Genomic DNA, 51,136 nt, shown 5'->3' with positions numbered 1-51,136 from the left:
GAAAAGGCAAGAGTAGGGTACCAATTTGTTTTTACAAAAAAATTTTTACCCAAACATAAATGACTATTTAATCTATCGTGGCTGCCAGTTTGATGTTCATTAGAGATCTACAGATGATTTAGGAACAGAGATGGCTTAGGGATTTAGGAGATGATTTGATCTAAACAGAAATGATTTAGAAATTTTGATTCCTTACATCAAAATTCATAAATCATTGCATCTAACTCTGCTTCATTACAACTTGTCGACAGTCAACCTTCGGGGAAATTTCTGTTTCAGCAAAAATTTTCATGTAAATTTCTGCAATCCTTTTTCTTATTTCTGAGTTCACACCTAAGTCTTGCTCGTGTTCTTCCAGTGTCTAAGAAAAATAAAAGTACTGTAATATCATCTGTGGTTAAGTTAGTCCTTTGCAATAAATTAGTTATTATATTACGTAATTAATCAACTACTGTTGATCGATGTTGTCAGAATCTACTGACATATGCAGGTTCTATTTATATAACTGATTTAAAAAAACAAGAAGAAAATCCATTTACCTGTTCTGATAAATTGTTGAATCTGACATGATGTTTCAGCTGGCAATCTTCTTTACAGAAAAACCACAATTGAATTTCTTGACATCACATTTTATTTACATAAAACATTCAAAAGGAAAAATTAATATTTATATACATTTTCTTGTACAGCCTCTCTTTTTCTCTTATGGCTGTACGAAACAATTTATCCGTCCATCACACGGATTCGAAAACCGAACTTTCTACTGTTTATAAAAAAAAAAAAAAAAAAAAAAAAACACAAGGTTTTAATTTCTCACAAATGAAACTCCTGGCTCCCTCTAGTGAGGAAAAGACACTTTAGATGAACATTTAACACCAGTGTTTGAAACTCAATAAGAATGTTTCAAATCAACTGAAAATGATTCATCATTCCAGTATTTGTAAGAAGTGCATTCACTTGTAAGATACTTTTATACTTAAAAATACTGTATGTGAGATACTTTCACACAGTTCCATTTTGGTATAAAAAATTAGCAGAGGTCATCAAATATGGTGTTATTTGCTCCATATATCTTGTACTGGGGGAAATGCTTATCAGCCGCTTTCGTTTCTGATGTAGCCTTATAGATGTTTTATCTATAATTATTTTCTCTCAGTATTAAATTGCTGTTTCGTCAGTGAAACAAAAGTAATGCTCCTGCAATGAATTTAAAATTTTGCATGAAATGTTTTAATTAAAATTTTTACAATTTTATTCTATTGTTTTGAGAAAACACAAAACAAAATGTTGAAAAATGAAAACGCAAATATTTGGATATTTTCAATTAATGGTTGAGCATTTATCCATTTTGTTGGTGCATTTTATTATATACGTTTCGCTAACAGAGTATGTTTATTTTTATTCCTAACTGTGAACTAATTAATTAATGTTATTTTTAAATTCAAACACGTAATACTGCTTTTTTATACATTAGATTTGAAGTATAACACTGATTCATGAAAATGAAAGATAAAATATTTTATGCCTCTAGAAATAAGATTTTAAGTAATCATTATTGAATTGACTAAGTAAAGAATTAATATTTTTAGTGAAGATTATTAAATTAAAATGTGATTAATCACCATATTTTTGTGTTATTTTACAATTATTTGAATTAATGCTAAAATTCAATAATTATTCTGATAATGAAATGAATATAAAAAAATCTGTGAAATAAGTTTCAATCCTGGGAAAGAAAATTAATGTAAACCAGTGTTCTCGAGTATAATACAGAAAATATTTAGTATTTTGATAGTAAATATTATTATAATGAATATAAAAGTATCAATAAGGTTAAAATTGAATAATTATTGTAAAACTGATTATGAGTAATGCAAGCAAAAAGCGAAAGTAATGCAGATAAATAATGCGAAATTATGGTAAATGAATGTTAAAATTTTTGATAATTTTATGTTAAGTGAAAAGTATATTGAGGAAGTACTAGTTCAGAAGTAGATGCCTATTATTAATTGTTCCTTTCGCTCTCCCTAAATAAGATAATGTTGAAGGCTGTCATTTCATGATAGAGTGTAAACTTTATATATATATATATATTATTATTGTATGTGTTTTTTATTATGGAATGTATTAGTGCAGTTCACAAGCGAACTTTGTAGAAGGAGCGGAGACCTCTACAAGTTATTGACATAGCATACCTTTGACACTAGTGCAAAAAAACACACTAGTTAGCTCAAATAGGTATACGCTGTTGAGAGAAATGTATGCTACTGCGGGGCATGCAGTTTGGTAAAATAAGGATTTCCATAGCAAAAAATAATAACAGTAAAACCATATTTCCTACAATATTACTATATTTAATATATAAAAATATAATTCATCAATCTCATAATTAGTGTCACAAATCTTTATGTGTATTACTGTTAATTAGAATAAGTAATGGGTATGTAAAATCTTTTATATATGACACTCCGCAAGAAAAAAAAATCCTTCCTTAAAGAAGTGTGGGCTCAAAACAGAAAGCTTTTTGGACTTAAATACTGAAACATTTAATAAGACTCTAAAACTGCATTTATTTTTAAAACATTTGATATTAAAAAAATATACCTTACAATTATTTAATTAATTATATTGGTCAAAATTTTATGATTTAAATTTCACTTCATTTGCTTCTACTTAACACTCTTCCCCTAAAGAGGCTTCTCTAACGTCAAGCCATTTTCTATTTGAATGAAAGATATGTAAGAAAGATAGAAGAATATGTAAATATATATTATAATTTAAATTAGCAACAGTATTTTAATACTTAATTTTAATTTGGATATTTTCTGTCTCTTACAAAAATAATAGTACCTTTTTCTTCACTGCGTCATTTCGAGCTTTAATCCATATCATATGAGTCTTATATAATGCTGGTCACATAAATGGAACTGAAACAGCCAATAATAATTTTACAGCATTGGTAAACGAAAATGACTAATTCTGAGTAAAGAATTCATACTGGACGCAAGACACTTCTTTCTGCACTTCGACCTAGATCGACAACTGCTTGCTGTTTCTCTTTTTACCATAGGGCTATATCCAAAATGTAAATGTTCTTGAAAAGGCACATTTGTGGCCGCAGGAGGTTTACCAGAATATAAATGACTATTAAATCTGCCTCGGATGCTTATTTGCCTTTCATTACGGATAAAACATCGACGACATGCAACATTTCATTATCTATGCAATTAAAATTTTCACATAATTACATTTAAGCTGTATATACATATAATTTTACGAATTTTGTTATATAAATAATTTTTGTGAAATTACTATATTTTTGTATAATGTAACATGAGAGCCTAAAGAGAAGAATACAGGAGCAAGTCTGGTTAACATTACGCAAACCGCTATCACTCAAAATTGGCGAGATATCGCCAAGATGGAGATGGTTTTGGCAACTAATTTTTTTCGCAAAAGTTGGCAAAAAATCGCCAAAAGTCGCCTAGCTAGGCGACTGGTTGGCGACATTTTTTCTGGTCCCTGTATAACTGTAAAAGTATTATAACTGAATAAATGCAATTGATTACTATATGCAAATAGAACGTCAACCGTATATGCCTTCCAGTAATTTTCAAAAATGGAATTTATTTGAGATTTTTTGCGGTAGGGTGAAAACAGTATAAGACCGCAGACAGCATCTGCTGTAAGTAGTTGTCAGTTCAGATTTGAATTCGGAGAATTGAGATATCTGCTAGTTTTGCTGTTTAGGTTCGCTTTTCATTGCATTGTGTTTAGCGTTTTTAGTAGCTCGAAATCGAATTACTGTTAGTACTCTATGATACGCTGAAGAGTTGTATGAGTATTTTTGTGGAAACCATGAAGTATGGTTAACTGTGAAGGATTGTGAAGTGTTCCTTTCGTTAAAATAAATTTTTCATGGTCTCATTAATTCTATTCTCACTTAATCTACTACTAAGCTGTACGCATGCAACAATTTTTTATGTTAGAAGTGAAAGTGAATGCCTGTTAGGAGCTACTAATGCAACTCGTGGCAGGTTTTGTTGCATTCATAGAAGTGCTGAAATGGGCCAAGAATCTGTTAAGGAAGAGATGGAAGCGGCTTAAGAAAGAGAAAGTGACCTTTAAATCAGTTCAAAAAAAGGTTGAAGCATGTCAGTTGAAAAAGAAAGAGAAATTACTTGCATAATAGAAAATAAATTCGAGGCTATATAAAAGACAGAATAGACACAAAGCTGGAGAAAGTGATCCTCAAGAAACATCAGGTACATCCTCAGCAATCATGAATAATATAAGAATTCGAACTTCAGTTATCTTTGTCAAATATTTTATAATAACTCGAAAACTCTATCTTAGGTATCAAAACACAGTTCTGAATAGAGTCAAGTGTCCGAGGTTTCACTGTATTTTAACTGAAATCTCCTTTGTATTTTAAAAGAAAGACTGAGATATTATTCTTTTCTTTTCTATATTTGGATTTTCAGGTGCATTTAAGGCAGTAAAATTTGTTATTTTCAATGTCTAAAATAAACACTCACAAATATTCCAAATAATAGAATTGGTTTAAAATTTATTTTAACTAAGAACATATTCTCTCAGAGAGGGAAAAAAATTCAGCTCTCTGTGATTATTGTAGCTAAGTGATTAGTTTACGATTTATGCGCAGTGAAAATTCACAAGAATATATGATCTCAAATTATTTTACATTTTATGGTAGCTTTGTTTTGCTTTTGAATTTTTACATTTTAATGTCAAGGTGTAGTTGTATAACAGGAAAACAATGTTACTTCTTCCTCATTTATATTTTTATTTTACACATACATTCCACGCATTAGCCTCATAAGCATTAACCTAACGTAATTTTTACAAAGAAAGGTAATATGAAGAAAGCTCTACTTTTCAAAGAAAAGTGTTGAATTGCATCTCTTTGGTTTTACTCTTTGCGATTAAAGTATGTACAAAGTTGAAAAATAAACTTTAAGAGGAAGTTTGAAGTTGGTTATTTAAAATCAAAGTAATAGCTTTGTTCCGAAATATGTATTTATGCCATCGTAACGCTATCCGAAGATAAAAGTCACAGATCTAAGTTGATTTGTGTACGCCATAATTTCAAGAAATTAAGATTTCTGTCTTATTCTTATTTTCATTTCCAAGCAAAAATAAATCAAAATAAACATCAAATTAAGAAAAAATCATAATAACAGAAAATTTAAAATGTAATTAAAATGAACTAAATAAGAAAGTAATTAATTAATTAATTAAGGATGTATGATCTCAGTAAAAAATAAAAGATAAGTGAACAGTTTACGATCTATATGTATTTGAAATCAACAAGAAGATCTGATCTTCATTGTACCTTTATTGATTACTTTATTTTTCATTTGTTTTAACAATTTTTGCGTTTTAATGTCAAGTTTAATTGTAGAACAGGAAAATAAATTTACTTCTTTACCTTCATTCATTTCTAATTCCAAACATTAGCCATAGTCTTACATTACTTTTACAAAGAAATGCAATGAAGAATGTTCTCCGTTCAAAGGAAAGTGTTAAATTATGTCTTTCTATTTTCCTTTTTGTTGTTAAAGTATATAACAGTGGAACAAAAAAAGGGGCAGTTGTGTATTTCCGATTCTACTGGGCTGATTGGCGAAATTTAACTTGCGTTTTTCATGTCTCGAAAGCGTGACTTAGGATATGAATTAGATTTATACATAGCAGTTTTTCTCACATAGATATTCTGTCACAAAATTGAACTTTTCTGAAATGACATAAAATTTTAGCTGCCCAATATTAATTCAAGCTGGTACATATTTATTAATATTTCTTTTTCATTAAACTTACTTGATTCCTTCTTTCGCATAATTCGCTAAATCAAGATTAAATCCAAATAAATTTCGGAGATATTTTTTCATTTATTTTTAAAATTTGTATTTTTAGTAATTTTTAACAAAATTTTCGAAAATATTTTTGAACAGTAACCTATAAAATTTTTACCATCACCTTAAAGTAACTGTATTTCTAGCCATATAGGCAAAAAATAGATTTTTTTATTCAACATTACCCAAGATTATATGTGAAGTTATATATTGGCATGTTTGTTATAAGCGATAATAACACCAAATGTAATGCTTTTTAAAAAAATTATTTGAAAGAATGAATTATTTTTTCCGCTGTGAAAGAAAAGAGAAAGGAAAATAGTCTACTATAAATTAAAAATTTCGCCAAGTGAATTATTCTTGGCACAAAGTGAAAAAATTGTGCCAAATATTTTTTTTTAATTTATGTGTATCTATTTATATGTCCAAATATTAAATTTTGGTATTCCTACCAAAATTTAATATTTGGGCATAGTTTTATTCATAGAATCGAAATATGGGAAAAACTCGATATGTCATTTCAGAAAAAAGAACCCATTTTTTGTCAAAATACCTATGTTAGAACAAATGTTATATATAAATCTAATATAGTTCTTAAGTCACGTGTTCGAGACATAAAGCTGAAAAATAAACCTTGGTACGAAAGACAAATTTGAAGTTGCCTATTTTCGAATCAAACTAATAGATTTGTTTCGAAATATATATTTATACAATCATGACATCTGTCCGGAGAACTTTAAAGCTCACAGACCTGTATTGATTTCATATGCATACATAAACGCATGTACAAATTATTAATTCTTATTCTTATTTCCAAGCAAACATCTTCATAGCTTTTCTCTTTAATTATGTGCGTAAGGAATTAAAATTCAGGTATGCATTTTATATTTTTAGCTGTAGTGGAACTCGAAGCTAATCAAACAGAGCTTGAAGTCTAAAGAGAGCAGAATATTCTCGAAGGCTTGATCTCGAGAATATAGAATTGCATGAGAATACTTAATCATCCATTTTACAATGTTACCTGAGCATAATGACAACACAGCTCGTTATTTATAATTAATTACAAGAAGAAACTATCATGCTACCACTAAGCATTAGCCTTTTGAGTAATCTATTAAGTAAAGCTTCTGATTATCGAAGGCTTCACAAACACCAGCATGTTCAGCTAGCTGAAACTCCCTTTCTTCAGTCTTTCAGAATTTGGTCGCTGTAGTACAAATATTGTTTTTGTATGACTTGCCTGACTTCTAATTTAGTCAAGAGCAACTACCATCTAACGAGGAAGAGAAAGGACTTCACTTGGTTTATTACGAAGAAAAGTACATTCCACTGCTCAAGGAACCATCCAAGTTCCAAAAGAGCGAATCCAAGGTTTATTGTTATACAGCTTGATGCTGTATAACAATATGTTGTCCAGGTTTACTTAAAATGAGAAGTTGGGATTGTCCAAAATGGCGAGATTTAGACATGGCTTAAGTCTATACCCGTGGATGACAGATAGTACTTCCGTTGCGTCTTCAGCGTCTGGGAAGAGCCTAAACTTGTTACGAATATTGAACCTGCTATTGAAATTATTGACCTTGTTTCAATAACAGGGCGTGTTATTAATCACATAGTGGCTTTAGATTTCTTTGAGTTCGGAAAATTTCAAGCGTATCTTCAAAATACGCAGTTTCTAAGTTAGCAGTTTATTTGTTTTATTCTGTGAGAAATGCATAAGCTACTTTGAGTAGGAAATATTAAGGAGCTACTGTCGTGAGTTCTATAACTATAACAGAAGTTCTGTAGTCCTGATGAGTCTAATTTATAAAGCTCTGCGCCTACAATAGTACTCAGGTGGTATTAGTGTATAACTATGTAATTATTTCATTGTTAAAACGAATATGCCTAAAACGTAACTCCCAATTATTCTGAATCCACTTTGGAGGCTAATCAATTCTCTGTAGAATTTCATATTTGGTTGATCACACCCGAACTAGTGACAATTCGTTACTTGTGGCTTTGACTTAAGTCAAGTCTTAAACGACTAGCCGCCTTAAGTCAAGTCTTATACGATTAGCCGCCCAGACGGTATAGTGGTTAGGGGAGCTTACTGAGATGCCGAAGGACCTGCGTTTGAGTCCCGGAGAGGGCATGCATGTTTGCAAATGTAGAGTGTCCTTGGGGCATGGGAGCACTCGAAATACATGGAGAGCCTAAAATCCTCTCGCGAGGTTGGTGGGGGCTCCTCCGACACGTCCTCCCAGGGTGTTCTCCATCAGATTTGGAGAGCAACTCAGCGAAGTCGTACAGTTAGCTGTACGCAGCTTAAGGCTCTAGCCAGCGACAGGCGCCATCTTACTCCTTACTCCTTGCCACGACGAATTTCGACGGCTTGTTCTGATGTTACTGTCAGACAAGTGAGGTAAGTCACAACAACGCAAGATATGATTAATCAATTTCAGACTTACAGCTCTATTTCTAATGAAACTACGTGCACGATGTCGTAGAAGCTTACTTTTGATGAAATGAATGCCAAAAAATACTTACTTTTAAAGATTTTATTTCACCCTACCTACTTGTATATTCTGTGCCCAAATACCTTCCGAACAGTACGTCCGTGTGTGTCTGTATGTCCAGTAGTACATAATATCCATAAATAACTACACTCAATAGAATTTTAAATCAATCTTTTGTGACATTAGCAGAAATTTTAGATTTAGTTCTTTAATGTTCTATCTAAATATAATGTCTGCTGCTATTATCAATGTTATGTATGTGGGAGTCATCAACGTCCAATGCTGAATTAGAATACCAGGATTATGACGTCGTCAGTATAGCATCACCCAGCGCAGTAAGAATCATCCCAGACAGCGCTGAGACTTGGTCGAGAGTGGAGGGCAGACGTGAGCAGACGGCTCACACGTCTTCAAGAGTTTATGAACTTAGATTGTGCTTTTGATGTTATACCTTTAGGTGTAAAAGTACTACATCATTATGTTAATCCTGCATACCGTTAACTTCATCTTTATTTACTTTTTCTTATTTACTTTTATTTCTTTCTATTAAATAAAGCATTTAAATATTACTTCGTGCTCTCATGCTGTGAATTAAGTAAAATTCTACAAAAAAATATGGCGACCAACCGTGCGGCCTCGAATTCCAAAATGTGCGAGTAGTAGAACTGTCCTTTGAACTACTGTATGAAAGTTATTCGATTTATTGGATTACTCGTATAAAGTGTGGATTACCCAATTGACGACGATCATCTGTCGGGTGAGAACAAAACTTTCTTTCCAATATGAAGTTAGTAGAAATTCCAGAATTGGAAGCAGCTTTAAAGAACAGTAAAAGTTCTGAAATCAAAAGTTTGCATAAGCTTATTTTTAATACTGATGGAGATCGAAATAACCGGGAAAGATTACGTGAATTTTCTGGCTTTATATTTAAATCAGATTCTGAAGAATTTAATAAGAAAATAGATGCAGTGCAGAATAGTTTTACTTTGAATGAGTTAATTAAAGTTTGCAATGTATTGTGCATAAATTCAGAAGGTTCAAAAACGGAAGTCGTAACCCGAATTGTCTCTTTCCTATGTGATTTATCTGTATTATTTGAAAATATCTTGCATGAAGAAATTACTGATATTGAAGATAAAACTATTAATAAAATTTCTGAAGTAATGCTTGATGATAATCAAAGAGACAATCCTGGTTTTAACGAGTCTCAAGTAAATAACAGTATGCAGCTTCCAATTCAAGATCATTTTAAACCTCATCTTAGTTTTTCTGATATTGAAAGTATTGTTAATCCTTTTTCTGGTAATGCATATGAAAATGTTGATAAATGGATTGATGAATTTGAAGATGTTATAAATTTTTTGAAATTAAGTGATTTGCATAAATTAGTTTTTGCTAAAAGATCATTAAAAGGTAAAGCGAAACTATTTATTCAGAGTGAACCAAAAGTTAATGACTGGTGTAAGTTAAAAAAGCTTTTGAAATCTGAATATGGTAAAGCTTTTAATTCTGCTGAGTTGCATGAAATGTTATGTAAACGTAAATTAATGCCTAATGAATCTTTAGATGAGTATTTTTTGAAAATGAAAGAAATGTGTTCGCGAGGTAACATTGAAGATGCTTCATTAATTAAATATGTTATTGATGGTATTCCCGATTCTGTAGTGAGGAAAACTATACTATATGGTTGCGAAACAATAGCTGAATTTAAACAAAGGCTTAAAATTTATGATAAAATGAGATCGGACAATGATAAGTTTAAAAATCCGAAACCGAAAGTAGACACTCAAGTTAAAGATAGAAGTAAGCTTTCGTCATTAAACCGAAATCAATCTAACGTTAATAAGGTCAAATTTTTTAATTGCCAGGAATTTGGGCATTATTCAAGGCATTGTGTAAACAAATCAAAGGGTGTAAAATGTATAAAATGTAAGAAGTTCGGGCATTATTCAACGAACTGTCCAGAGCAGACCCCCGAGAAACAAGCAGCTTTAATTCAACGAATTTGTGACAAGGATAGAATTATGAAGACTGTAGAAATAAATAATCATTTAGTTGATAGTCTAGTTGACACTGGTTCAGATGTAACGATATGCAGCGTAGAGTTACACAAGCAGATTGGTTCTCCTAATTTAAATTGTAGCGATATCATATTAAACGGAATTGAATCAAAGCAAACATACCCCATCGGCTTTTTCATTTCTAATATTTTAATTGATGGTTTTTTACTTCGTAGGAAAATTTATGTTGTTAAGTCATTATGTAATCAAATTGTATTAGGTTTGGATGTATTGAGTCAGTTTAACTTCTCTTTTACCGAGAATGGCCTTCAAATAATTTCTCATCGGAATAAAAGTAATGTAAACTTGATAACTGCTGAGTCATTTCGAAATTCTAACGTTCGTTGCGTTATGGGAAATTTGAATATTGCTGTCTCATTGAAGAATGTTTATGATCCTTCGCAATCGTCTGGCGTCTCTGTTAATGTAAACAAAAGTCCCGAAAGCGGAAGTGGATCGACGTTTAATTACCTTTCACATCTGGTGAATGCTATTTCTGTCAACGAGATTGATTTATCGCATATTTCGAATGCAGAACATAAAGAAAGACTGTGTAATTTAATTAATTCGTACCAGCCTCGGAAAAATAGACAATCTGACTTCAAGATGCAAATAAATTTATGCGATGATATTCCTGTCTGTCAAAATAGAAGATACATGTCTTTTGCGGAACAAAAATTTGTTGACGATCAAATTAAGGAATGGTTGAAAGAGGGCATAATAAAACCTAGCAATTCTAATTATTCGGCGCCTATTGTTTTGTGTAACAAGCGTAATAATTCGAAACGTTTATGTATAGATTATCGGAAATTAAATAAGAAGATTATTAAAGACAAATTTCCACTGCCTTTAATTTAGGAAGTACTAGATCGTCTAGAACAGTCAAAAGTCTTCACGACACTAGATTTGAAAAATGGCTTTTTCCATGTAGACATAGACGAAAATTGCACCAAATATACCGCATTTGTAACACATAATGGTATCTACGAATTTCTTAAAGCTCCTTTTGGTTTATGTATTAGTCCAAATGTTTTTCAAAGATATATTTATTCAGTATTTCGTGACTTGTTAAATGAAGGTGTACTAATTATTTATATGGATGATATAGTCATACCGGCTAATGATGAAGTTGAATGTTTAGACAAATTAGAAAGATTACTCAAAACTGCTTCGGAGTATGGGTTACAAATAAATTTCAAAAAGTGCTAATTCTTAAAACGTAAAATTGAATTTTTGGGACATATAATTGAAAACGGAACTATTCGACCATCGCCTTCCAAAACTGTTGCTATTCGAAACTTTCCACAACCGCGTAACTGTAAACAACTACAAAGCTTTTTAGGACTAACGGGATATTTTCGTAAATTCATTCCTCGGTATGCTAAAATAGCTAAACCTCTTAGTGACTTACTTAGAAAAGGTATTGGTTTTGAGTTCGATTCCGAACAACAGGAAGCTTTTTGCAGATTGAAAGAAATTCTCTCTCAAGCACCTGTTCTACACATATTTAGGCAAGGATATCCATTAGAACCCCATACTGATGCTAGTAGTCAAGGCTTTGGTGCGGTATTACTCCAATTGTCTGATGATGGTAATTATCACCCAATCCATTATATGAGTAAGAAGACTTCACCGCAGCAAGAGAAACTCTGTAGTTACGAATTAGAAGCCCTTACAGTAATAGAAGCTCTGAAGAAATTTCGAAACTATTTGTTAGGGACTAAATTCAAAATTGTAACTGATTGTAGTGCTTTTCAGAAAACTTTAGATAAAAATGATTTAACTCCTAAAATTGCAAGATGGGCAATGTTTATTGAAGAATTTGATTATAAAATTGTACATCGCTCAGGAAGCCAAATGAAACATGCTGATGCTTTAAGTAGAAATGCTTTAATGTTAACATCATACACATCCGATGTAACTGAGAAGATTCGGTTAGTACAACAACAGAATGAAGATGAGCATGTGAAACTGATCAAGAATTTAGTTGAGAAGGGAGAAGAAAATGGATTCTTCGTGAGAAATGATATTTTGTACAAATCTGAAAATGGTAAAGATCTTCTAGTAGTGCCAGAATCCCTACAGAATGAAATCATACAGAAGGTACATAAAAAAGGTCACTTTGCTGTAGATAAAACTGTGAATGCCGTAGAGCAAGAATTCTGTATTCCCAGACTGAAATGTAAAGTTGAAAAAGTAATTGCTAACTGTATAGAATGTATACTGTACAACAAGAAGCAAGGAAAAGCAGAAGGATTTCTTCATCCTGTACCAAAAGAAAACGTTCCTTTGAGTACGTATCATATCGACTTTATTGGACCTCTTCCATCAACGAACAAGAGATACCAACACATTCTAACTGTTGTCGACGCTTTTACGAAATTTACTTGGTTCTATCCAGTGAAATCACCAACTACGCAAGAAGTTATTTCAAAATTGAAGCAACAACAGACTGTATTTGGAAATCCAGCCAGAATCATTTCATATCGAGGTAGTGCCTTTACATCGAAAGAATTTTCAGCTTATTGTACTGAAGAAGGTATAAAACATGTCAAAATTACTACCGGTATTCCAATAGGTAACGGACAAATTGAGCGAATTCATAGAATTTTGATTCCTGTTTTGTCAAAATTATCACATGAAGATTCAACGAAATGGTTTAAGTATGTTTCAGATGTCCAGAGGATAATCAACAGTACAACTACGAGAAGTACAAAATATTCACCGTTTGAGCTTCTCATAGGCACGAAAATGAAGAACAAAGAAGATTTGAGAATTAGTGAGATATTGAATGAAGAATATCTAAAACAATTGATACAAGAACGTGATGAAATGAGAGAAGATGCTAAAAACAACATTTTGAAGATTCAAGAAGAGAATCGTTCAACAAGAAACGAATCGAATTCAACAAGAAACGTAAGAAACCGAAACTATACAAGATTGGCGACTTGGTAGCCATTCAAAGAACTCAATATGGGACTGGTTTGAAACTACGACCTAAATTTCATGGACCGTATAAAATCATAGCTGTAAGACCAAATGACAGATATGAAGTCGAGAAAGTAGGATGCCATGAAGTACCAAATTTGACATCTACTGCGGCTGACCATATGAAGCCATGGTCAAATTGATTTGATGTTTGTATCAGCTCAAAGCCTAAGGACCTGATACTCTTTTTTTTTCTTTTTCTTTTCTTTTTTTTTTTTTATTATCTTTGCAGGTACATGATAGTGATGTCCATTCAACAGACATCGAGGACGATGCCTCTTCAGGCTGGCCGAAGCTGTGGGAGTCATCAACGTCCAATGCTGAATTAGAATACCAGGATTATGACGTCATCAGTATAGCATCACCCAGCGCAGTAAGAATCATCCCAGACAGCGCTGAGACTTGGTCGAGAGTGGAGGGCAGACGTGAGCAGACGGCTCACACGTCTTCAAGAGTTTATGAACTTAGATTGTGCTTTTGATGTTATACCTTTAGGTGTAAAAGTACTACATCATTATGTTAATCCTGCATACCGTTAACTTCATCTTTATTTACTTTTTCTTATTTACTTTTATTTCTTTCTATTAAATAAAGCATTTAAATATTACTTCGTGCTCTCATGCTGTGAATTAAGTAAAATTCTACATGTATATTGTGACTGAAATAAAATCATAATTGATTATATGTATTTCTTAGTTTCTTAAAAGAAATAATAAATGCTAAATGTATCAGGCTTTAAATGATGCACGTAGTTTACACCAATCTAAATGTGTGGCAACTTTGTAACATCTATTAAAGTGTTGGTAACTCTGAAATTCAAATTGCATGATACGTAAAAAAATCCTTGATTTAACACCTATTTTCACAATTGTTATGTATTAATCGTTTAGTTTCAAGCTCAAGTTGTTTTGATTATTATTTCAGTTTTGATCTGTAATTGAAGTTCTAATTTTTTTTTGTTGTTGTTGTTTAAATTTGGTTGTAAGTTTAAATTGTAACTTTTGTAAACTTTTTAGGGTTTATATTTATTTTAACTAACATTTATTTTAAGTTTAAACTATCTTTCCTGTCAAGCCTTACTTTCCCCTAGAACTGCCAATGCCAGAGTATGTAAATTTTAGTAGAACGCGCAAGGATTCAAATTATCAGCGGAAGTATTCTGAGTTAAATAGAAAGGAAACGAGTTCGAGATGTGCTGTTCTTACTTCACGAGCGCGGAGGTAGTTAGCCAGAAATTGAAGAACCCCGCGTTTCGGCCTGTGTGCTTGCCTCGGAGAATTGTTAATCGTTCAACGTGATATTCAAAGTTTGCTGAATTAGAAGCGGTATTGTAAAACGCGGTGAGGTTAGTTACGTTTAGAGAGCCTCGTAGTTAGAGTCTTGTTATTATTTCTTTTCAGGTTCTTATTTTTATTTTACCGCCGGGTCGGCGTAGTTTGTGAGCGTCAAGAGTACGCAATTGTAATTTCTTAAGTTGAATAAAAAGGGTCTTAAACCCTTAGCAAGACTCTGTCTATTTTCCAGTTTCAACAGTCACCTCTTGGTTGCGTGCAGGTTGGAGGCGCGCAACTCTACAACTTTAAATTTTGGTTAGGTTGCTTTAAGCGTTTTCTTGAGTTGAAGTTGTTTAATTTTAATTTGAGTTTAGGGACTTAAGATTTTTGGTCTTTGTAACTTGTTGTTTTGACCCTTACGTTTGTTTAACTTTTAACTCTAATTGTTTTTAAAGCCTTGCTGTTGCACTTTTGGTATGTTAATTTTTTTTCTTTACCTTAAGTAATTTAATTTGTATCCCTCTTTTTTTTAAAGTTAAACGAATACATATTTTCTGACTGGCGGTAGGATACATTTTTTTTTGTATTTGTATTTCAATTTGGATAATATGTGTGTATACTTTAATTGTGGCTGAAGAAACAATTATTACAGTGTTGACATTTTTATTATGAATTATAATGTTGTGTAATTAGTAGTTTCATTTGTTAATTTCCCAGTCATTTTTGTATTAACTTGGTTCAGAGATTTTTCACCTCTTGCCCTCGGCTTGGATTTCTTTCTGGGAAACTCTTATCAGCGGTTTTACTGCACCCCAAAATTCCTTTTCCCAAGCGAAACAACACAGGTGAGGGGCGAAGTGCTGGATGGATATACCATATGATGTTTCACGAAAAGAGGACCCAGTTTTGCTGGACAAGCAAGCATGGAGATGTTCTACAGCATACTTATAGTGGGGGAAAATATTCGTTGAGTTAAAAGATCGGCATTATCGACTGGGACCCTCGAGCGAGGCTAGTTTCTTCCCCCCCCTTGTTTTTCGTCTGCAGATCTGGTGACACATTGGTGTGACCTTGGAAGTTAAATGATGGAATAGCGAGAAACGGCTCGTCTGGTAGTCGGGAAACCCCTTCCCGTGAAGATTCCTAGCGTTGGGTTGCTGTTTTGGCTTTGTTGGTTTGCTGATCAACATCTACACCAAGTTTTCAAAAAACGCGCCAGCTATTAAAGTGGCTGCTCAGTGTTTTCGGGAAGAGAGGAGGAATGGACTGACGTTGACACATTTTTTTCTGAGGCTTGACGCAGCTGCAGCGACAAGATGAGACCTTCTTCTATCTTCTGCCTGGCAGACCCCGAGAGTTTCGGGAAAAAATACATCATACTCCATATGCTAAGCTGAGAAGGGAAGATAAAGTGATCCCCTCAGAAATAGTCTATAGAGGATTAACCACATCGAACTTTCCTGACGGAATTGCTGTTTGAGCGGAAGATCGGAGCAAGACCTCGTCGTTGTTGTTATCATGGCTTGATTATTTTTGTTACGCTAACTTCTATCTTTTCCTTCCAACAGATATGCCAAAATGTCTGTAAAGATGCCTAAGTCCTACTACTTCTTAAGTCTCAAGATTTTTGTGTGATTTCCTTTATGAGGGCCCCACCAACCCTGTTTGTTTTTTAAAGGTATATTTATATTTTGTGTTCTTCAGCTATGCTCAATATCCAGGCACCACGCTCAATATCCAGCCTCCACGTAATAATTGTAACGTAAATAGTGAGTGTCATGACTCTCTTCAGAATTGTAACTTAATATTTTTCCACCAAAAATAAACGTTAGTTTGATTTTATTTATCCTGTTGTAATTATTGTATTTATTTCCTTACACTGGACCTTAGACATAGAATGGGTTTTGGTTTTTCACAACGCAAACTTCCTGAAATTTAGAATTGCTTACATATTTTGTTTTTATGTTACACTATGATAACTACTCTTATACAGTTTTGTGATTGATACAATATTGGTTGAAATGTTCTGTAATGTTACCTATACACCTACAGTCACCTACCTCATAATCTAGTATGAACTTTGAAATTAGTTATTTCACAGTAATGATGTTCAGTAGTAAATATTACGTATGAATTTTCTATTATGCAAATAATATTATAACACAATAAAAGACAGCAAACATCATGTGTATTCCTTTGATTGCATCTTTCTCTTATGCCATAGAAATAGTAAAAAAAAGAGTAAGATTTATCAAGATGCTGATAAAACACAATACAAATTTAGAATAACGCAATATTCCTCTACAATCCCAGACTATTATCTTGTTTTAAAAGCGAAGGGCATCGAACACTTTATCCGTTGAATATATACTCGCGTCTACAATTGTTTTAGAAACGCATTGCAAAATTTAAAAATTGTAATAGGTCGTATTATTTTCGAAATATTCCTTTGTGGGTTTCATTTCATTGTAATTACCGCACGAGAGAACGACTCAAATACCACATCACTAATTGGCAATGTCTTTAACATCTTCAGGAGAAGCGGGAATTGGTCTCAATCTTTGGAAAATTCAGATGTGAATTCAACCATAAAACCCGATGGTATGTTAACATCTACTAATACTTTTTACAGAAAAATATCTTAAAAAACTAACTTCTTTTTTCTTTATCATTTCTTGAAATTTAAGGATTGTCTAGTGGCAGCTTCTGAACTCAGGTTGTTCTACTCCAATTTTAAACACAGCTAACGATCTAATAGCATGAATGTTTTCATATTCTTCGTGTGTAACGAAAATATGAACCAGATTGCATTATAAAGTGATCTCTTCCCTCAGATGTATAACTTTAATTAACTTCGTGATAACCAAGTAAATTATTTCCAGATCTTGATATTTTGGAAACCTGAGAATTTAAACATTTATAGAATAAAATTCTTTATAAATTAGCAAAAATATCAGATTGTATTACTGCAGTGTATTTTATTACGACAAAATACAATATAGTAGTTATTTATAGTAAGTGTTTTATTCCATAGAAAACTTTGTAAGGCATATTTTAATTTTATAACAGTTATATAAATTGTTATATATATATATATATTATATATACAAAATAGAAAATGTAAGATTATCTAAAGCTAAATAAAATTAATTCCCAGCTAAAAAGGATTACCGCCGTATACTAGCAAGCACGTATTAAGTACGGCCGTAGAATAGCAACCTTTAACTAATAGCAACGCCGTGACCGAAAGGCAGAACACGCTCTCCTAATGAAGTAATAATATTCAGCTTAAATGCTTGTTTCTACCTTATTTGCATAAATCGTAAAACTCATCCTGGGACTGCAAAAGTGCAATTGAACGAGATAGGATAAAATGATTAGATAAGATAAGAAAGCCTGGACAGGAGATAAGCTAATGGCGCCATCTGTTGATGAAACCAGAACTAAAACATAATTTCTTTAGTTCTGGTTTCATCAACAGATGGCGCCACTAGCTTTTCTCCTATCCACGCTTTCTTACCTTATCTAATTATTTTATTCTATCTCGTTCATTTGCGCTTTTGCAGCTGAAGATGGTGGTTCGGTAAAACCATCGAAACTGGTCCTGTGAAAATTTTAAAACGCTGATTTTTGTTGTTTGACTTCTGAATTAATATTTGTTCGGCGTGTTATTGTGTTTTAATTAGTCATTTCATAGGTTATCTTTGATAAGACTGATGATGCAAGTAGACATCCAAATAATAAAAACTCAATACCTAAGAATAAAACAAAAGTAAAAAATAAACGCAAACTCACAATTTGACCAAACAGTCAAATATTTAAGTCAAAAATTGTTTTCCGTATGATTGTAGGAATTGTAATTAATATTAGGAAAGAGAAAGAAATTAACTAAATTTTTGTTAAATTCACGGGAAATGTACACACTTTCATATGGAAGAATTTATTATTTATTTACTTATTAGTGGTAACTACCATAGTTGTATTCGAAAATTTTCAGAATGAGCCAATCTCCAACAATCATTTTTGCTTATTTCTTTAGCTTTAACCACAATTTTGCCAATCTTGTATGCGCACCTTTTGTTTTCTTTTTAAGTTTTAAGTTTTTTCTGCACAAAAACCGTGATTTATTTTGCTTTAAAAATTTTTAAATATGATGTTGTTGCATTGACAAGAAATGAAAGAAATTTCGATAAAACTTCTGCAAGAATATAGTATTTTTCACACAAAATAGCATAAAGTAAAAAGATATGCTTTTTTCTTCACCCCTAAAAGTATGACCGTGAAATTTTTAGTAGAATAAAATGTAATCAAACCATTCGTATGTAATAGTTTATCGATTGATTTCTGAAAAAAAAATTTTAACAAAAAGCAAATTAAATTTCTTTGTATGTAATAATAGTTATGTAATGAACAATCGTTTGAAATTTAAAATTATTTTTATTTCTTTCTCCGACGTTTTTGCATTAATAGGTAAATACTCTATACTGAAATGATATAAGTACTGACACATTTGACACATTTACAAATTTTACTATTCCTAATCAATTCTAGACCCATGCAGCTCGGGACCTTGTCAGAACGATGGTGAATGCAATCTACACATGGGGACTTATAAATGCGAGTGCAAGACCGGGTATTTTGGAAAGAATTGCGAAATGAGTAAGTGATAAATAAGTTATTTTTAAGCAAAAATTAGTCTGTATTTGTGCAAAGAAAGAACATGATATTCTTCCAATCTTCACGAAATTTGATATATACAGCGTAAAGGACAAAAAGGACTTATATAACATGCCGAATGGCAATTATTAGGTGATCGAACAACAGTAATCAGCAATAATCTTTAAAACGTTGGAGTAGTAGTAGCTAAAATTATTAGAAAACATGTTCCGTTGACGAACTATAATTCTTAGAGGCGTTTCAAATTCATAAAAATCTTTCAGTTCCAGTTAATCATCCAAACTTCAATCCGAATTAAACTTCAACTTTTAAAGAAATTACTTCATAGTTAGCTTGTTTCACCATCAACAAAATGGCGCCAGCAGCTATGTTTTCGTTCTTTGTTGGAAATTTCTCGAATTTTCCAATCTGTTGGGTTTGCTGGTATTACGTGAGCACAAGGTCGATTTTTGTCATTTTCACTCTAGCAGCTGGAGAAGAAGGTTCTGAAGTCAAATCTTCGAAACTAGTACTGCGAATTCTTAAAAATTACCTCTGGTTTTTGGTGTTTGATTTTCTAATAATAATAAAAAAACTTGTTCCGTATTCAACTGGGATTCTCAACCTTTTCTGCTCCATGCACCCCTGTCATCATTGCTAAACGATCATGACACGAAAAATATTTACTTTTTATTGTGTTAGGAAAAAATATAGAACCTCTTAGTAAGTACCACAACTTGAATATAAGTTGTTTCTATATTTATGAAATAAAACTAAATATTTAAAAGGTAAGTAAAAGGCAAACAACATTCCCTGGAACTATGAAATTCTCTTCTGTTTGAGAATCTCTGATGTACACCATTAAAGTTACATATTCAGATAAACTACTGCAAAAGATAAAAAGTCAACATATTACTATGGAGTGATTTACTGGCTCAAGCCCTTTTGAAAACTGGCATAGAATAATGCATGCAATTCAGAAGTAGTGCTCTGAATTATAGTGTATTAGATATGTTAAATCAATTACGTAACTCATTCATTTCCTTTGGATGAGATTGGCCCTTCCACTGTGAACATAAAGACGCAGAAACACGCTTTCTAGTACCAAATGTATTTCTCAATAAAACTGTACAGTCTAGATATAACGCAACTGTAAATATTCAATATATGACCGCAGTTTTACAGAACGTTTAAAATACACAAACACTAAATCTTACGCCTTTAACCGTTTTTTTTCTGGATTCAACTTCAAAGTAAATGATCTAGTTGTTTTGGTCATCGTACAGATGAAGAAGTTTCGATTGTAAAGTTTGTGGTTTAAGGCATAAAAATCATGAAATAATTTCAGACCTATTCAATAGGATTAAAACCGTAGCCAATCAGGAAAATTAAGGTTGGGCATGCGTAAATGTGTAGTTTATTCAGGAAAACCTTAACTGGAAATCATTTCGTGCATACTTTGCTGTCATTCATCGATTCTTAAACGAAGTTGGAGAGGCCGAAGAGTAAAGTCTCTGAATATTGGTGGTTCATTCCGGGGTTAAAATCCCGGCGAAGAGGTTGGCTGCATGGATATTTTCGTGGTTTTCCCCTCTCGTAACGTATATGCAAGCCAGTTTCCCTCAGAAACTCATCTACAGACACATCCCCTTACTTAGGCAGATTGCCCTCGAATGTATTCATATAATCAAATAAACCAAACCAAACCTTATCAATTTGGCATAAAGTTCCAAAACTGGAACTTGTAAGTAAAATCCGTAAAAAATTCTTTGTGACGTAGCAAGGTCTGTTTGCCTTACAAAGAACCCCGCTTATATCCCTTATGACCGAAAAACCAACGTGTGAACGTAGCCTAAAACCCTCCGGTACAGTTCTGAGATCTTTTACCCCAAATGAGTGGTTAAAATATAGCTTCGGTGAACTAAAGTTTATTTAGCTGTTAGATTATGCAAAAATTAATTGAACACAGTAGTGAGTATGAAATTCTAAATGAATGCCAATATGCTGTTTAGGAAGTTTATTAAATTTCTACAGCAAAATTGAGGAAAGACAAGGAAAAGTATGGCATACAACGTTCCGTCGACTTAACGATACTACGCGGCCAATCCAACTGCAAAACCAAGCCCAGGGGTTCAATCTCTGTCCTCACCCCTTGGAGAGGATTGACGCCATCGTCATAAGCCGACACTGGTCGTTACAATTTGCCACCTGCCAATCATACGGGTTGCCCGTCGCTAAAGTACATTACACAGCAAACCTGGGACACCACTCCTGGCTAGTAGAATCTTAAGTTCTAGGATTTAAGATTCACAGGCCGACCGATAAGCCATCTTTCTGGGGCCTTCAGAAGCACCAGGTTCGTTGCTTGTATACCTCCGTGGCTGAGACAGCCTAGATACAGATCCTAGGCAGTAGCTGCGCAGAATTCTCTACGTCGAAACGCGGGAGGGAATTGAGGTAAGTGCATTGTTAACTACCTTTAATTAAAAAAATGCACAGTATTCATTAATTAAAAGTATTATTCTTTGTTTTAACGACTATTCACTTCACATTAATCCTTAAATAAGAACATTAGCAAAGATTATTGCAGATTTTTTAGGAAATATTTCATGCATAGTTTCTCTACTTAGGTGTTCATATAGATGTGTCTCCATTGGTAACACCAGCCAGCATTTCATAAGTTATGAACAATAAGCACGCAAGTGATTTCCAAAAAAACGACATTTCGCCATACACTATAAATAGTCCTTGGATTAGCAAATCTATCATCGAAAGAAAACAAAAACAGTAAACGAAAATACTAAAATCAAAACAAAATAATGCCTAGCAATTGGAGAAAAATCACTTCAAATCGGAAGTATTTTTTCCACAAACGAGAAAATACATAAAATTTTCTATAATAATGATATAGATTTGGTGTGATCTATTTTTATTCCATAAAAGATTTTCTGTTAAAACCTAAGATAGTGCTGGCATATATTATTTTGCTACATTCAGTTATTTCGCTGATTTTATTTATTCTGTAATTTAATAATTTTGTTTAAAAGTTAAAAAGAGTTATGCTTCACAATAAAGAGTGTTTATGCATTGCTCTTTAATCTATATATTTTTAAATAAATGTCCATTTTAATTTACAGAATGTGTTTGTAAGAGAGGATATTGTATTCTATCTGAATATGGGGAGACGCTATGTAGGTGCCCACCCGAATATGGAAATTATTCACCATCAGAATGCATAGGTATGTATAAATTACTGATATTTGGAAATTTATATACAGAAGATCTGTAAAGCTTTCAATAATTTATTTTAGTATTTTGCTTTCATTTTAATAAGGTGAAGCAAAATTTAAATTGTGGAAACATGGATAGTATTCTAACCAGTAAAATTTGAGCATATACTTCTTGTACTTTAAATTCCAAAAAGAGAATGCTTAGGTTAAAATAACATGCCGAATAACGAATATTACAGTAGTTAAACAAAAGGAACCAGCGTAAAGTTTCTAAAACTTGCAGGATTAGTTTCGATGGTTTAAAAACAGAAACAACTTCTTCATCTGCCTAAGTTCTAATGAACGAAATAAAATGTGTTCATAAGATAAGAATAATTGGAAAGAGGGGAAGCTTCTGGCGCCTTCTATTGATGAAAGCAGAACACTAAAACATAGTTTCCTTAAAAGCTGAGGGTAAAGATGGATTGGAATTAGGGTCATTAACTTGAACTGAAATTCATTTTGAATGTGAAAAGCCTCTAGAAAATATAACTCACCAAAGGAAAATGTATTTTTTGAATAATGTTGGCCGCAGCAAAATGGTGAACGGTATTATCACCAAAAGTGATGGTCAACAGAGGATTCCTGTGTTTCCTTTTTCCTAACGTATGCCTCATGTTCTTTAAAGTGAAATTTTAAGGCTATCTTAGTTTGATCAATGTGCATTAAACCACATTGGCAAGGAATCCTGTAAATAACACAGGAATTCATATCCGGAATAGGATCGTTTCTCGACATTTTTTAGACACATATCATATCCAATTTCAGTACAACTGTTTACCTTAAACCTTCATCCGTTAGCCTTCCATCATGTTTCAAACCATATGATTCGACTAGACAGAAATTTGCTTCATTATAGCGCTCTGTTTTCCGTGCATTTGCTCCTCCAGTTTGGCTCTTGATCAAGAACTGCATTGCTTAAAAGCAGTTGCTATGGACAGAGGTTTTTATCCAACACTAATAACTAAGCCGTTGTAAAATTCTCATCTCAACACATCGAAAGGAAGTCTTTCATTTTAGGAGATTATAAGAGTTCTTTCTGTCAAATTCCTTTCTTTACATAGATTAGCCATAAAATGCATGTATTTTACACAAATTTAACTTTCAGGTTTTTTTCGTCTATCACTAAAACTTCCATTTCCACTTAAGAAACATTTTTCCGGATATGAATTCTTGGAGTATTTACAGGATTCCTTGGAAATTCGGTTTAATTTACATTGGTAAAACTAAGAGAGTATTAACATTTCGCGTTAAAGAACATAAGACGTAAGTCGCGAAAAAGAAAACAGAGAAATCCTCTATCGCCCAGCACTGTTGGTCAGAAAATCCCACTTTTCATTCTTCCGCAGCCAAAATTATTCAAAAACATCTTCAATTTGTGAATTAGATTTTCTACTTATTTTCTTCTTATTTTTCTTATTAAGTTATTTCTTATAATTTCTTCTTATTTTTCTTATTCTTCTTATTAAGTTTTATTTATAAGGAAAATTATAATAATGGAAGAATTCAAAAGCAAGAAAAACTCCTATATTCGATACTGCGGTGACCACACTTCTCCCATACTGATAAAAGGCTGGCCTTGTTTAATCGTTGCAGTAAAAACTCACACATTCAGTACATTCCAGTTACATTCCCTGTTAAGGAGAACACGCTCACTTGAATTATGACATATTTTCGAATTAAATATGTTTTACTTCAGTATATATAATTGCTATTACTAGGTAATCTTACTCGTTTTCTCTAATAAAGCTATGCCAGTTTGAAATGTGTAGAAATAGCATATATTACCGTATATACCCGCGTATAAGTCGACCCCCCCACTTCGACATAAAAAATTCGTAGAAAATAAGAAACCCGCGTATAAGTCGACCCCCCTCCACTTCCGAAATCGATCGAGAAACTTCGAAAAATTTTTTTTAAGTACTACATTTATTCAAAATCATCTGAGAAAAAAAAGTAAATATACGATAAAAAATACCTTGGTAAATAAACAAAATCAAAATCCTTCTTCTAGAATTTGTTCCGGAAGTTCTAGAATTCTAGAATTAAAATTCTAGAATTTGTTCCGGAAAAGATTCGCCTACGCAAAATCTATCTGCATTTTCTCTTTTTAAAAGAAATATTCAAAACTGTTCAGTTATTGCGTGGGCTATTTTTTTTTAAATTTTGACGTGTACGCCTGTTAACAAAAGTATTTCATGAATGAACAAAAACTATTATAAAGACTTATACGTACGTTTTATCGAAACTTACTCTAGTTAAAGTATGAAACTCTGTGATTAATTCGTCACATAATTTAAGTCATGAAATTACTTCAAGTAAGTGACTTATTTGATAAGTCGTCCAATTTGAGTGCGGGAAGAAAATATAAAGAGATTTTTGAACTTCCGATTCTTTTAATTTTTTATGGCCCCGCGTATAAGTCGACCCCCCCCACTTTGAAGTCTTTTTTTTGTCCAAAATATCTCGACTTATACGCGGGTATATATGGTAATTCATTTTCAAAATAAACATTAGCTTGTAACGGCATAAAATGTAAATAATTAGTTTGGAAGTAACTCACGAATATTTCAATAAGTCTGATTGGTAGACTATATCGGTCTTTCACGGTAACATATATATATAAGTAGTAAGTAGTAAATCATAAAAATGTGATATCTAGTTGGTCAAAAATTGAGCGTTCAGCTGCAAATTTTAAAATGGATTGATAAGAAAAGAAGAGGTAAAAAATAGCTAAAGCCGTAAAGAACATTTGAACTACCTAATGCCTGATATTAAATGTAAAACAAAGTTAAAACAACAAAATCGAAGTTAAAGTAATAAATTGTACGCGAAAAAACATACACATTATACAAAAACATTTTTTGGGGAAACCTATACAACAGAATCAAAATTGGTACATAAAAAAACCTTAACAATTTACAAAATACTGAGAAATTTTACATATAAAAACACGGTCAATCTATCTATCTAGCTATCTATGTACATAAATAAAGAAACATAATAAGAGGCTAAGAATTAAAAAAACAAGGTTATAATACCCATCTTGCGCTATAGCTGCAGGACTGAAGTAAATTGATTATAATTAAAGAATCTAAAGTTAAAAGTAAATTGGAGTCAAAGCAAGGTAATACTTCAACAATATTCATAATTGCAACCGTGTATAAGAGGTTTAATACAACATCAAAACAAATAAAAAATTTAATTCAAAGTAGTTTTATTTTTCGAGTTTGTACTATAAGATATTTCTCCCGCCTTCTTAGCATGCCTTCGTGGTATAGTGGTCAGCACGCTCGGCGTGTATTCGAGAAATCCGTGGTTCGAGTCCCGGCGAATATATTGCTCGTTTTTCCTGTGTCCTATTTCGAAATAACCTAATGACTCTACAGTAACGCCCGAACTAAAAAAAGGTGGTGGATGATGATTCTCCGCTACCAGGATTTGTCAATAGGGTCCCCTAATCTCCAGTCGCCCTTTAAAAGGAGAAGTATATAAGGTATTTATCCCGTCTTTTTAGCATGCCTTCGTGGTATAGTGGTCAGCCCACTGGACGCGTATTCGAGAGGTCCGTAATTCGAGTCCCAGCGAGGGCATTGCGCAATTTTTATCTCCTTTGATTTTAGAATAAACCTAATGTCTCCACAATGCTGCTTTGAATTCTTATCTTTTTAATTGTTTTGATATTGTATTACACGTCTTATACACGGTTGGAATTATGAATATTGTTGAGGTATTGCCTTGCGTTGATTCCATTTTGCATTTAACTTTAGATACTTTAAGTTCATACACACACACATATATATAGAGAGAGATTTCTTCTTCTATATAGTAGGTAAATAGGCAGATAACTATATTTAATTAATTATTTTTATTTACAGAATGCAAATGTGGTGAAGGCGCTAACTATACGTATGCTTATTTCGGCGGTAAAACATGCATTTGTAAAGAAGGATATGGAGATAATAATGGAAAATGTGAACGTAAGTTATATTGTATACAATCACTGAAAGTCCTGTATTAATATTTAGACATTATACTCAATAGTAATCTAATCTTTGGTAAAAATCTAAAGCTATGTTCTTCAGTCAGTAATTAGTAATAACCTGCTGGAAAGGAGTTCTTAAGTATTTTAGGCTAGTACATTTAATGAATCACTTGAAACCAGTGATAATGTTTTCGTTAAACCGAGTCGTTAAATTGAAGATGATGAAAGAAACACACAAACATACAACGACGCAGAAAAATTAGAGAACTATTTTCTTTACGAAAATTTCAGTAACGTAACCACATTGAAACCATTTATATCTCATCTAAACAACAGAACTTTTCGAAATTTGTTTTACGGAGTTAATACTTGCTTAGAAAAGAAATGTGATAAAAATTTCATTTCCGAAATTTTATTTTCAAATTTTTATTGCACCTTCGGTTTCTCTTCTGTATTTCGTCCTTCAGTAAGAACTGTGTTGTTATCTCTAGTTGACGAAGAACATGTACGGAAATCGATTAATAGAATTTCTTCCTCACTTCCAGAGTCATTTAAAAAAATTTCATATCCCTCTTTCGAAAATACGTAGCAGTTGTCGTCTATAAACAAACAACAGTTTTAAGTTGAATTTCACCTAAAATTTAAATTTCAAAGTATTACATTTTTCAGATCACAGAACTAAAGCCTTTTTCATTACCATTGAGTTATATTCTTTAAATTGTTAAGCTTACTATTGCTTGCTATATCATTTTGGAATACGGATGATTTTCGCAAATCTCTGTTCTTTGTACTTGTTTATTCTCTTTCTCACCTTTTTAAATTATTCGCCTAATTTTCATTTCTTCTTCCTAATCACGCCACAACGTCGCCAGAATATCCGCTTCTCTAACTTTTTTTTTCTGTTTTTTTCCCTCATTGTATAATATTTACCTTATTAATCCCATTGCCGAATTATTAATTGAAACTGGCTTTTGATGGCACCACGCCTGATATGATCTTACGTTGGTTGAGGGATAAGCCACATCACTCGCTCCAAGGTCAGTTAGAAGCACGGAGGAAATTATAATTATGCAACACATTTTTCCTTCATCATCCAGAGAATGGATCCATCATTGCGCTAGACTTTGATTATTCTGCCCCAAAATATGAAATCACACCGCGGAACTAGGAACATTCAAGAGCAAGGGAAGCATAGTTACGTGTTCCTCAATCCTTCCAGTCCAAACTACGCATAGGATCATAATATAGGGCAGGGGTTCTCAACCGGTGGTACGTAAGAGAAAAATAGATGGTACTCAAAGAAGCAAAACTATTAAATTCAAAAATTGAAACTTCAACATCCTGATTGAGCTTTTTCTCTAACACTTGGAAATTTATGCGATCTGAGCTTTGTTCAAGAGTGGTGGTAGTAGTACTTTGTAGTGGCGGTACTAAAGGTTTTCAATTTTTGTTTAGATGGTACACGTTAGTCAAAAGTTTGAGAACCGCTGGTATAGGCTACATCAGTAAACAATCCCCGGTCTAGTTCCTTTCAGCTCCCCTTAACATGACAGCAATTCCACCGTCAAAGTACTCTTCTGGAAGACGAAGCGAGTGGGAAACAATCCTTTGCTCTTCTCATATGAAATCACGCCTCTTGAAGACTTAGTGCAGCAGTAGTTATTCTAATTCAAGTTTCTATGGCAGTTTAAAGGTATAACCTGTCTGATAATACTATTATGAACACTAAATACAGGATAAAATTCAGAATGCTCATTAGAATAATTTATAACCCCTAGTTTAATGACGTGAATTTCGCCTATACAGCATTGGATATAAAAAATAATGAATGTTGATTTTGTGAAGTAGAAAAGCATTCGATTTTGAAAAGCCTGCATAATTTTAATGCAATAATAACATAATAAATTACAGTATATAAATTACTTAGAATGCTAAGTTATTCACATATTTAATTTCCTCGAGTTATTTCTATCTATCGCATCTGTAAGAGTAAAGCACATATAATTCTTTTTAAAAATATTCATTCTTATAATTTGTTAAATGAAGTTTAGGAAAACCTTTCTCTGCAGCATTATAATGTCTAATAAAGGAAGCATATATCAAAATACGAAACTACCTTGATCTTGTTATATTATCAACATTTTGCTTTCTGTATAATTCTGATCTAAGAGCTATTATATGCAACTCTGTCTACTCATAGAGTGTTACTGTGGACCAAATACTGGCTGCAGATTCGATAAATATGGTAGGAAGACTTGCTTTTGTCTAGAAGGATACATAGAAGTGGACGGAAAATGTAAAGGTAAAACATTTTAAAATAAAATTCCTGCCTCTAAGTTTTGTCACTTAAAAGCTGCATCGAATAATATATTTTTATAAACAGAACTAAACATGCATTAATATAACCCCGTGTATTTCAATTATTATGTCTTCAAGTTTAAATTCACTGTACATAGTATTATACGCAGTCTAGTCACATTAATATGACCATCACCTACTTTCTACGTCAAAGTGAAATAACCAATCACAGGTAGGTGGTAGCACATTGCAGTGGAGCGTATATAAAAGGTGTGCAAGAGAATCAGAACGCATTATTTCGAAGCTCAGGGCTTCATTTCGGTTTCTTTTACAAGCTTATCTCAACTGAAAAAGTTTTACTTTTGGACTTTTACCATACGTCAGGACCTTAAGGATACTCATTCAGGGATCTGGAAAGAGCAGGAGTAGTGCATCTCCCGCTGCATGCCAGAATAACCAACAAAATATAAAAAAGAATACATTGCAATCGTTGGCGTAATGCAGAAACGGAGCGATTTGTCTGACGTCCAAAAGGGATGATAATTAGCTTTTGGGCCAAGGGTGGAAGCATTTCCAAAATGGCTAATTTTGTTAACTGTTCGCGTGCCGCCATGGTAAAAGTATACTGTGCATGAAAAAATAGCATTATCCAAAATCAGCGACGTGGCAAATGTGGGCACCGGGGGCCATGGATGGCAGAAGTGAACGACGGCTGCGGAGATACGTTCGTGTGAAGAGACGTGCAACCGTTGAGAAACTGACCGTCCAGATTACCCAACGCGTTACCAACAGTTGCTCCTCAATGTCGGTTTAGCGAACGTTGCTGCGTACAGTCCATTGCAGTAGACATCGGGTTAAAGCGCCTATGCTTATTGCGGTTTATCGGCGACGAAGGGTGGAATTTGCTCGCCTGTACCGCAACGCCAGTCCGCTGTGTGGCGACAGGTGGCCTTTTTCCGATAAATCATATTTTATGCTCTATCGGACAGATGACGTGGCGTATATGGTGTGAAACGTCGGACAGCAAACAGACTGCAACAATTGCCAGAAGGGTTCAAGCTGGAAGAGAGAGCACTGGGTCTGGGGAATAGTTTTTGGCATTCTCTGTGCACTTATCACTGTAGATGTCACGAAGGATCAACAAAAATACGCATCTGTTCTTGCGGACCATGTCCACCCTTACATGAGAATTGTTTTTTCTCAGAATTATGGCGTCTACCAGCAGGACAATGTGAAGTGTCATACAGCTCGCAGTGTGTGTGCATGGTTCAAAAACCAACAGGACGAGTTTACTGTACTCTCCTGGTTAACAAGCTCCCCGAACTTAAAACCAATTGAGAATCTGTGGGACCACTTCTATTAGTTTGTTCGCGCCATGGATCTTTTACTGCGTAGCCTAGCGTAGCTGGCCACTACACTGGAGCCAGCATGATTCAACATCCCAGTGAACAACTTCATTAAACTAACTGACTCTCTTCCTTCACGTTTTGCAGCGGTCCGCTCTGCGGAAAGTGGTTATTCTGGCTTTTGACAGGTGGTCACATTAATGTGACTGGACTGCGTGTATAAGTAAACTTTTAAGGAAAGAATTTATGAAACATCTGGAATAGATTTTTTAAAGGAAGTTTCATATCTTTACAAAATAAAAAGTATTGCTAATTAAGAAAATAATATATTGCATGCCTTATACGTAAGCAATCCTGTTAAATAATTGTTAACTACATCTTCTAAAATTAAGATTTGCTTTAATAAATAAGAATAGAAATCTCGTTGGTGTTATTCCTGGCGATATAATGTCACGATATTTTATTCAGTTGTCTTTGCCAATTCGAAGAGAATATTTTTAGGCACTGATTTTCCATTCTGTGCCTTGCCAATTTGAAGAGACCATTTTAAGCGCTGATTTTCCATTCTGTGTTTTTAAATGCTGAAAAGCTTACTTTTAAGGTCTCGTAACGGCTTAACTTTAAATTCTTTCAGATAATAAACTGATATTTAAATGTCAGTAAACTAAAATTCCTATAAATCTTACTTTTTTATATATTCTTAAATTCTGTACTAGTTTTTTAACTGAAAAGATAATTAAACTAGTTTTTTAACTTAAAATAAAATCCGTTTGAAGAACGCAAGCATAATTTAAAGTTTTCAGGTAGAAATTTACTGTTTTGAATTTAAAATTTTAACTTGTTTGTATTAACAATAAAAATTGATATAGCGTAAGAAATGATAAGTATGATCAAGTGAGAATATTTTGTAAAAATACTATTTTGTTTCTTTAGGATTTGGAATATAATATTTACATTGCATTAAATTACTCTGTTTTCTTTCTAGATCTCTGCATCCCCAATCCGTGTCAAAACGGAGGAAAATGTAAAATGGCGAACGGTGATTACAATTGCACATGCAACTTTCCCTATTCGGGAAGAAACTGTGAAAAAGGTATTTTAATTTGTAGCAATATTTTATGACCCTGTTTATGACCAGTCTTTCTATCTTAGATAAAAACGACTCGAAGATTTGGTGGAGTGGCTGAGAGGTTTTGGACTGTCAAACTCCCTCCAAACGTTTTAAATTATTCATCTTTTAGTCAGAAGGACTTCGGCATTTATAATTTTTGTAAAAGCTAGTTTTTCTTTAATAAATGGTAATATAAACTAGAAATTTATTGGAGGTTTTTGGGACTACGAGCATAAAAATCTATAAGAGTTCCTAGCAAGAAATTTTACCCTTAAAGTCGCTATTTATATCAAAACCAAAAGTGGCATTAGGTATTATGAACTACGGCAAATAATCTGATTTGCGAATCACGTAGGCATACAGAAATAAAAATGCTGGAAAAAATGGATCATTGCTATGATAGAGAAATAATAAAAGTCTGTACTTGAAAATAAAATTCTGAACAATAAGACTTAATTGAAATGTTATTCGAGTATATCAGTTGTGTAGAGACTGAGATATATCTTTCGTACTGAAGGAACTTCATTCTGATATCTTCTCGATGAAGTATGAGGTGATCATAAAGTAACTTGAAAAAATAGTCCTGACCGTTGCAGAGCGGAAAGCGACAAATACATAGACTTTTCGAGCGATAAATGCAGATGGACATGCACTCTCTATATCCTTCCTCTACCCTTACAGAGCAAGAAACAGAACATATATTGCAATTACTGTTAGAATAATCTGTACCGAAAACTTAGTTGAGCCTTGTTTCTTCTCCTGATGATTGTCTGTTATTTTAACTATTCGAAACTCATTATTTCTGCAATTTAGTAAATGTCATTTGGTTAATTCTGTTTGATCCGTAATCACAGCGACAATATTTTATTGAAGGAAATCTAAGCAATGCTTATGCAGAGGCTAATGGGGGCACTTTTTCCATCAAATTAATATAGAATGCAATAGTTTTGAGGCCCAAAATAATTCTTCTATTTTTAAACAATCCTCACGCAATCTCAAAAGATCTCAGGAATATCAAATTTATGACAATGAACAATGATTTTGTTTTCCATTAATCTAGATTGTGAGTGTGAAAATGGTATATGCGTTGAAGACCAGTTTGGAAATGCAGTCTGTCAGTGTCCGCCTGGATTTGGTCTTTATTTAAATAAAAAATGCAAAGGTATGTATAACTGAATACACTTTATGTATTGCACATTTTATAACGAAATATTTTCAGTAGGTTTCTTTTGCTTCGGTTAGTATATACATCGATTATTAGATAACAAATTTTCCACATTATTACTATAGTTAATCATTTCTTAAATTAGTATTCATTATCTTAATTTACATTAAAATTCACAAAACGATACTTTTATTGTTAGAATGGCATTCATATGCACTTCCGACATTTGCTTTTATAAACAAGTATGCATGCGCCTGAAAGTAAATATATCAGTAACATTAATTATGTTTTAGCACTCTAATTTCTCAAATAAATAATGTGTTTTTTCAAATCTCATTTAATAGGAACTTCAGAAAAGAGCTTTAGCAGCTGTTTGAATTAAAATTGTAAGTGCATAGAAATAGTCGGCATAAATGTTTAGACTCACTCACTCACTCAGCACCTGAAATTATTTTCAAGAATTTAAAATTCCGAAACTCAAGGTACAAACTTTAATACAAAAAAAAATCTAGAAATGGGCACCAACTTTGAATAAGAAACAAAGATGTATATTGTAAATACGGAGTGATTCAGAATTCATCATCAGTATTTGGTGGGGAGGTAGGGAATAGGAAAAGAAGGAGATTTCACATAGGTGCATATGCCATGTAGTAGGGCAAAATGACCCCAGTTCAGTGAGGGAAAGAATACACAAAAAGAAAGTAGTAAGGAAAAAAACATTTATTATCTTACATGTAACATTTCTTTGCATCGGTTTTACAGACTTACAACAGGTGCTCGAACTGCTAAACATGGGCTTGAATGCATGACTCACAACGGCGTTGCATGGACAACCGGACCTTCTGGAATATACCTGGCATTTACATGCATATCTGCAAGTTTATTCCACGTATACCGGTTCATGTTAATTCTGCAAAGTCACCTAGTCGAATGACGACTGGCTGCACACGTCAAACAGCTGTGCCAAAGAATATGTATACTTTCTTAGACTTTCTTTGGCTGTGCTTATGTATGAAAGTTGTATACGCACAGCGCCCTCTACACCACTATGCGTTCGTCTGCGTCTATACTTTCCTATGTCAAATCTCCTTCTTTTCCTATTCCCTAACTCCCCACCAAATATTGATGGTGAATTCTGAATCACCCTGCATATTTTGAAAGTGAGTTCGATATGCAAAACTTCTGTGCATAATTATTCTGAAATGCAAATTCTGTGACAATTTTTCATCAAAAGAAAAAAATCTGAAGTGGACATTAAATGACTTACTTGTACGGCATATTAAATTATACACATATTTTGCTCTATTTGATTCAAACGTATTTCCTCGAATTTCGTTAGAGATATATTTCTCACTCAATTAAGTCAGGTCTCCCTTCGTCCCAAGCCAAAAATACATAAAATCTCGAAACACCTCCATTAGTAAAAATTGTAAAATACAGAAAAGCATAAAACACCAAATGCAGTTAAAAACAGTTTAAAAAAAGTTTTAAATAGCTAAAATTAGACCTTCTTTGTTCTCCTAAGAGTTTCAAATATAAACAAATAGCGGCCCTCATTAGGCTTAGTACAATTTGTACGCAGATTAACTAAATTCATATAAAACACTTAACCGGCACATAAGGATAACCTAATTCGATAATTTTTAAAGCTAAAAATGCACGATTTACCAACATATAAGAAGAGAAACCTGTGCTATGGGTAACTATGGGTTTTTGTTAAAGGAAGTTTCACGATAAAGCATGCTTTTTACATAAAATAATAATAATTGCTTTTTACATAAAATAAGTAGTTGCAAATTTATTTCAGATTATATATTACGTTAGCTTACGAAAAAATGATAAATGCAATACAAATACTTTTCATACAAATTTCTATCTAGATTTATGTAAATGAATATATTTTAAAAGTACTAGCAATTCGCAATAAGAATCATCGTAACATATCTAAATTGGCAGAACTACAGTTTCAAAGGTTAAATAAAACCTTCTTTTTCAATTGCCAGAATATAAAAGTCACTCGAGATAACTGATTTGCGATAACAGCAGATAAAAAATTAGACAACATTTCAACTCTGGAAACGGAAACAAAGCCATTGGACTGTTTTACGCACAAAGCGCGAAATATTAACGCTCTGATCGGCAGAACCATATATATATATACGGTCTAGAATATTTTTAATTCACATTCCAGGCGTAAACCAAGAACTGCTCATTCTTCAAAACAATTCTCGCTTTACGCTTGTGCTATTTACGTTTGAAATAGTTTTTGAATGCAGAAACATGAATAAAGACATTTGAAAAATGTACATGTGGCTTTTCCTTACTTGTGACATAATATAATTAGCTGAATATTATGTTAAAGAATGCTGAAAAGTACCACTAAATCAATCACTGGTGCACATATGTTTTCCCATTTTAAAATTATACGTGTTCATTTGCAGCATGCGAATGTGGCGGAGGAGCAAGCTGTGAATTTAATGGATCGGGAGCTGATACTGTGAAGACTTGCCTCTGTAAAGAAAGGTATAAAAAGGTCATGGATATATGCAAGGGTATACCTCCTCAAAATACTTTCACACTGCATAAATTTTAAATATCATAAATATTGCATATAAAACAATTTAATTATTTATTTACGTCTGTTTTCATAAATGATAAGAATTATATATTTATAATTCAGACTAAAAAGAAATTTACATTGTTAAAAAATTAAAAAATAATACAAAATGAAACATATTTACATTATATTTACTTCGTTTATATATTATATGTTTTTCAAAGACTTTGAATTTAATTCTTTTCAATCAGTTGTTTTCTGGTACTTCTGTGATACTCTCGTTAAGTTGCAGAACTCGGAACATTGCGCATGATGTAGGCATTATTTCGCTAACTAGTATGCTCGAATTACTGATTGCTACCTAGAAATTGTGTGATTGATAATCCGTATATAATACAAGATTTTACAGAAGTGCCACATATAAAAGGCAACATTCCACATGTGATCTGAATTTTAACCATTCCTGGAGTCAATATTTTCAAAACGAAAGTAATTTGAGTTTGACTTGACACAGAAGTAGGTAATTTATTCTATACGAGTATAATTGTAATCACATTTAAGGGGACTCATACACCTTAAAACCCATAAGGTGTTCGAATAGGTGACTGGTGCAAGAATTGCTATAACTAATTTATTTTAAAAGCAATTAATACCAACGTTTTACAGCTGACTACATAATATAGCTGCTTTCTGAAATAGTAATCAGAACGTTTGTGTTGCCACAAATATTTTTATAATTTATTCCGTTTGTGACAACATTTTTCGTCATTTTTCCAACTTGCGCGCACAGTTTAAAACATTCTGTTTCATAATTTAATTCCATATTTAATATATAGCTTTTATAACATGTGGAAACTACTGTGAACCTAAAATTCTAAAAATTTCATGTTAAAATTTTATTTATTTTGAGTGGAGTATGTCAAATGTATTTTATTAACAAAATTTGTAACGTTTTCGTCCACAAAATTTTTCAATATTAAAATATTCAACAGATTGTTGGTTCAGTTAGAAAGTAGTGCCCATATAAAGAATTCCATCCAATTTCAAGTATGTACCATTAGCCATTTTTAAAATATTATGCGCGCAAGGTGGAAGCATGGCGAAATATTTTGTCACAAAGAGGATTAAATTACAAAAATATTTGTGGCAACACAAACTTTCTGGTTACTAGTTTGCAAAGCAGCTATATTATGTAATCAGCTGTAAAAAGTTGGAAATAATTGCTTTTAAAATAAATAATGTATTCAAATTCTTGCAACAGTCACATATTCGAAGATCATGAGGGGTTTAAGGTGTATGAGTCCCCTTAACAAACTGTGTGAATTTGAATAAGACGATTCAAACGAAAAATGTCTCTAATGTAATCGACTCAACCATCAGTGGCTGCATTTCAATCCAATGTGGCTTATCACTTCGATTTGAAGAAATTTCCAGCATACAAAAAATACAGGCTTGTGTTTACCGAAAGTATCTGCTGATAGGTAGTATAGGAGGTTAGTATCAAGTATTTGTATATACATTCAAAAAAATATATAAGTAAAAAAAAATAAGTAAGAGAGAGGGGAAAACCTTTTTTCGTAGACATATGAAAATAAAACCATTCAAATACCAAAGACTTTGAAAGTATCTCTCTATATGTAGAATTCTAGTCTGTCTTCTTCATAGCCCACTAGGCAGAGCGGTAAAATAGCTGAACCCTGGTAGTTTCGACCTGGGTTCGAATCTAGGTGAATGAGCTGGTACCGGGCGTTTTTATGGTTTTCCTTATGTGTAACGTGTATAAGAGCCAGTTTCTCTTAAAAATGACCTCCAAGAAGATATCCATCCTCTAAGCAGATAGCCTTTGAGTTTATTTCCATAGCAAATTAACCAACCAACTTTCTTCTTCACAAGAACATTTTGCGGGAGCATGCCTGTTTATTGAGATATAATCTCAAAATTAAATTTGCGTAGTTAATAATCGAACTTACAGATTTTTTAGTAGCACATATTTGATGTGTTTGCCTTATGCATCTAAATAATGTTACTAGCGATTCAAAGCAATTATACTTGAATGCGTTCTTGGAATAAGTACTTCTTGTTTGTGTCCTTACAGAGTGTTATTGTGGCCCGTCTTCATCCTGTTTCTTCGAAAATTATGATATTAAGCACTGCATTTGTCCAGATGGATTCATGGAATGTGTAAAGGTACGTAAATCTTTGCATCGATGATTAATTTTACATATTTCCTTTTCCGAAAAGTAATTTATTCTAGTCACTGTACTTTTAAATAAATTATGTATTTATCAGGCTTTTAAACTTTTAACTCATCCATGAAAGTTCAAAATAATAAAAAAAATATTTACTGAAGCAACATAAAGAAATTTTATTAAAGGAATTGAAAGTAATTCAAGCACATAGGACTAAAATGAATACATTTAATGGATTAATTGATAATTCCTTTGTATTTAAAAACAAACCAAGAACAAAGATCGATCTAGATTTATGTTAATGAGTAGATGTTATAGATTCTAACTGTTCGAAACAAGAATCATCGTAACATGCTTAAATTGGCAGTACAGTTTCAAAGGTTTAATAAAACCTTCTTTTTCAGCTGTCAGAATAAAAGTCACTCGAGTGAAGGCCGTGATTGGCGATAACAACAGATAGAAAATTAGGCAATGTCTCAACCATGGAACAAGAAACAAAGCCATAGAGCTGTTTACGCACAAAGCCTGAAATATTAACTCTCTGATATGCAGGGCCATATATATATATATATATATATATATATACGGTCTAGAATATTTTTTGGCTAATAAAACAGGGTCTTGAAATATCACATTAAAAACATAAAATATGCTAAAAATCTTAAATCAAACATTTTCCGTTTTACAAAAGTTCATTTTTCCCCTCCGATTATTGATCCTAATTCTAATCCGTCTTTTCATTTCAGTTTTCAAGAATTTATCTTACAGTATTCACGTTTGTATCAATAGATGGCGCCAGTGGCTTTGTTTCCTTTCATTTGTAAGAACTTTCCTGAATTTTCTGTGTATTGTTATTATGTGAGCACAGGCTTTCTTTCTGCTGTTTTCTCTCCTGCAACTGAATTCAAGATTCTAATTAGGATTCTAAAATTATAATCTTGCAAATTTACCAATTACTCCATTATTCTTGTTTCTAATTATTAGTAGCTTCAGCATTTTTTCTTCGGCATGTTTTTTTGTTTTAGCAAATGATTATATTTATAAACGAATCTTTAATCTAGAGGAATTGTTAGAAAAAATATTGGGCACAGAAAGACACATGGTTTCAGAACTTATGATTTTTAAAGAATTAGAATTCGGTGGCACTGTAAAAGTTATTATTTTTCATTTCAATGCGAAACTCAAAAGGATTCAATAGATTCTGCATATGCAATGGTTCAGTATATGTTCGATATAATTTTTTTACATATGCAAAAGTTCAATATATTTAGTAAATACAGTAAATATTAATCCAAAAATACCAAAATGATGCATAATTATCTTTTGAATATGCACTTAAGCTGCAATTAAAATAATTTCAACTTTCCCTTGACAGTAAAAAAAAATGTAGTTGTTTGTATTCGTAAAACGATTATTCATCAAAGACTTATTATTTTAGTGTTTAACAAAGTTGCATAACATGCATACGAGAATAATTATTTCCCGCGTTCAGAAAGAATCAGATGTTCTGTAGTTCAAACCCCCAAGAAAACACAATTGATGTTTTACGTTTCCTGCGTATGAAATGGTTAACGGTCTCCTCATGGGACAATATTAAGTTTTTCTTGTATGCATTTAATTAGGAAATTCAGGCATGCACTTCTACATAGCAGTAGGTTAATACCTATATTGTCAACTGTTCCGCGGAAAGTATTCGCGCATATTGTAGCCAGTCTATTTAGATCACGAGTAAATATTTCAGGAACCGAATCTGAAGAATGGATGTTACGAAGTGTTCACGCAATCGAAAGGTCGACTACTCAGAATTTGGTACTCACCTGTTTCAGCTCAAGCGATTGCTTGCATTAAAATAACATGAATATTTATGCGCTTAAATTGGGTGTATATTTTTCCGTTATTCGATACAAATACTGTAACTACACACTGAATAGATGTCTGCTCACACTTTTGCAGGAAAACGAGAATATCAATCTTCGCTCACCTGTCACCATATAATCTTAAAAATGTCTCTTACAGCGTTCTGTGTTAACAATTCATTATGCCCAGCAAATACAAATGACGATATTAGGGAAGACGAAACTGCAGAAGTTGCACCGTTCCCTGGCGATCTGAAAAAATATTAGTTGATCTGCTACAGCTGCGCCAGGCAGCTTTAACCTGATGCTGATGCATCACACTCAGAAAATTGTTTTATAGCAGAGCCATGGCATCTTATGCAACCCAGCCGCAATTTCAGTGGACTCGCTTGCGTTACAATACTCAGTTTAACAGTTTTCAAACTTATGAAACGAACAAGAACTGAAATGATGACATTGCCATCTCAACGATTTTAGTGAAAGCACAATTTTAGCACTATCAGTGGAGGCCACTGTGTTACGATTCCACTGAAACCAAGTTCGATCCATCCACTCTATCAGTAAAGTAATGAACATCATACTACATTCATAATACCAAGGATCTTTAGAAACATCATAAAACTTTAGAAACATCATATAACAGGCTTCTGCAACAGCAGCAGTAGTTTGTACTACAAATCGAAAAAATGTGGCTTCATTAGAAAAACATGAAAGCATCATCGTGTCGTTCTGCGAATAAAGAAAACGGTTTTGTTTATTTCACTGATAAAGCTGATCAGCTAAAATTTATCTGAGCATTATTTAAAATGTGCTCAGTAATACTTTTTGTGTATTTCAGAGCAAGAGAACACAGATTTAATTTTTTTCTCTCCTTTTCAGATCCCTGCAACCCAAATCCATGCAGAAATAGAGGGAAATGTCTGTTCTATAAAGGGAATTATAGCTGCGCTTGCTTTCCTCCGTACATTGGAAGGACATGTGAAATAGGTACTGTGTTTTCAGTAAATTACAATTATGTTGCAGATACCGTATTTTTTTTTGGGGGGGGGGAACTGTGAAATGCAGAAACCTTCATAATTCACGTTCTGTGGATGTTTGCAACATTGATGCATGCATATTTTAAGTTGAAATGGTGCGATTCATGACACTGCATCTAAATATATATTTCATACAAAAGCAAATGTTAGAATAGTTTTTTTTTCTATCAAAACTCAAAATAATTACAGATTTCGAGTAAAATATTTTAATTTTAACTAAAGAACTGTGTAAAGTAGAAACGTTAATATTCCATATCCCGTATACCCATTTTCCTGCAATCTGCGTGCAATGCATGACTACTTTAAAGGAAATAAATTAGATATTTTTTCATTTTAGAAAACATTATAAAGTGCAATGTAATTCACTAAAATCATGTTTTAGATTGTTAGTTATGTATGTTAAAATGCATGCAATTGACAAATTACATACAAATGATGCATTTTGATTGCATGGAATTAAATGACTATACTGACCTGCCTGTTCTGTGCGATTTAAACGGATTATATTGAAACCCATATATTTTTCTTAAAATGTGTAAATATGTTACATTTAAAACCAAAAACTAAATGCAAAATTAATGTTTCAGAGAGACTAGGAAATATGCATGCTTATCAAAGAAGAGCAGAGTCTATCACTTTTATCGCTGCATTTTTCAGAAAAACGTAAACTTTTTTAATTATGCTCTTTAAAATGATCTTTCAATTGATGATGATTCAATTTCTGACTTGCTTCAAATTTCAAGGAAAAGTATTTAGTACTATAGATTGAATAATACCCTATCGCATAAACCTTTGAAAGACTCTCAGAATTATAGATCCGCACCCTTACAATATAACAGTCTAAAACCTGCAGAAAATTCACTCTAGCGTAATAAGAAATAGTAATAAATTGCGATAAAATTAATTTTTAAAGAATGAAAGTTCCTTCATTGTAACTGTAACGAGACAGCACACAATTTTCTCATTTGGACTGTTGGAGGAAAGTATAGTAAAGCAGAAATACTTTTTGTCCGTTTTTGTATTTAGGAAACTAAATATACTAAGTGTTTAGTCATTATGCACTGTTGGGCCCACCAGTGGCCAAGCGGTAAAGTCGCTGAACACTGGTAGTTCGGTCCGATTTTCGAATCACGCGAACCGGCTGGCTGCATGGGGGTTTTCGTGGTTTTCCCCATGTGTAACGTGTATACGAGCCAGTTTCCCTTAGAAGGTCCTCCACGAAGGCATCCCTCCCTTTATTACTCGTGTGCTTTGCCATAATTAAATACACCACCACACCACCACCATTATGCACTGTCCTCCTTTCCCTTGGACATGAAAAAGTCGTCGCAGCTAGAAACTCTGTTTTTTAATTATTATTATTATCATTATTATTACTAATTCTGGCTGTAAGGTCGATGACTGAGTGCATAACTGCCAATTAAATGCAACTAATAAAGATTTAATTATGTGAATGAATAAAATATCAGTAACTCCTTTTTTAAGTTTTAAATATACAGAGTGTGTCAAAAGGTCGTTGCCAGTCTTAACATACTGGTCAGTCATACCATAACGAAGAAGGTTTACGAAGGAACTTTTGTGCCCGAAGTTGAGAACGGAGAAAGCTAGAGGGCAATGTTCGCAGACTTATGGGAGAATGAAAAGCGAGATCATTTCAGGCGAGGATGTTGCAGGAGGAGGATGACTCGGTTTATTAATTCAAGAAATGGCCGAAATGCATTACTTGTATGGTGCAGCAGACCAGTCGCATGGCCACCGCAATAGCCTTATGAGGTATTTCTCCCAGTTACCTAGCGTGCCTTTGCGGTGTAACGGTAGCACGCTGGGCCGGTATTCCAGAGGTCCGTGGTTCGATTCCCGGAGAAGGCGTTGTTCATTTTTCATCTCTCTTGCTTCCAAAAAAAAATCCTAATGACTCTACAGCATGACCTGACTTCCTTGGAAATGTGGGGCTGCATAAATTCTATGGTATACGCGTGGACCGAAAAATGAACCGTCTATGAATCTCGTCGCCAGGATCGTGGAAGCGGCGGCACGCATCCGTGATAGACCTGCCCAATTTGAATGGATCCGTGAATCCATACATTGAATTATGTATTATGGCAAATGGAAGAATTTTGAATATCTTCTCTAATTTAACAATGGTCTTTAATATAAATAGTATTAACACCTCTTTGGACTTCCTTCCTTTCTCCCCTCTACGTCTGCTAACTTTGCCCTCTAGCGATCACCTTCTGCATTTTCGGACACAAGTTCCTATGTAAATTATGTTTTCCAAGGTATGACAGATTAGCACGTTGAGTTTACCAAGGACCTTTTGAGGCACCCTATAGGCATGCCCTCAGACGACATCCCTGATACTTATGCGAATAAATAAATTTCATTGAATCTATGCAGAGCTTTTATGATTCGACGATAGGTCTACAATATGCTATTACATGTTGCATTGCCAATGCTGCCAAAAGCTTTTTTCAACCAGTTGATATCCCTCACGTATAGCAAACATAATCAAGGGCTTTCTGTGTAATACCACACCCTCTTTTTGCCTGCCAAATAGAGCACAAAAGCTGAGAGTCGTAATGATGGTGCAGCTGGCTCTGTTGATGGTCTTCTGTCTCCTGCCTGCCAAATCTTATGTAAGGATCTGTTAGGACGACAGTTTCAGCATTTTCGTTATGTGTGTGAATTCTCTGAGCAATTATTGGACTGCAAATTCGTTAGTTTACTACTCGCAAACTGTATTAGTCTAAGCTAATCTCCATTAAGTTTCAGCTAGAGGGATATTATGCAAGGTGTTCATAAAGTCCGGGACCCATTTTGATGTTTAATAACTCATACAATTATGAAGGTATAAACAAACTTATGACATTTATTGATGGAATAACTTATATTTTCCTTTTCAGGTTTGAATATCTTTACTTTTGTAAATATCGTCTGAGCGTGTGGTTAATTTCAGATAATTACATTTTCCAGTCTAAATACCTCTACTTTTCTAAATATAGTCTGCTTATTAATTGCGTTTTTCTCTCTTTTGTTTTTGGCAACTATTGCAATGTTATGTTTACTTTTGATGCGTTTGTTCTAGTACTTTTGTATGTGATGTTTTATCCCAGAATTTATGCCAGAATTACAACCGCAATAGCCTCTGTGGATGCCGACATACTTGCCGGTACCTGGCGTGAAAATGAATATCGACTTGATATTCTCCGTGCGACGAAGGGGGCACACGTGGAAGTTCATTGACAAGGGTCATGAAACGTTTTGAGTCTATCTAACCATTTATGTTATTAATTTTAATCTCTCTTTATTTTTTTATGATTTATTAAACAGCAAAATGGGTCCGGGACTTTATAAACACCCTGTATTTTTAAAAATCATGCAAGTCAACACTGATTAATAGTTTTCTAAAAACCGTATTATTTTAAAATTTGGGAATAGGACTTTCCTCTCACAACTCTCACTAATGTTTTTCCTGATGCATACTAACGAACTATTAACTTCCATTCCAAATATTTTTAAACATTACGCAGCAGTACAGGTTAAGAAACTGTTAATCATGTTCTCTGTATCTGTTTCTTTATTCATGCTCCAAAATTTCACACTAATTATCTAATACTTATTGTATATCTTAATTGGTATAAATGTAACAAACGATAATGAAAGTTAATTAAAGAATTAGAAATTCAATATTCCCCTGAAACAAACGGATGAGTTTTTAAAAATTCGGCAAAATATAGATAATTTCGTAAAAACATTCGCAATACAGCCCAAATTATGATCCCCAAAAATGTCAAACTCTGTAATCTCTTTAAACAACTAAAAAGGCTGCATAACCTTCTAATTTGACAAAGAGATGAGCTTTAAAACTTCAACAAAATATAGAGAGTTTCGTATAATTAATAAATGGTTATTTCAAAATATTGGGAACTTTTCTTACCCTTAAAACAAAACGTTTATTTGAAACCATCCCCCATTAAATTTTCATTGTAAATATATATTGTAGCGTTTTACGGGTTCGTGGGTTTAGAGTAATTGACGATAACACTTGATGAAGCACCAAATCACAGTTTATTCGCCAGTATTATACAGCAGAGTTCCAAAGAAACCTTTATAGTCATCGCAAAATTAAGATAAATAGGCTGAAAAAATCAGCAACACAGCCGTCAGTATAAAACTGTGAAGACTGCTTCACGGCAAAGTCCTAAAAGGCAGCTCTCGAGCTAATCTCTGAACACAAAATACTACTACTAAATTCAACACACTTACTAGTACGAGTCAGACAGGGTATATATAGCTTTATCCTACCTTCAAGAACATTCCCGAGGAAACCCGCTAGAATAGAGGTCTTCAACCTTTTACTCCCAAGGGCCACATCAATAAATTCACAAAGCTTCGCAGGCCACATGTCTGTCAAAAAATAGTGCAGTCAGAAAATTTATAAAAAAAAAAGGTGAGATTTGTTTTGCAAGACGTCAATTGATTCTAAGCGAAGAGATAGTGTTACAGATTTGTATATATGTATATATACATTGGTTCCAAAAAGTCAAATGGAAATCCAATTAAAATGTTTTGCAACTTTTTTAACTGTGAAAAAAAAAGCATAAAGAGGATTGTACACAACGATGTTACAAAATGCAATTACAATAAAAGAGAAAACGAAAAAAAAAACTTACATTACTGGCGAGAGCTGGTAGTTATTTGACATTGGTTTTCCTTGATTAAAACTTCAGTATCCAGTTTAATCTGTGTTGTTGCAATTCGTAAAGTTTCCTCCAAATGTCTCTCTGTCAGCCGTGATCTTGTTTTTGATTTTAGGATTTTCGTTTTACTAAAATGCTGTTCACATATGTAGGTACTACCAAAGGTAGAAGACATGATGAGTTCATGTTTAAGAATTCCTGGATACTTGTCTTCGGTTACGTACTTCGAACAAACTTAATCTAGGATTTTCAAGAAAATTTGCATTTTACTGCAGTCACACTGTAAATCTATAAATTCTAATTGAAGTTCAGGTGGAACACTTCCAACATCTACTGAAAATGGCAAAGAGAACATTCTGATAAAAATTTCATTTTCGCGAAAATCGGAAAATTTGCTTTTGAATTCCTCTTTCAAATTTGAAATGCATTGTACATAATTATTAAAATTTCATGCTGTAGCCATGACCTTCACATACTCCATCAATTTTGTAAAGTGAGTGGAATTCTTATTCAACAATTGACTTTCCCACAGGATCATTTTTCTTGAAATCAAAATTTCTTTAAATTCTTCAACTTTTCTTCAAATTTAAACGTAGGGCTACTAAACTGCCTTCAGCGGTGCGGCCCGCGGGGCAAGGGTTAAAGACCCCTACGCTAGAATTAGTTCTAAAATGTTCTCACTTCGTCTACGGCATATCACCAATTTTGTCGTCAAATGGGCGATTTCATGTCAAATATGTTAACCCTGTCACTTTCTGGCAACTGGGTATTTTGCAACAATACGCTTTACTGGAACGTTGAGAAACCATTATTTACATTCATTATAAATTTTCCGGTAAAAGTTTGAACTTGATGAACAATATATTTTTTTCTTGGCTTTGTATTAACATGGTTTTCAGAAATGTCTGTTGCAAGCTCTTTAAAACTGCTTTACTTTTCTTCCGCTGCAGAAATTTCTTTCCTTTCCCAAAAGTATGCCTGAATTTAAGCCAGCAAGATAATAAAAGAAATGAATAATGAAAGATAATAAAATAATACTATTTTTAACAAAATCGATATTTTAGAATTGTAAAAAACGTTCCGTGATGCATGCCATTTTACTTGTATTCATTGATATCTACCTTATAATCTATTTACTCCTTATCACAATAATTAATAATTTCACAAAACACGTAACTGATGTCACACATTCTTTTAATTAGACAATTAGACGCAAAATGAAAAGTTAATGCACAAGTTGGAATAGACACATGAAGGGGAAGTTATTTTTTCCATCTCTCTAAATGAAGACATCTAAAAATCCCGAAAAATCACTCCTAAAGCTAAATAATTTACACAGTAACCTGGGGTAATGCTCTAAAAGATTATAGCTTTCTTCTCTAATCATTTTTACGAGTTAAAAATCAGCAATTCCAGTTAAGGGTTGCAAGATCCAAAATTAGTTTCTCATTTATAACAAAACTGATCTCTCACATTTCTTCCTATGGAAATTTAAGTGTCCTCAACCTTACACTCAATAAATTCTTCAGCGAGAACATGAAAGGTTTTTAGTCCAGGTAACATTTTTCTGTTTAAAATTTTCTTCCCTAATTTATTTTATTTGTACATATCCTGCATTTTTGAGGCAATATAAAAATAAAATTTCTCAACTTTCGAACTCTATGATTAAAGCTTATATGTATATTATATATTGTCTTTTATTTATACATTTTGTTTCGCCATTCCTAGACTGCAGCTGTGGGCCAAATGGCAAATGCTCTTTGGATATTTATGGAAATAAGCAATGTTACTGTCGGCATGGTTTTGCTGAATTTGAAGGATTGTGCAAAGGTAGAAATAATTTCTTTATCCTCTTCCTAGTTCCCTGATATTCATAGCATGATTTTCGTGCTCAGTTGTGAAAAATGCATACCTTTTACATTACTATTAGGAGAAATTTTCCACAAAAAACTTCGACAGTTTGACAAGAAATACCGTCTTATAAATGACCATTTGATTTTTTCTCATGACACTATACCAAAAATATTGTTATAAAAACTTATACTCTTGAATTTACATCAGACAGTATCTCATTTGTGGTTACGGAAAGAGTATTTTTATATTTGAAAGTTATTCTGTGCTAATAACATTGCATAATGATATGATATTGCACCTAATATTATGTGGTAGAAGAGATGTTTAAATTAGAGATTATTCCTGCAAAGTATTCAATTTATAAAAGAAAAAAAGATAGAGAAAGAATAATTCACAAATTTGTGATACAAGTTTGTTCAAACACTGAAATTTTCTCTTCGCAAATATTCAAAAACATGTTCCAAAGTATTTCCGCTGGCTATTTATTCCAATAAACCTGATTTTCTTATTGAAGGTTGCGTGGTAGATATTTGCCAGTTTTCAGTTAAAAAACATCCTTACTTTTCAAACGAAGGTAAAAAATTATCTTTAGTTTACCTGCCGTGGGAACTGTAGTAATTATAATCAGCAACAAAATAAGCTTTTTAGTGTACTGATCTGTTTCTTAGATTCTAGTTTGAAAGATTTAGAATCATAGTATTTATATAAAATGTTAACTTTTGTAATATGTATTAATAAGGGCTAAAGGCTAGTAATTATAGTAAAGAAGTATGCAAGATCCTATCAGATGACTTCTCCTCATCACGTGACAGTACACAGCTACCTGCAAGCTTCGCAGACCAATTAAATGAAATGCAACAGAACTGCTGCTTCTTACGTGACAATGGTCACGCTCTTTTGTCTACCTTCGCCTCTACGCCCAGCCAGGGCTCATTAGTTCGGAGCTTTCATCGTCATTTGTCGCATCGACATTACATCAGAGACCCGGAACATCGCGGCATACAAGTGGAACAAGGCTAGTAATTATATACCTCTTCAATTCTACCTCATATGAAGAACTCTTTACTACGTACATCATCATGTTTTAGGCCCAGACGGGATTCTCTGAGGGTACTGGCAACAGAAGAAGGGAAATAGCATGCTGAATGCCAGGAAAAACACCAAAGCATCATCATTAGCAATCATATCAGCATTCCTTACTTACTTTTATTTCTCTATTATTTTTTGCACCATGTAAATATAGTAAATATTTTTAATTCTGAAGTATTATCCAAGCACTGTGTGTTTCGAGACGGCCGATAATGAACTACTTGAAACACCTCTCTCAGGTGCTAGTTCTTCGCATTTCAATTCTGCTCCTGACTCATCGCCGAGAGCCATGTGACACCAGCATTGGATGGATTATGATTACCTGATAATCTAATTGTCGTCTTGTTCCGTCAATAGATGGAGCCACCTCCTCGACCAGCATTCTAACTTTCCTACATCTCCCAAGCCAGCTTGGAGGGATCAACTTTATAACCTCACCTGAATTTTTCTTTTTTTCTACAAGTATTGCCCTCCTAAAGTTTCACTGAAGTTACTTTCATCACAGTCCACTGCCGATTACTTTCAGGTTACAAAGAAGTACTGCAACAGCAGTACAAGCTCTGTATTAACACCGTTGTACCAAAGTATTAAAATATCAGTAATTATATATGCCAGCTATGTTACTTAGGTGAAGTACTGGATTTGCAGAGCAGTCTAAAAACAATGACGATTATCAAGATACTGCTTGGAAACTGCTCCCTGAATGCTAATTATCATTTCATTAAAGAAGGTGTTAAAGTATTGTCACACAACATGCGCGTTCCGTGAGCATTAGGTATGTTCATCTATCGGTTCATCTATCTTTCAGAGAGGAATGTTATCCCGTTTCAATCTGTATCATTAGGACTCAATCATGTTTTTAATACTAACGTTAGAGAAAGAAACCAATTTGATCAAAATGAACATGTAGTATCGCATTATGCGTATAGCACTAGATTTTCAAGTTATCAGCGTCATCTCTCTTTGGTTTTATCTTTTTCATAACTTTAAAGAACTACAAACTGTTTTGTTCAGGGAAAATATTTGATATGAAAGATTTAATTTAACTGCATAAATGGCCCTACAGTACTGAAAAATACTCAGCTAAAGTACCTTTATGTTACTCTTGTGAAAACGTTTATTTTCAAAAGTTCTTGTATGACACATTTCAATAAACGTATTAAGTATGCATTTGTATAAACATTGCTGAACGTTTAAATATACATTTGTTAAATTTATAACTGTAATCTTGTGACAATTATTTGTTTTCAGAATGTTCCTGTGGACCCTCCTCGGCCTGTTTTTTCAATAAAAATGGAGATATGAGATGTTCGTGTGAAATTGGATACACTTTTATCAATGGAAAATGTGAAGGTATGTCTTTGTAAAACGGAATATTTATGTGTGAATTCTGTACCGTAGACCGAACTGAAGTAGAAAGTGTAGTGTATTAAATATAAAGGAATTATATGCCGTAAATAATTTTCGCATATCTTAGAGTAATATCTCTAATAATATAAAATACAGGATAGACTAGTATAATATTTTCATAAACTCAAATAAGAAATAGTATGTTAAACGAAAATTTTAAGAACATTAGTATTTTATTAAAACTATTATTTTCTACGTCAATAATAAATTTTGTTGGATACTTAGCATATAGAAAAATACATGCGTATTTCTTGTTATTTTACTATTATGTCCTTTACTATGATTTATTTGGAGGATTTCTCATGTTATCATTTATCATCTCAAAATTCTTAACAAATAAAATATACATCTACCTTTCCTGACCTATGTATTACTGGGAGGATTAATATGGATGATTTTGCGAAGCTGATTGATACCACATTTGAATGAAATAGTGGTTTTTATCCCTTTCAATGTTTCAGGCCATTAGTTCAAAGATTATTACAGACGCAGCAGACAAACATAGACCTCCGACCCTGGTCCGACTTGCGGACCCATACAGAGTTGTGTATCTATGGTCCTGGGGACATCATCCACGCGGGGCGCAACCCCCTCCCGACAAAGCACTGGCCAGAACAAATTGTAGATATGAATTTACTTAGTCATTTAGCTTCCGGTCACCACTTCATTGGCAGCGTACGTCGTTAAGTGCGTCCTGACCACTCTGTCAGTCCCCGTCACGAGAACTGAGTAGAGTAAAACCCCCGGGAATTTGGTCGACTATCTCCAATCTAGCGCCACCACAACCGAAGGAACAGACACGACAGTACCTGTCTATGTAAAGAAGAAAAGGCTCCATAGTCGTAATGTAAACCAGTTTGTCTTCTACGCCGCTAGAAAGAAGAGGAAAAATTCGCCAAAGGATTTGGCGATGGAACCTGTTGGCGAGAATTTCCCCCTTTGTGAATCCCTTGGCCGAGATTTTCCACCTCCGCCACGTGAACAGGAAATTGAGAAACACGGGCTAAGATGAATCGTTCTTTGACTTTTCGCGATAATTTAAACTCCAATTTTCGTCCTTTTTTGTTTTACTAGTTAAACTTGTATTATCCATATCACAGTTTGATGTCTGATTTTATATCTGTCAATATGTAGGGAAAAAACGAATCACACAGCTTTAAACTCTTGATAAACGTGACCGTCGAACCTGTTCGAACTTCGACAGCAGCTTCGAGCTTTGGCGCTTTTTGGCGACAGATATTTCACGCATGCGCAGTTGTGTCCCTTTTCGTTTGGAGGGAGCCACTCCTGCTGCTGCGAAGCTTTCCTTCTTAACAATACATATTCTTTGCCAGTACGGTTCCTGCCAAACCTGAACCAATCTAAGTACAATACTCGGGTTCTAGTCCTGTGAAGTCAAATTATATGCCTCCGTGACTGCGTGACTCCGTGACCGAGACTACATAAGTACAGATCCTAAGCAGTACTTCAGAGGAATTCTCCTGAGTCAACCCCCGCGGGGGATCAAAGATTATTACAAGCGAGTAATCGCAAGAATATCTCAGTCAGAATCTGTAATAGAAACAGATGTATTTTGAATCGAAGGCAGATGATGCGTTGATGCTGTGCCCCTCCCGGTGTTCGAATTAGATAACATATACATTTTCTTCTGCAGTATTATAAGGATAATATCTCTATTTCCACTCTTTGCTACCTCCTGTATCTTCTCTATATTTGAATCTGTGGTTCAAGTCGATGTTGAGATGCTGGCACGCATATTGAACGAAGTATAGTGTCATGCATATTCCTGCTATATCAGAAAAACGGATACACTATACGAAAGTTCTAATATGTGAAAGGTGTAATAAAACACACATATGTGAAACTTATAAATATAGAATGTCTAATAAGATGTACACTTTGCTTCTATGCTGCTGTT

The 51,136-nt window shown here is 33.3% G+C and overlaps 1 protein-coding gene across 1 annotated transcript; it reads left to right on the top strand.

Moving 5' to 3' along the window:
* Positions 1-17,030: 17,030 nt before the first annotated feature.
* On the top strand, positions 17,031-49,094 carry LOC118196343 (uncharacterized). The gene is made up of 12 exons (XM_035367775.2): positions 17,031-17,297; positions 19,248-19,355; positions 22,490-22,591; positions 26,500-26,601; positions 28,807-28,908; positions 31,236-31,343; positions 32,422-32,523; positions 34,968-35,078; positions 37,179-37,270; positions 40,008-40,115; positions 46,594-46,695; positions 49,060-49,094. The coding sequence occupies exons 2-10, from the start codon at positions 19,298-19,300 to the stop codon at positions 40,113-40,115; spliced, it is 885 nt and encodes a 294-aa protein (XP_035223666.2). The 5' UTR covers positions 17,031-17,297; positions 19,248-19,297; the 3' UTR covers positions 46,594-46,695; positions 49,060-49,094.
* The last annotated feature ends 2,042 nt before the right edge of the window (positions 49,095-51,136 follow it).

Source organism: Stegodyphus dumicola, chromosome 11 (assembly GCF_044657685.1).
Source record: "Stegodyphus dumicola isolate Sdum_Otavi_A_Nest chromosome 11, ASM4465768v1".
NCBI lineage: Eukaryota > Metazoa > Arthropoda > Arachnida > Araneae > Eresidae > Stegodyphus > Stegodyphus dumicola.
The sequence above is the reverse complement of the archived record's forward strand: the minus strand, read 5'-3'. Positions and strand labels throughout refer to the sequence as shown.

Coding starts and splice junctions, on each gene's coding strand:
- LOC118196343 (XM_035367775.2), top strand. CDS start 19,298: ATGGGGACTTATAAATGCGAGTGCAAGACCGGGTATTTTGGAAAGAAT. Junction 22,592..26,499: donor TTCACCATCAGAATGCATAG/GTATGTATAAAT, acceptor TTTTATTTACAG/AATGCAAATGTGGTGAAGGC. Junction 31,344..32,421: donor GGGAAGAAACTGTGAAAAAG/GTATTTTAATTT, acceptor CCATTAATCTAG/ATTGTGAGTGTGAAAATGGT.